Source organism: Xyrauchen texanus, chromosome 8 (assembly GCF_025860055.1).
Source record: "Xyrauchen texanus isolate HMW12.3.18 chromosome 8, RBS_HiC_50CHRs, whole genome shotgun sequence".
Classification (NCBI taxonomy): domain Eukaryota; kingdom Metazoa; phylum Chordata; class Actinopteri; order Cypriniformes; family Catostomidae; genus Xyrauchen; species Xyrauchen texanus.
The window spans coordinates 43,913,553-43,985,641 of record NC_068283.1 but is presented as its reverse complement, the minus strand read 5'-3'; the positions used below and the strand labels follow the sequence as shown (position 1 = coordinate 43,985,641).

The window sequence follows — 72,089 nt, the reverse complement described above, 5'->3', positions numbered from 1 at the left end:
GAGAGAGAGAATAGAATTAACAGAGAGATTGAAAGAGAATAGAATTAACAGAGAGAGAGAGAATTGAAAGAGAATAGAATTAACAGAGAGAGAGAATTGAAAGAGAATAGAATTAACAGAGAGAGAGAGAGAAAATTGAAAGAGAATAGAATTAACAGAGAGAGATGGAAAGAGAATAGAATTAACAGAGAGAGAGAGAATTGAAAGAGAATAGAATTAACAGAGAGAGAGAGAATTGAAAGAGAATAGAATTAACAGAGAGAATTGAATGAGAATAGAATTAACAGAAAGAGAGAGAGAATTGAATGAGAATAGAATTAACAGAGAGAGAGAATTGAATGAGAATAGAATTAACAGAGAGAGAGAGAATTGAAAGAGAATAGAATTAACAGAGAGAGAGAGAATTGAAAGAATATAATTAACGAGAGAGAGAGAGAGAGAGAGAGAGAATTGAAAGAGAATAGAATTAACAGAGAGAGAGAGAGATTGAAAGAGAATAGAATTAACAGAGAGAGAGAGAATTGAAAGAGAATAGAATTAACAGAGAGAGAGAATTGAATGAGAATAGAATTAACAGAGAGAGAGAATTGAATGAGAATAGAATTAACAGAAAGAGAGAGAGAATTGAATGAGAATAGAATTAACAGAGAGAGAGAGATTGAAAGAGAATAGAATTAACAGAGAGCGATTGAAAGAGAATAGAATTAACAGAGAGAGAGAGAATTGAAAGAATATAATTAACAGAGAGAGAGAGAGAGAGAGAGAGAACTGAAAGAATAGAATGAACAGAAAAAGTAAGAGTAAGTGAGAGAAAATGGAAAGAGAATAGAATTAACAGAGAGAGAATTGAAAGAATAGAATTAACAAAGAGAGAGAGAGAGAATTGAAAGAATAGAATGAACAGAAAAAGTAAGAGTAAGTGAGAGAAAATGGAAAGAGAATAGAATTAACAGAGAGAGAGAATTGAATGAGAATAGAATTAACAGAGAGAGAGAATTGAATGAGAATAGAATTAACAGAAAGAGAGAGAGAATTGAATGAGAATAGAATTAACAGAGAGAGAGAATTGAATGAGAATAGAATTAACAGAGAGAGAGAATTGAATGAGAATAGAGATACAGAAAGAAATAAACAGGTAAACAAACTAAAACAAAGCAGCACAAATTTAAAGAAACTAAATAAAACGTAAAGAAAAAAGAAGCAACGTGAAAAGAAATGAAAAAAGTGACAAATCCAATCAAAAACAAACTAAATGTAAAAATTGTCTAAAAAGAAAAACAAAAAGTGAAACAAAAAAGAAAGCAAATTCAGCAAAGAGAGAAAAAAGAATTGAAAGGGAATAAAAACATAAAAGAAATGAAAAAAATAGATAAAAATGAAGAGCGAAAAATTAAACGTTTCTTCACTTTGTTTCTTTTCGCTTAATCATAAAAAAAGCAGAACAGAAAAGAAATGCAAAGAAACGAAAGAGAAGCAGCTAAAAGAAAAACAAAAAGTCACAAATAAAAGAACCAGTAAAAGAAACAAAGACAAAAACTAAATATCAAGTGAAAATGAAAAGAAAAAAATCAAATAAAACCTTCACTTTACATTTCATTCCTCACTTTCTTTCTTTTATTAGAAAAGAAGCACAAAATAATAATAATAATAATAATAATAATAAGTGATGCTAAACTAACTGAAACAAAAACCAAATGAAAGCATGCTGTTGGTGACCTGTACAGGACAGTCTCACGGGTCAACTCAGGTGGATGTGGAGTCTGGATCTGTTCCAGAACTCTGTGAGTCTGGCACATCTCACTAGTGTTTAAGCTGAAACACAGATGCTTCACTCAGCTACTGATACTGAGCTGCTACACAAACAGCCTTCAGAGTCACCAAACATCTACAAATCACCTTCCTCTCGTGCACAGGGTTACTGAAGTACACTTTCAGTTTCCGCCTGAAGGGACATCTTGAGCACAATGCACAAGGGACATTTCGTCATCAGCACAGGACCTGCGAACTGTAAGTGTCCAGATCTATTACGTTTCTAAACAGTGCATAAATAAATGCAATTTACACAAAACAATCCCTTGAATACATCTCTTCAATGAGGTCAAGCATGAGTTATGTTCTGAGATCTTTCCTTTTTCTGGGGCTTAATGGAAGAAATGTCATGTGGTGTTTCCATCTGGAGAGAGTAAACAAAAGTCTCTTTAAATGCAGAGATTCTTGAAAAACAAGAGAGATGTTGGCATGAGTAGTGCAGAATAATCTTTTATTCATATTTCTTTAAAAAACAAAAAATCAGTCAAACAATTGTTTTAAAATATGATTCATATTTGAAAAATGTTGTCCAACCAAAAAATCATGTATGTTACTAATCTCTTATGTTGACAAAAAACACCCCTTAGGCAATCAAGACTGTGTGTGAAGTTCATTTTCACTCTATAACTCTTATTGAAAATTCTGCTCACTGCCCAGTAGGTGGCGATATGCACAAAGCATGTGAATCGTCAGTAACAAAAGAAGAATATGAAAGTGAAAGTGGAGATTTATAGTAAAATCGGACTTATATATCAATCTGTTTCTCACGCAAACCTATCCGAGCACTTCAGAAGACACTGGATTAAACCACTGGAGTCATGTTAATTACTTTTATGCTGCCTTTATGTGCTTTTTGGAGCTTCAAAGTTTCAGTCACCATTCACTTGCATTGTATGGACCTACAGAGCTGAAATATTCTTCTAAAAATATTCATTTGTGTTCTGGAGAAGAAAGAAAGTCATACACATCTGGGATGGCATGAGGGTGAGTAAATGATGAGACAATTTAAATGTTTGGGTGATCTATCCCTTTAAAAACCTCATCTTATTACACTCGCTTTTCACGCCCCGCACTGGACATTTAACTGGGAATCTTCAGCGAAACGTGTAATGATGCTATTGATGATGTTATTTCGTTTTGGAAATAGTTTTTGCCACGGTCAATTGTGCTGTCTTAATTTCATTGTATTGTGGCTTATTTCAGTTGTGCGGTGGCTTTTCGGTTATGACTCATTGCGTTGTGGTTTAATTTCATTTTGCTGTGGGTTTCCTGTTATATTTGTGGCTTTATTCCGTTGTGTTGTGGTTTTATTTTCATTGTGTTTTCAGCTCTTATTTTCTAAATAGAGACTACACAAGCGCAGAATACCTGAGTACAGTGAAAGACTGTAAATTAAGAAGAAGGATGACGAGGTACAGACTGAGCAATCACACTCTGACTGTAGAGACGGGCAGATACAGACAGACAGAGAGACAGACAGATCACACTCTGACTGTAGAGACGGGCAGATACAGACAGACAGAGAGACAGACAGATCACACTCTGACTGTAGAGACGGGCAGATACAGACAGACAGAGAGACAGACAGATCACACTCTGACTGTAGAGACGGGCAGATACAGACAGACAGAGAGACAGACAGAGAGACAGACAGATCACACTCTGACTGTAGAGACGGGCAGATACAGACAGACAGAGAGACAGACAGATCACACTCTGACTGTAGAGACGGGCAGATACAGACAGACAGAGAGACAGACAGAGAGACAGACAGCTCACACTCTGACTGTAGAGACGGGCAGATACAGACAGACAGAGAGACAGACAGATCACACTCTGACTGTAGAGACGGGCAGATACAGACAGACAGAGAGACAGACAGAGAGACAGACAGATCACACTCTGACTGTAGAGACGGGCAGATACAGACAGACAGAGAGACAGACAGATCACACTCTGACTGTAGAGACGGGCAGATACAGACAGACAGAGAGACAGACAGATCACACTCTGACTGTAGAGACGGGCAGATACAGACAGACAGAGAGACAGACAGATCACACTCTGACTGTAGAGACGGGCAGATACAGACAGACAGAGAGACAGACAGATCACACTCTGACTGTAGAGACGGGCAGATACAGACAGACAGAGAGACAGACAGATCACACTCTGACTGTAGAGACGGGCAGATACAGACAGACAGAGAGACAGACAGATCACACTCTGACTGTAGAGACGGGCAGAGACAGACAGAGAGACAGACAGCTCACACTCTGACTGTAGAGACGGGCAGATACAGACAGAACTGGCTGCCCAGAGAGAGACGCATCTGCCCGTACTGTGAGCAGGGAGAACACTTCCTCACCAGCTGCCCCAACTATGAGGACATTAGAGGGACTTTTTACACTAAATTTGAAATACTTTGCCCTAACTTCATCAAATTAGACAACAAAACACAATTTCAACATTTATTAGGTGAAAAAAGAGATTGTATCAAACTAGCAGCAAGATACATTGATGCTTGCCACAAAAAGAGAGAGTCGACGACTAATCAGTGACACACACACACACACACACACACACACACACACAAACACACTGAACACTACATTGTTCACAGATTTTTTTTTTAATGTTCAGAAACTGTTCTAATTATTATTTTTATTTTATTTTTTGTATTTTTTTTTATTTGTTACACTGTTAATTTGTACAATTAATTTAATTTGTACATATAAATGTATGTTATAATATTTTATTATTTTTTTATGTCTTTATAATTATTCTATGTATTCCAAGCTTTGGCAATATTGTATTGTGTACAGTCATGCCAATAAAGCAATTTTGAATTGAATTTAATTGAATTGCAAGAGAATAGAATTAACAGAGCGAGAAAGAGAGAGAATTGAAAGAGAATAGAATTAACAGAGCGAGAAAGAGAGAGAATTGAAAGAGAATAGAATTAACAGAGAGAGATTGAAAGAGAATAGAATTAACAGAGAGAGAGAGAGAGATTGAAAGAGAATAGAATTAACAGAGAGAGATTGAAAGAGAATAGAATTAACAGAGAGAGAGAGAGAATTGAAAGAGAATAGAATTAACAGAGAGAGAGAGAATTGAAAGAATATAATTAACAGAGAGAGAGAGAGAGAATTGAAAGAGAATAGAATTAACAGAGAGAGAGAGAGAATAGAAAGAATAGAATTAACAGAGAGAGAGAGAATTGAAAGAATATAATTAACAGAGAGAGAGAGAGAGAATTGAAAGAGAATAGAATTAACAGAGAGAGAGAGAATTGAAAGAGAATAGAATTAACAGAGAGAGAGAATTGAAAGAATATAATTAACAGAGAGAGAGAGAGAGAGAATTGAGAGAGAGAGAGAATTATTTCGTTTTGGAAATAGTTTTTGCCACGGTCAATTGTGCTGTCTTAATTTCATTGCGTTGTGGTTTAATTAAATTTTGCTGTGGGTTTCCTGTTATATTTGTGGCTTTATTCCGTTGTGTTGTGGTTTTATTTTCATTGTGTTTTCAGCTCTTATTTTGCTTTGCTAATGTTGTTGTGCTGTGCAACCTTGGGCCACCGTACAAACCAGCGCATGCATGTGCACACAACCCCGTGACCTCACCTGCTCCCTGCATCCAGTACAGTATCCAGAGGGCTAAAAACAGGTGAGGGTTAGCATTAGCTTATCCTAACCAGTTCAAACCCGAGTCTCTTTCATAATGAAATCTCAGTGTGCCGGTTTAGTCCAGCTCGGAGCCTCCGACGGGCCTGAATTCCACAGAATTACACGCTCCAAACACAAAAGAGATTGTTGTTCAGCCGAGTAATTTCAAAACAAGGATCACAAGGGATCAGTCAACAGCTAAACGCTGAAAATAGCCGTTAAACACTCGAGTGGGTCTCAGCCGTTATGATGGAGTCCAGCACGTACACACACTTGAACGCTTCACTCGAGGGGCCTAAAACCGTAGTTTTCACTTACATTATATATATATATATATACAGACTACATTTAGTGACACAGAATACCAAAAGTTGTACATGTAAAAAACTAAAAAAATACATATAGCTATATATATATATATATGTACACATATATATATATATATATATATAATATGACCATTTATTAATTATTATTTTTTTGACATGTATCACTATTCTGTGCCACTAAATTTAGTTTACATAGTTTTCTCTCAAAGACAGATGAAAAGTACTATGGTATCAGGGGCGTAGCAATCATTTCAAAAGTGAGGGGACAGGACGATTAGTGCAAGATGAACATAAATATATGACATATTTTAAGACTCAATCGATTAAAATTGGTGTTGAATTAATTACATGATTGACCGGTGAATTTAAACTTTTGAATTTACACATTTACTGCTTGAAAAAGTGTGGAGGATGAACTTTGGTTTTATTGAAAGTGAGTATTACCATGTTTATTTTTTTTTCCTTTTAATTTCTTTTGGGTTAGAAATCATGGTAATATCATGATTTTTGTACTTTTATAAAAATAATGGCAAGTTTTTTTGGACCTGTACCATTTTTGTAATTCCGGGTCACTAAATTTAATGTACATGGCTTTCTGTCAAAGAAATTATGTTTTCATTTATAGGAAATATTCGGGGTTCAATACAAGTTAAGCTCAGTTGACAGCATTTGTGGCATAATGTTGATTACCACAACCATTTATTTAGTTTATTTTGAAAGAAAAAAGCAAAAATCGGTGGTCCATTGAGGCACTTACAATGGAAGTCAATGAGGGCCACAAGACATAAGATGTGTGTAAACATGATTTTAGTGTGATAATATCACTTAACCTTATCTGTGTAAAGCTATAGCCAATTTTACATCGTCACATGATGATGAAAAGTCAACAAACCCAAAATGACTGCACATATGTCAACTTAAACAACTTTACAGCTCATGTAATACATGCGTTTTAACAGAAGAATTAATGTAAGTGCTTTTATAAAATTATAACTTCACATTTCTGCATTTAAACCCTCCAAAAATTGGCCCCCATTCACTTCCACTGTGTCTCACCTACAAGTTTTTTTTTTAATGCAAACCTTGTATGTCTTAAAAAGAAAATTATGTACATAAAATTTAGTGACCTGGACTATTGAAAATGGTACATGTCCAAAACATGGTAAAACCATTGTACTATTTTGTAAGCAAAATAGGTTCAAAAATCCTTGGTAATGCCATGGTAATTTGTTGTATGCCAAGAACTCACACGTCTTTGACAAAGATATTTGTAAACTAAATATTTAGTGACCTAGAACACTGAGAAAAAAAAAGAAAGAAAAGAAGCTTGTTAGCAAAACAGCAGCGAGATAATCAGATTGTTGCTGATCGCACAATGACCTCTCGTAAGGGGTCAGTCTCAGGGTTACCGCTAGCACAGAATCTAGATTAGTGTCAAGATAAAATAGCCCTTGAGGCACCATAGAAGACCACAGAGATGCTCTGCAGGGCTCTGGAGGTACAAAAACACACATATTCTGACACATAGCAAAAATTGAATATCATAATAATGGGCCAAGCACCAATGGTGGGTGATATGGCACCTGTTGTATCCTTTAGTTTTCTTATTATTCTTCTACTCCTACCCGGGAGTCTTTGGCAGGCCTACGAACCGTCCATAGGAAAATGGTGAAATTTGGCACACTGTTAGGGGTGGGTATGAATATCCCCCATACCAAATTTGGGGTCTCTAGAAAAAAATCTGTTGCGCCACCACCAGTTGAAATATTCACATTTCTTTTGCACATATATTTTGAACCATTTGCCAAGAAACAAAATTCTCATTTTGTCCAATTACTTACATTAAAACTCCCCATTACAGTGGCCGCCATCTTGGATTATGACATTTACAGTTTAAACGTTTCACGACTTTAAAACTTGGTCCGATTTGCCCAAACAATGGCTCAAATTAATCTCCAGACCGAGCCGCACAGAAATGATAATTCACTTCCATTGTAAGTGTCTCTAAGTGTCTTTTTTTTTTTAAAGAAAATGAGGGATGAGTTGAAATAAATTTTTATGATAATCAACATATGCCTCAAATGCTTTCGATTGAGCTTAACTTGTTATGAACCCGGAATATTCCTTTAAGCAAAAGTATTCATGCCCATTTCAGAAATAATCCTTTTACAAATGTTGTCCAGTTAGGCATGAAATAGCCCGATAAACATCAATCTTTGTTTTTCGAAGTGACTTTGAGATTGAAACTTCCTGTTCTGAGAACACCAGTGACTTTCATCAGATGTGAGTTTGCTTATAGGCATCTGCGCTTGTGTCGACAAAGTATTAGACGAAGACGAGCTGTTAAAACAGTTCAGCTCAAGGTTTTGCTTTATTTAGAGGAAAAACGTACCAAAAAGATGTGGGTGAGACAGTTGCTAGCGCCTGACACACAAACATCTCAGGTTGTGCTTCACTCGTTTTCTCCCATGAGCATCTCTCAGCGCTCGGTTACCATGGCAACGGCTCCCACGTCTGTGAGCCAGTGCGATGTGTTCATTAGAGCCTTGATTTGCCTCCCACCGTCTGTCTCTCTCTCCCCTCTGTGGCTTTATACCTCTGGTCTTCTTCTGTCTTCATGCTACTTCTGTCTTTTCCTGCTGTCTGTCTGACTGATAATGTTTGTTTGTGTCTGTTGCCATGATACCTCACGGCATCTCCCCCTGAACTGTGTATAAAACACACACACAAAAAAATGAATCGCCTATCTCTATCTTGTTGACCAGGCTAGGGTGCACTTCATTTTTTCCACGTGCCATTCCATCTCATGCATGGTCAAGCGCTCAGCCTTTTAAAATATGCAGATGCTAATTGCACCCTGGTGTAATAATGGTATATGCTATTTACACCCCAGTGCAAATAGTGGCATATATTATTTGCACCCATATTGAAATACTAACATACAGTATGTTCATCACTGCAGTGTGTTTGAGTTTATTTTGAGTCCCACAGGCACACCACATTAACCCCTACGCCTAAACCTAACCTCAACCTTACCTTAGAAACAATACCCTTGGTTTTTCTACAGTAACCATGGTTTCACATGGGAACGAGTGCAGTCGACAGACCCCACCTCCGGATCAAACCCGTCTCCTCGCTCCCCGACATTCACCGTGACCAAATCATGGTGATGAAAACAACATTTATATACATTTTGATCTATTATTTTAAGTAGTATTAAAGGAAATATTAAGATCACAGGAAAATAAAAGAGGCACAACATGCAGATTCGAACTGCGGCCGCTAGGACAACACTACACATTCAGACAACGTCTTTACACCCCACGCCACTGCAATGATATCTAATGGGTCGTATATTTCTGTCGTTCCACTGACTACAGGCAGACTATCGGGGTGCAAATAGCTACCATGGAGTGGTGGTGGGGTAGTGGGCTAAAGCACATAACTGGTAATCAGAAGGTTGCTGCTTTGATCCCCACAGCCACCACCATTGTGTCCTTGAGCAAGATACTTAACTCCAGGTTGCTCCGGAGGGATTGTCCCTGTAGTAAGGGCTCTGTAAGTCGCTTTGGATAAAAGCATCTGCCAAATGCATAAATGTAAATGTACCCTGTGTGGCAGACACTATCACCAGGGTACAAATTGACACTCTGTTTAAGATATAAACCTTATTCACTGTAGCATCATTTTCGATGATAATGAACACGTGGCCTCGAGGGAAAGACTTATAAGGTGCATCCCAAACCGCAAACTTCTGCACTATTCTACGCCATTTGTTGCACTACAAAGTCAGCCAGAATGTTGTTTGAGATACAAGTGTTGAACTGAGGTCCGCTAATACGCTAAAGCTAGCAGCAACACATCACATGTGCTTGAAACGTCACTTCCGTCAGCTGTTAAACAGTGAATGCTTCCGTGTAGTAGGGACGATACTACACTTTGAAAATGCATACACTACATGGTTGAGTGCAAAGTATATTTTGTAAGTGCATGGTGTATAGTGTGTCGTTTGGGACATAGCTATAGTCTGTTCAGTTGCATGCACTATATAAGTTCCTTGATCATATCTAATTGAGTTTTTGTCAACTGAAAGTCTCTGGGTACAACCCACTGAAGAGACGGTCTCGTTATTCCCGTAAAAAATTAAAGATTCCACTACTGTGAATAAGGTCCATACTATTTTGAACACGCGCCTATATGGATGTTTCGACACATGCACACTACGAATGCTTTGTGATACCATGAAGTACAGTAAACGGCAGGTGCATGTGCAAACAGCGGGCAAAGATGCGGACAGTTCGCGTGTCTAAAAAAACTGAGCTGTACGCGGGCAGTTTGTGCATACTGTGCTGAAGAAATTTGCGCGTACTGTGCACAACATATAGCATATCAGCCCTTTAACATGTAGCGTTCCATGATTTAAATTTTCCGGTCTCAAACGTGTGAAAACGTTGGCACTGGCACATGTTGACAACTGATAATGTAATGTTTAGCGTATTAAATGGTTAACAATAATTAAAGAAAAAACATGTGGCTTGTGACGAGGAGGAGGGCGTGGCCGGGCCGTGAGGGTGCACGTCTGGCGCTGCATCAAGAGTGAGATAAAGGGGAGACGGAGGTGCCAGTTTGAGAAAGAGAGAGAGAGACACATGCGGCTGCTCTGTGTGTGTCTATGTGTTTGTGGTTAAGTCGATTTGAGTTCATTTATGTTATTAAAACTTACATTGACTGTTCAGCCGGTTCCAGCCACAAGCTTGCCCGCCTTACCCAGTTACATGGATCTATAGTGCCAATTCTTTAGAGTTTCCGATGACCGTTTTTTGACTCTGGTTTGATGACATGAAGCGATGGCCTGAGATTAGTTACATTCAGCCTGATCTCATGAGACATACGTGACAACATTTTTCCAAAACAAAATGATGTGCTTTATTGCACATTTGACTGCAGTTTCCCAGTGAAATGTCCAGCAGGGGGCGCCAAAAGAGCCTGAAATATTGTTGTAATCAGACAAGGCTTTATTATACAGAGGTTTTAATCGAACCTCCCTAAAACCTTTACTTAAACTTATAGTGATCTAAAATAAAATGAGAGGTGAACAAGACATCCTTACTCTAAACCAGCACCTAAACCTAACCAATAGTGTCCTAAAACAAAATGCAACATCAAAAGTACATTTTCTGAATCAACCATGTCATTTATTGCCGCTTCTTCAACACTTTCGCATCACTTGTAAGCTTACAAAAACATGTGTAAATGTAGGCGAGACTGTACATGCATTAATGCATTAAACGCATTGGTTTCCAAATGATGCGTTAAGAGTAAAAGTGTTTCAATACCATAACAGTTTGTGAGTAATAGTGTGGAAAATTCATCATAGGCCGTTCGTGATTCGTGTGCGAAAGTAAATTACATGCACAGGTATTTGTAGCACCTTGTGTGAATTTCACCAAGAAAACAGACGAAACAGATCCAGAGTTCCTGCCTGATTTTTGACTCTTCTAACCTGGGTTTTGGGCACACTTGAATCTGATTGGTCAATTGCGTAACTGTATAATTGACCGTTGTCCTGAGCAACTGATTTCCTATATAGTTATAGTTATAATGTGCTGTGGCAGAAAATCTTACTTTATTGGGGCAAAATTTGCCCCCTGGATTTGATATTCAGGGGCATTTTTACCTTAATGAGGGCATATTATATTCATATTATTTGGCCTTCCGTCCACACTGAGACGGCGTTTTTGTAAACGAAAACTGAGCTTTTTCAAAAAACTCCAAAGTGGATACATTTGAAAACGCTGTTTTCGCGTTGTAGCGTGGACTGTGAAAACGGAAATATCTGAAAATGATGATGTATTTATTGTCATGTGACGCAGTCATGTGATCTATCCAACTAATACAATCAAGATGGCGGCCCATGTTATAGCGGTGCTGTTGTACTTGACACTCACTTTGATAGAGTTGTTAAAAAATGTGTTACTTTGTACAACCATCCCGTTGCGTTCCTTCAAACGTGAAGGGATGTTCACTCAGAATTGGTGTCCGGTGACGGAACACGAGGACAATTGCGTTTCAGACCGTACATGCAATGGGGATTTTGCAGTAACATGATTTAAGCGTTTTCATAAGTTTCAGTGTGGACGAGCAACTTTTGGAAAACGCTTGAAAATGCTAATGTGGACGGAGAGCGTTTTGAAACGAAAACGTTGTTTTCAAATATATCCGGGTTAATGTAGACGGTGCCTTAATCAATTCATTGATACAAATTCTTAAGATTTAGAATTGACTACCTCTTACCCAATGAATTAAACATCATCTCACATCAGAACTAGGACTATAATAGAATATGAAGAACTATATTACAAATAAAATGCAGAATTCAATTTCAGAGCTTTTTTTTGCCCCCCTAGAACTTCTGGGCCATTTTTGGTGGTATTTTTGCCCCGAGCCCCCCTTAGCGAAAAGAAATATCCAACGGATTTGGACAAGTTTATGTGTTATGCAACAAAAGACCCTCTTTGTCATTTTGCCATCTAACCTGGGGGTGCAATGGTCCCCTAGCCCCCCTTAGACTGGCTCAGAATGTTAGGGATTGACAGCCTCAGTCACCATTCCCTTTCATTATATGGACACACCGACAGTGACTGAGACCTGTTGTATGTTCTGCCTAACATCTCCTTATGTGTTCCACAGATGAAAGTCATATGGGTATGGAACAACTACAGGGATGTCACAAAAGCTTTCATGCAGAATGTTTGCTAGTATGTGAAACAGGATATCAGGAGCCATTTCAGTTCTGTCTCATGCTGCTTATGAATGCTTAAACACCAGCGCCACCCAGTGTCCATGTGAGGAAGTACCACACTTCAAGTCTACAGTAAATCACTATAAGGTCTTACATTGCACTTATATGATAACATATGGTTGGCTTGTTATGACCAAGGGCACAATGGCTCAAGTTCATGGACCTTTCAGTATTAAAACCTACTTACCAGCCTACATCACACCATTTCTAAAGACTGTGGATATTGTGAAAGATCACCATGTTTGGGATGTTTACCGGAATGTAAGACTGGCATCTGATTTGCAAGGCAAGTTCTTCCAAAGAGTCCAGATAGCCCGTAACTGTGGCCCAAAATAGAGCTTGAAATCTAATTGTTGTTCTTTTTATTTAAACCCCAATTTTTATTTGGGGGGTCTCTCTTTATGGGCTCTTTAAAACCTATATTTGAGACACAATATGGAACAAATATCTTTAAAGACAAGATCAGAATTCCCACATGTTTTGACCAATTCATTTCCATGATTTTTACAGTCATTCGGATCAGTTTTTTTTCTTTAAGCTAAGGACCCCCCCATTTGACAATCACCCCGTGAGGGACCCAATCCTAAAATATATAAAGGCCGCGATACGTATGTGTATAAAGACCAGCAGCAAATACATATTTCAAGCATGATATTAAATAGACCATTAAAATAATTAGCTTTTGATTATTTTACTAAAGCCAAAAGAAATATCATCTGTAGGGATGCAACAACATATCTGCCAATTATTGACCAAATTAAAACCATCGATAAAAACGGCCAATAGCAATCATCATTTTTATCCTTATCGCATTTGCATGAAAACGCTGATATGAGAATGTTTTTTTTTTTTTTATAATTAATCATGGACATTTTTCTGTGTAATAAAGAAATAACTCTCAAAATAAGTTAAGCATGCCAAATATAATAATTCATAATATGAATTTATAATTTTCTATCATAATAGGTCAAATGTGAGTAATAGAACAGCAAAAACAGAACTGCAAAATAACGTTTTTTTTTTAACCCTCCCACAGAATTCTCATGTTATAAAATAGTTTTAATCATTTTTTTCTTGTATTGATCTTTCATTATGGCTTACTTTAAATTTTGGGCTATTGTGAGCTCAACTACAGTCTGTTCAATGGAAATGTATTGTTAGCACAATAAAATAGCTTTTTTACTCCTTGTACATATTTAAAGCATAATTCCTAATTAAAACCGTAATCTAATAAGATGCAAAAAATCGGTCTCCAAAAATGTTCATATTGGTGCATCCAAAATGATCTGAAGAATATTTGGCCTGCTCTGCATTGACAGCGCATCTTTCCTATCCTAACCAATAATTAAGTATTGTTAGATGTAAAAACCGGAAGAGAAACATTTCCAGCCTGGTCTCATAGTGAAAACGGGACCCTAACCTTGTTATCCGTGTCTCCAGGTACAATTCCCTGCAGTTTCCAGGAGAAAAACTCAAGAGGCGCTACAAAAACTGTGTTTTTATTCACGTTCACGCACATCATTACGACTATATACTTATTTTTCTCTCCATTACTCAGCACCTGCTAGTTTATGATATCGACACACTTTTATGCTAATGTATCTTTTGAAAAACTATACATTGTAACACTTATATTGCAGACCTACCACCTACGTACTGTATATACACGTATTCCCGAATGAACAGCTTTTGCGATAGCTCACCTGATAGAGCAGGAACATGGGGTTAACGTCGGAGGACTACGGCTCAATATTTTAAAACACTAACGGTAAGGTTCAGGAAAAAGTTTTAGGTTAGGGAGGTGTGTTTTAAAAACTTCCCATCTAAAATTCCCCTTTAAACCTCGTCTGAATACAACACCATTTCACTCGCTTTTGGCGCCCCCAGCTGGACATTTCACTGGAAACCTGCAGCCAAACTTGTTATACAGCACGAAAATGTTGAATTGCACCAGACTGAACATTTCAACTAAACTGAAAATCACAATAACGTCAAATTCTGTAAATATATATTTTTTTATGAACACTTTTATCTGTAATTTTTCCACGGACCCCATTGAAGAAAAAACTAATGTTTTTTTTTTAGAGAGAGATCACACTCACAAAAAGCTATTTCACGTGCACAGACTTAGAAATCCCAACCTTAAAATTCCCTAATATTTCCAGGTTTCCCATGACTGTGGGAGCCCAGTCAGATGCAGTTTTCAAAGAAAAAAACCAGAACGTTGCATACGTAAGGTTTTAAATTAATTTATAAAAAAGCATTTGCCCACTGAAGCTTAATAAACATCAATTTCGTGTTTTTTCCTTTTCTTTGAAACATATAATCTGAACAAAATCAAACAATTAAAAGCCGACAGAATCAGCCTACACCACAACGCCAACACAGCCTAAACAAAATAAATACCAACCTGAAAAGAAAACAGGCACAAAAGGAAACAACATTTTTAATCAAGTGCAGATCTGATTCAAAGCATGTTTAATTGACGGCTCAGGCACGTTTCTTTCGCCCGGTACATGCAAGTTGGATGAAATCGGTTCAGAAAACTCATCAGTTTTGCCAGATTTTAAACAAATAAAAAATTTAGGAAAAAAACTAAAATATTCCATTGACACATTTTTGTCCATCTTAGAAAGAAACTACACAGTTTCACAACAGAAAGAGACACATAAAACTTTTCAAACATCCCATAACCTATACTGCCTGTATGTTGCTTATCATATATGTATATATGTGTGTGTGTGTGTATATATATATATATATATATATATATATATATATATATATATATATATATATATATATATATATATATATACACACACACACACACACATACACACACACACAACTATTGTTATTATAAATTTTTAAAATGTCTCTATAAATGAAAACAAGCCCAGATTCTATGTTCCACATATGAACGACGAAATACTGCATATATCCACTACGACGGCTGCTAGAAATTGTAGGGGACGCTGTCAGGGATAGCTGCCGAAAGTTTAGGAATATTTTGATCCCTTCAGTTGAAGTCAGGCCTCCACACACATTCCTAGCAAGCACTATTTAAAAAAAAAACAACAAAAAAAACAAAGAAAGAAACACAACACTCACTCAACACTGGGCTGTGAAAAACCTATTTGTGGTTCTCTGTGTGTAATTCCATAATGGCGTTCCATTCCGGGACATCCTGTTGGCGTTTCACCCTTTGCAAGTGCACTGCCAAACTTTGGAATGTTGGATTGGAGCCCGTGTTCCATTGTCAGAGTGAGGAAATCCAGATTCCGAAAGTCAGAGTTCTGGAATTCTCAGTCGACAGTAAACAACACGAGTTCCGGAGTTCCTGAAGTCCGTCGGGTTCCGAGTTCAGGCTTGGATTTCACAAATTGCGAGATTAAAGCATCAGTTCACCCCCCAGGATGATGTGCATTTCGTAAACGATGCTTCCATTTTTGGGCATGAATTGCAAAAAACGCCATTACTAATCAGAATGGGATCCAAGCCAATCGAACGCTTCCATCTGACCAACATTTGCAGAGTTTATGAGTGGTTGTGATAAAATGTCCAGAGTTATGAGCACACGGCAGTTGTTCTGTTTTGAGGTGTGAGTGTTTGTTCAATCGGCTCTTGATTAACAAAACAGAAAACCGGCAGCTGATTAGAAGAATAATGCAAAAAATTTAACATTCTGACGTAACCGGACACAGTTTTGAGACCACTTGCTCATCTATGTAGTTTGCTTAGATGTGTTTGTTCATTTTGCTTTCGGTTTTGGCACCGCAGGTTGAATGGAAGAGAAACAGTCAAGGCAGGATGAGAAAAAGGAAATAAACTTAGAGGGACAGAAAGCGTTGGTGTGTTATGAGTAACTAGGCGTGGTTGCTGTGCTGGTTGTGGGTGGAGTCTGATTCAGACGCCGTCTTCTGCTCGTCTTCCTCAGTTTTCAATCGTTTGTTCTCGGGTGGACCGCTTGCCTTTTCTCCGTTCTGACGCTTCATGGGGAGGGAGGCAGACGCCGAGGCGTGAGCGGCCAACATGTGTAACGGACTCGTAACTGCAGAGAGAGAGAGGAGGGGAGGGGGGCAGAGAGAAAGAGAGGGCGAGAGAAAGACAGAGAGAGAGAGGGCAAGGGACAGAGAGAGAGGGCGAGAGAGGGACAGAGAGAGAGAGAGAGAGAGGGACAGAGAGAAAAAGAGAGGGCGAGAGAAAGAGGGAGAGAGAGAGGGCAAGAGAGGGACAGAGAGAAAGACAGAGAGAGATAGAGGGACAGAGAGAAAGAGAGAGAGAGGGACAAAGAGAGAGAGGGAAAGAGAGAGAGAGAGGGGGTGTATAGTTTAATTTAATATTTAAAATATTCTAATAGTTTCATGTCTGTTATTTTGGCAAATATAATAACTAATGAAGGATGATTAAGGTTGATTGTGTTTTAAACTATATTTTTGACAATTTTAAAATGATGTACTGATTTATAATGAATTATTTATCATATATAAATAATATTTCAAACTTAATAATCGTTCTTATAACCAACAACATGTAACTGGCTTATTATAATATATAATATTATTACACGGCTCTGTGGAATACTCGATTCTGATTGGTCAATGGCGCCATCTAGAGGTCTGATATTTTTAAGTATCAACCGCACATCCACACATCAGACCGTTCATCCTATTGCGAGCCATCATTCCTGCTTCTCAGATCACTGTGCGATCTCTGCACGTAAGCTAATAAAATCATTTCAGCTCACATCAATGTTTCATGTGCATTTATTTGGCAAGTAGTCTTGTAATACGCAGGATAAGGAGTCGTCAGATGGTCATTAATTATCAAATAAACCCCAACAGAGCTCCCGACACAAAGCAGAGTTGGATTTAAGCTGTTTGTGGATTTATTTCACTGCAAATCTATAATCTTTTGTATTTATTTATTTGGTTAGTATGGTGTAATAAGCGGGATAATGTAGAGACAGCTGGTGGTAATTACAAAATAAAACAACCGTCTGACTGTACGTTAAATAAAGGATTATAAGATATACGTATACGTGTTTTAAACTGAAGGACTTCATGTAATAATTAATAATAGATTATAAATAATAGTTCTAATAATCAGTATATATGTATCGGACTATAATATTATATATTATAATATAGAATGATTAGGACAAAGTTTAAGTGTTTTAAACCAGGGACTAAAAATGGTCCAGTCAAAAACTAATTGAATTTTTAGCAGAACGTCACCGAAAATGGGAACAAATTGATTTTCAATCGTTCCGGAGTGAAAACATTATTTTTAAACGCTGGTAACCGGTTATAAGTGGTTCATTTTGTTCCCATAAGTTTTCATGACAGTACATTTTTGGAACTACAACACTTCACGTTGCCCGAAAAAATGAAACATGTGCTTTGATCCTGAAGGAAACTGCTGCATCAGACATTTCTTGGCCTAATGGCCCGTTGTGGATGTGAAATCCTGTAAATGAAGACCTTCTTAACAACTATGTGTAATTGCTTATTTTGGGCTTGTTTTTCCAGACCATGTTGCTTGTTTCTCTTGTGAGATCTGGCAACACTGCAACTGATATTTCTCCCACACATTAGCGCAGAGTGCTGTCATTTAAAATAACATTATTAACCGCTCTTCTATTTTGTTCTAACCGGTAATCATTTGGAAAGGAAGCTGCGAAACGTTTGAACCGGAACGACAAAAATAATAATTTTTCAGAAATGAAAAACATTAAACTTTTGGTCCCTGTTTTAATTTGAGTATTTTTGAATGACTTCATGTAATGATTCATTAATGAATTATTAATATTTAATAGATATTTATAATATTAGATAATAATTAATTCTAACTAAATTCCAAAATGCAAAGAGAAAGAGATGTTTCATATGTGTTATTGAACCGATTATAATATAATGATTACAGTTTTAAAGACTTCCTGTAATGATAAATAATCAATAATTAATAAATAATAGATCATTCCAGGTGTGTTTGAATACCTGAGTTGGTCTGGCTCTGTATCGCTGTGGCGATGGGCACTAAATGAGTGCCATTCTGGGAGATGGTTTTGATTGGCAGTTGGTGCTGGCCCAATGGGGCTGGCTGCACTATGGCCGCGGAAGTGGTGTGAATGACTCTATTGGCTGAGCCTATCGAGGCGTGAGAGATGCCGGGAACCGCCTCCAACTTCACTAAAAAACACAGAAAACATGTTAGTTAGTGACATGGGACTTTACACTTTTTTTGTGTTAGACAGTAAGTCTTGTTTTCCGAGAAAATACCTTGATTTCAGAGCGGTTTATCCATAAAACAAGAACATTAGCATATGGCCTCCGAAACATTAGCTTAAATCAAGACATATTCTCAGAAAACAAGTCATATTAACATACACAAATGTTTCTATTTAACAATGTTTAGATATTTTTACTGGGGAAAAAACTAAATACAGCTTAAAGAAATTTGTTTTTGGTAGTATAAACCTTTTGATGTGGACCAGAAACCATCTGACGTCAGCGTTCGGTTTGTTTGTTTGGTGTGACGCTGTGTTCCGAACTTACGCTGATGGTGCAACGGTCGAGATACGATGTCTCTCAACAGTGAACGCAGCGTGATGTAACGTCTCACCTTTGACCTCCGCACGTTCTCCGTTCTCCTGCGTTTCTGTTTTGATGGCTGTCTGTAGGTTGGCTCCGCTCACAGTACTAACGGCCATTGCGGGAATCTGATGCACCACGTGCAGCGTTTGCATGAGCGTCTGCGCAGACGTGGAGGATGTGACGGGGGTGGCCACAGCGTACGTGACGGGTTTGATCGTCTGAGATAAGGGACGCTGGACTGCGATCAAGACCGGCTGACTGCTGATCGGAGATGCTGAGAGAGGACAAAATTACACAGTGACATCACACAAACTATATGAAAAATAAAACAATCACAGTGATATTATAAAAACAACAATACAGCAGTTAAAAAACAACAACTACACAATTAAAAATAGAATCAATTACACACTTATTTACACAAAATACCATGCACCGATATCATGGCAATAAAATAAAGTCTACACTGTTTTACCTGCTTAAAAAACAAGCTCACACGAACATAGTAAGCAGTTTATATTTAAAATTAGGCATTTAAACTCTAAATGTACTGAAGTTGATATTGTTACTGTTTATTATCTTTACCAATATAAATATACATAAAAAAAAATAACAGTTTAAATGGTATTTTCTGCTTCCAAAAGTTGCCTTATCAGATCGATACCATTGGACAATACCGATACCACTGATAATACTGATAACAAAGGATAATATTGGACAATACCAATAACACTGATAATACTGATAACTAAAAGGATCATATTGGACAAAACCGATACCACTGGACAATACCGATAACAAAGGATAATATTGGACAATACCAATAACACTGATAATACTGATAACTAAAAGGATAATATTGGACAATACCAATAACACTGATAATACTGATAACTAAAAGGATAATATTGGACAATACCAATAACACTGATAATACAGATAACAAAGGATAATATTGGACAATACCGATAACAAAGGATAATATTGGACAATACCGATAACTAAAAGGGTAATATTGGACAATACCGATAACACTGATAATACTGATAACTAAAAGGATAATATTGGACAATACCGATAACAAAGGATAATATTGGACAATACAGATAACTAAAAGGATAGTATTGGACAATACTGATAACAAAAAGGATAGTATTGGACAATACCGATAACTAAAAGGATAGTATTGGACAATACTGATAACAAAAAGGATAATATTGGACAATACCGATAACACTGATAATACCGATAACTAAAAGGATAGTATTGGACAATACTGATAACTAAAAGGATAGTATTGGACAATACCGATAACTAAAAGGATAGTATTGGACAATACTGATAACTAAAAGGATAGTATTGGACAATACCGATAACTAAAAGGATAGTATTGGACAATACTGATAACAAAAAGGATAATATTGGACAATACCGATAACACTGATAATACCGATAACTAAAAGGATAGTATTGGACAATACCGATAACTAAAAGGATAGTATTGGACAATACTGATAACAAAAAGGATAATATTGGACAATACCGATAACACTGATAATACCGATAAATAAAAGGATCATATTGGACAATACCAATAACACTGATAATACGGATAACTAAAAGGATAGTATTGGACAATACCGATAACACTAATAATACCAATAACAAAGGATAATATTGGACAATACCGATAACTAAAAGGATAATATTGGACAATACCGATAACAAAGGATAATATTGGACAATACTGATAACTAAAAGGATCATATTGGACAATACTGATAACACTGATAATACGATAACTAAAAGGATAATATTGGACAATACTGATAACTAAAAGGATAATATTGGACAATACCGATAACTAAAAGGATAGTATCGGACAATACCGATAACTAAAAGGATAATATTGGACAATACTGATAACACTGATAATACCGATAACTAAAAGGATAATATTGGACAATGCCAATAACACTGATAATACTGATAACTAAAAGGATAATATTGGACAATACCGATAACTAAAAGGATAGTACTGGACAATACCGATAACTAAAAGGATAATATTGGACAATACCGATAACACTGATAATACTGATAACTAAAAGGATAATATTGGACAATACCAATAACACTGATAATACTGATAACTAAAAGGATAATATTGGACAATACCAATAACACTGATAATACTGATAACTAAAAGGATAATATTGGACAATACCAATAACACTGATAATACTGATAACTAAAAGGATAATATTGGACAATACCGATAACACTGATAATACTGATAACTAAAAGGATAATATTGGAAAATACCAATAACACTGATAATACTGATAACTAAAAGGATAATATTGGACAATACCAATAACACTGATAATACTGATAACTAAAAGGATAATATTGGACAATACCGATAACTAAAAGGATAATATTGGACAATACCGATAACTAAAAGGGTAATATTGGACAATACTGATAACACTGACAATACCGATAACTAAAAGGATAATATTGGACAATACTGATAACACTGATAATACCGATAACTAAAAGGATAATATTGGACAATGCCAATAACACTGATAATACTGATAACTAAAAGGATAGTACTGGACAATACCGATAACTAAAAGGATAATATTGGACAATACCGATAACTAAAAGGATAGTACTGGACAATACCGATAACTAAAAGGATAATATTGGACAATACCGATAACACTGATAATACTGATAACTAAAAGGATAATATTGGACAATACCAATAACACTGATAATACTGATAACTAAAAGGATAATATTGGACAATACCAATAACACTGATAACTAAAAGGATAATATTGGACAATACCAATAACACTGATAATACTGATAACTAAAAGGATAATATTGGACAATACCGATAACTAAAAGGATAATATTGGACAATACCGATAACACTGATAATACCGATAACTAAAAGGATAATATTGGACAATACCAATAACACTGATAATACTGATAACTAAAAGGATAATATTGGACAATACCAATAACACTGACAATACTGATAACTAAAAGGATAATATTGGACAATACCGATAACACTGATAATACCGATAACTAAAAGGATAATATTGGACAATACCAATAACACTGATAATACTGATAACTAAAAGGATAATATTGGACAATACCAATAACACTGATAATACTGATAACTAAAAGGATAGTATTGGACAATACCAATAACACTGATAATACTGATAACTAAAAGGATAATATTGGACAATACCGATAACACTGATAATACCGATAACTAAAAGGATAATATTGGACAATACCAATAACACTGATAATACTGATAACTAAAAGGATAATATTGGACAATACCAATAACACTGATAATACTGATAACTAAAAGGATAGTATTGGACAATACCGATAACTAAAAGGATAATATTGGACAATACCAATAACACTGATAATACTGATAACTAAAAGGATAGTATTGGACAATACCGATAACTAAAAGGATAATATTGGACAATACCAATAACACTGATAATACTGATAACTAAAAGGATAATATTGGACAATACCGATAACACTGATAATACTGATAACTAAAAGGATAATATTGGACAATACCAATAACACTGATAATACTGATAACTAAAAGGATAATATTGGACAATACCAATAACACTGATAATACTGATAACTAAAAGGATAATATTGGACAATACCGATAACACTGATAATACTGATAACTAAAAGGATAATATTGGACAATACCGATAATACCGATAACTAAAAGGATAATATTGGACAATACCGATAACTAAAAGGATAATATTGGACAATACCGATATGGTAACCTACATCTTGTGTATCCCCACTATGCATCATTCAATAAAATATAGACTATGAATCTTTAAGTGAAACAAAGACCATAAAACTTAAGTGAGTGTTGTATATGTGTACCAGTGGTGTTCTGAGTAAAACGGGCCTCTTGAATCACGGCTAGTTTGGGTTGGACGGCAGCAGTAGCAGCAGCAGAAGAGGGTTGGGCAGGCGTGTGCTCTGACTCCATGGGAACAGGCGAGCCCTCTCGTGATAGGCTGTCGGGGGTCTGGACACCGCTGGAGTGGGCGGAGAGAACGCCCGAGTGATTGGGCGATGCCGGAGCACTCCTGATGTGAAAGACCAAAACATCATGATTCATTTTACTGTACTTATGCAATATTTCAGATCACGGTAGCCTGTGCTAAACCAGGGAGTCAAATTTTTTATAGTGATGTATGTTTATTGTGAAAAGTGATATACAAATAAAAATGACTTGTGTAGACACAAATTCATATTGTTTCATATTGGTTTTTCTCATTACAATCTATCAATATAAATGCAGTGCTGTTGTTTAAGACACATTTGAATTCAGAAATGTACATACTCCTTAGCCAAATACATTTAAACTCGGTTTTTCACATTTCCTGTCTTAGGTCAGTTAGGATCACTAACCTAGCATTGCCTTTATATTGTTTAACTTGGGTCGAATGTTTTGGGTATTCTTCCACAAGCTTCTCACAATAAGTTGCTGGAATTTTGTCCCATTCCTCCAAACAGAACTGGTGTAACGGAGTCAGATTTGTAGGCCTCCTGCTCACACACACTTTTACAGTTCTGCCCACAAATGTTCAATTGGATTGAGGTCAGGACTTTGCGATGGCCACTCCAATATCTTGATTTTGTTGTCTTTAAGCCATTTTGCCACAACTTTGGAGGTATGCTTGTGGTCATTGTCCATTTGGAAGACCCATTTGTGACTGAGCTTTAACTTCCTGGCTGATGTCTTGAGATGTTGCTTCAATATATCCACATAATTTTTCTTCCTCATGATGCCATCTATTTTGTGAAGTGCACCAGTCCCTCCTGCAGCAAAGCACCCCCCCAACATGATGCTGCACCCCCATGCTTCACAGTTGGGATGGTGTTCTTCGACTTCACCCTTTTTCCTCCAAACATAATGATGGTCATTATGGCCAAACAGTTCAATTTTTGCTTCATCAGACCAGAGGACATTTCTCCAAAAAGTAAGATCTTTGTCCCCATGTGCACTTGCAAACTGTAGTCTGGCTTTTTTATGGCGGTTTTGGAGCAGTGGCTTCTTCCTTGCTGAGCAGCCTTTCAGGTGATGTTGATATAGGACTCATTTTACTGTGGATCTAGATACTCGTCTACCTAATTCCTCCAGCATCTTCACAAGGTCCTTTGCTGTTGTTCTGGGATTGATTTGCACTAAAGTATGTTCATCTCTTGGAGACAGCATGCGTCTCCTTTCTGTGCGGTATGATGGCTGTGTGGTCACATGGTGTTTATACTTGCGTACTATTGTTTGTAGAGATGAACGTGGTAACTTCAGGCTTTTGTAAATTGCTCCCAAGGATGAACCAGACTTGTGGAGGTACACAATATTTTTTTCGGAGTTCTTGAACGATTTATTTCGATTTTCCCATGATGTCAAAAAGCAAAGAAGCACTGAGTTTGAAGGTAGGCCTTAAAATACATCCAGTTACTCCTTCTATCAGAAGCTAATTGGCTAATTGTCTAAAGGCGTGTCATCATTTTCTGGAATTTTCCAAGCTACTTAAAGGCACAGTTAGCTTAGTGTATGTGAACTTCTGACCCACTGGAATTGTGATTATAGTCAATTAAAAGTGAAACAATCGGTCTGTAAACAATTGTTGGGAAAATTACTTGTGTCATGCACAAAGCAGATGTCCTAAACGACTTGCTAAATCTATAGTTTGCTAATATGAAATCTGTGGAGTGGTAAAAAAATATTTAATTTAATGAATTCTGACTTCACCTGTGATATATACATTTATTTTTTCTCTCTCTACTCAGTGTAAGTGTCAGTGAAAGGAACATCACCTGGATGAGAGGGGCCCCATCGGTGTTCTGAAGCAGGGGACGCCCCGTGGCCGCCGTTTCCTGAATGCCTGCTCCACAAGTTTACTCTCGGATGAGGGGTCTATCCTCCAGAATGAACCCTTGCCCGGCTCCTCCTGAGAGCGTGGGACTTTGATGAAGTACCGATTCAAAGACAAATTGTGACGAATCGAGTTCTGAAATACAAAGTTAGGGATCAAAACACTAAATAAATTATTCAGTAAACTGACATCTTGAGTGCCTTCAGCTTATAGGAGAGTGTTTGCTGGTGTTCAAGACAAAAACTCAGTGTTGGGACTGACCTGCCACCCCTTATCTGCTGTCCTGTAGTACGGGTAGTTCTTGGTGATGTGTGTGTAGATGCCGTTTAGTGTTAACTGCTTGTCCTGCGCCAACGTGATCGCCTGAACAATCAACTGAGCATACGAGTACGGAGGTTTTGAGTCATCCTAGAGAAACATAGAGAAAACCAAATTTAAGACTTAAGACCTGAACAAATAAAAATGAATACCGTATCACCATAATAAACCAAAATAATCTAAAAATAAATCATGTATCACAGACTCTTACTTAGACAGGGGCACACATTCAACATGGCCTAAACATTGCTTATCAGTAAAACAGGGAAGGATATACGCAAGTTTAAAATACTCAAAAACACACATTAAGGGATAAATGTCTTGCCCATTAGTTCCTGGGTCACCCCAACAAGTGAATAAACATGCCATCATGTTAGTCAAAACACTATGAGTAACCCCTAGTGGTGGTGCATATTATTACAGTAGCTCTGATGTTTATGATAAAATTTTACCTTTGGACTGTCTCCTTCCGAGATGTCTTTATCGATCTCAGACTGAGAGTTTTCATTCATGAGCTGAAGATCAGGCACGATTCGGCCCATCCTGTACCCAGACGAACCGGCACCACGTGGACTAGACGGACATGAGTTAGCAGCACTGTTGAGGAAAAGAGAAAATATTTTACCATCCACACCAAAATATTTTTTGTAAAAATATAAAAAATGGCGCATAAAAGGACACAGCTGCAGCATTGATTAAGACACCACTCAAGATCACAAACTCGGATGGATGGATGGGTGGATGGATATGGATGGGGGGATTGATGGTTTTGGATATTGATGGATGGGTTTGGATGGATGGATATGGATTTGGATAGGTGGATGGATGGGTTTGGATGGGTGGATTTGAATATGGATTTGGATATGGCTCTTTGATAAACTCAATTGCCCAATAAAAAGAAATGCAACCACTTTCTATTGACAATGAATTAATTGCAAGTATTTCATGATAATTTTACCTGAGAGTCCCGGTGGGTGAGGGCAGAGGGCTCATGAGATGAGAGATGTTATCTGGAATGTTGATGGTTAGTGGAGAGATCTGCGGCTGAACGGCTTTCACTGGAGACTCGGGTTCTCTCTTCTCACGCTTGACGCTCACCAGCGCCGTGAACGTGATCTTTATATTTGTACTGGGGAAGCGGAAGGTGCACCTGAGAGAGAGAAAGAGAGTAGAAAAATATATCAAAATATGCTGCTAACAATAGCCAAGTCAGAAAAAAATATACTTGTTTTTCCTTAAATTTAATGTTTCCTTAAAGAGACAATATCGGTTCAACAAAGCAAGAAGATAGTACAAATTATGCAGTTAAAAATTAACATGTAACAAAAAAATTATATATGAAATATAAAATCATTTGTATTGATTGACTAAATGACTTTTTTTAATTGCAAAACGAATGGTCATAAATGTAAATACAGGAGTAAAAATAATGAGATTTTATTAGATATAATTAAATCACATTACTTCTAATATTTTATTTTTAAATTTGCAATATTAACTGGAAATTATACAGCAAACAGAATTCAATTGACTGCTATAATTCTATCTAAACACATTTTACTGATGTGTTTGTAATTTTACTCAAAAGCATTTTCAAAGACAAAAATCTAGTCAATGAAATATTGAAGAGCAGAGCAAAACAGACATTTCTGACTTTTTCAGGCCTGGAAATTAAAATTTGAATAAAACTAACCTACAATGGGTTACTTATAGTTCTAGCTGAGATAAAAGAACGTATCTTTACTTTTATGTTGTGTTTGGGTCATTTTGACCCAGACAACTTTTTTCCCCCTTTAGGAATATTTTACTTAATCCAATTGGAATAACATTTCATGACTTTGTTCAACAAAAAATAGACCTTTTTTCTTTTCTACTTTTTTGGTTTTATTTCACTTTGTTACACTTGTGTTCCCAGTCAAAAATGACCGGCCATTGGAAGTTAATGGATTAGACTACAAAATACATATTCAGGAGCATCCCAATCATTTAGATGAGCACATCTGTGGATGTGGTGTGCGTGGACACACACACACACACACGTAGTGTTTCCATGTTTTATGGGGACTTTCCATAGACATAATGGTTTTTATACTGTACAAACTTTATATTCTATCCCCTAAACCTAACCCAACCCCTAAACCTAACCCTACCCCTAAACCTAACCCTCACAGACAACATTCTGCATTTTTACATTTTCAAAAAACATAATTTAGTATGATTTATAAGCTGTTTTCCTCATGGGGACCGACAAAATGTCCCCACAAGGTCAAAGATTTCGGGTTTTACTATCCTTATGGGGACATTTGGTCCCCACAAAGTGATAAATATACGCTCACACACTCACTCACACGGACACACACACACACACGCGCACATGGACACACACACACGGACACGGACACACACTCTGTGTTGATCACTCTTTTATGCATCATCTTTCCATGTACTTTTTAAGCAATATGTAAATTAGGGCTGCACCTAACAATTATTTTTTTATTGATTAATCTAACGATAATTTTTTCGATTAGTTGATTAATCTAACGACTAATTTGCCAATTTTTCTAAAGATTTTTTTATTGTTATTTCTTTATTAATATAACAATTAATTAACCCAAAATAAATATAAAAAAACTTTTCAATATTTTAATAAATGATCTTCTCTTAAACACAAACAAATGTACAAGAAACAAAGTGTGCACTGCAGGGCATTATTCTGCAACACAAACAGCCTTAACTACACTTAACTGTAATCTCCATTTTACAGTTCAACATCCAGTTTATTTTGGAGAGATTTTATGTTGGACGGCTAAACTCGAGGTTGCACAGTGTTTTGATATTCCTCCTGAAAGTGACTTGAATTTGACATTTTGTTTAATTTATTTTGTTATTGGATTGCTAAATGTAGATTACTTCAATTTTATTTGAGTGATTTTAAGTAAGAACTTGTTCAATTCGAGTAAAAGGAAAGTGCAATCTACATTTAGCAATCCAACAACAAAATAAATTAAACAAAATGTCAAATTCAAACTGGCCCTGTATAAACCGTTACATTAATACTTCTACAGTATATATATATATATATATATATATATATATATATATATATATATATATATATATATATATATATATATATATATATATATAGATATAGATATTTTTTTTTTATTTGTTCAAAAAGGTCATCATTTCTTAAAAGAAGTTGATAAAAATATCTAATGCAACATCTTGTTATAATATATGCAATATCAGAGATTTATAAACAATCTTATTGGCCGGTCTTTCTGACCAGGAACACAAAATGTGTTAGCACAAAATGAACAACTCAAGGGTTAAAAAAATTCACACTTCAGCTTTAAAATTCCCTGATATTTTCAGGTTTTCACTGACCGTGGGAACCCTGTGTCATACACTGAATCAAACAAGTGCCAACATGAATCCAGACTTGAGCTCTGCAGAGAAACAAAGCTTCAAGAATCACAATTCAAAACGGTCATACTAATAAACTACAATTCCAGGTCGTGCAAGAGTGCCAGACTACACAACTGAGTTATCAAAGCGTCATGTTTCAAATGTTATTTTCAGGCTCTGAAGTCGATATTGACAGATATTAAAACAGGCGTTTAACAGGCTATTGAGAGTTTACAGTGGTAATAAAGCTCAGGGGAGTATTAGCAAACACGCAGGGGCTGGTGGAGCGAGTCGAGTCCTCAAAGCAATGCTAAAATTAACCGTCCCTTGATGAACTAATAATCAGAGTTAACATTAACAGTCCACAGAGTAAACAATACGACTCCGCCACAAAAACACCACTGAACAAATGCAACTCACAACGAAGAGACAAAATGACTTCAGAATTCCCTCATTTAGACTTAAACAGTCAGATAATGAAGTTCACTATTTGGTGACCTTCAAACATGCCTCATCCAATTCGATTTTAGAGCATGAGCTTATATAAATGTATATAAATAGGGAATGTCTTTTGACAGGAGTCAATTCTGATTGATGCACAATTTTAATATTCCACTGGACTGAACTTAACGGCAGTCAGAGGTTCGAGATGTTCCTCAGTGGTGGATGAAGGCCAGTCTCTCCGTTGCAGTGTTACGGTCCATATACTTGGTACCATTTGACGTGCGTTTGTGCCAGGCCTTGTAATAAACGTCACGCCCTGAAATACAAGCCAGCACATGCAAACAAACACACTGGCCATAACACCAATATCTTCAATTATCCCTGAAGTGGGTGAAAGGACACTTATTCCTGCCTGTTCAATAAGAAATTCAAGAGTTTACAATTTATACCATGTCTTAAGTAAACAGCATTTTGTAATCCTAATTAGTGTTAAGTTCTACATATCTAATACATTTTTTACATTATGTTAACATTATTTGATGCATTACCACATGGACAAAGAGTGAACTTTGAAAAGAGTTTTATAGCATTTATTCATCTCTAGGCTAATAAAGTTAATTTCTACATCTACTTTCCAACATTTGTAACATTATGCTAAACATGCATGTTGAAATTAGTAACTGCATTTACGCATGAACAAAACTTTAAGTTTTATAACATCTATATCACCTATGTGAAAAACTAACTGCCCCCTTAAACTTAATAGCTGGTTGTGCCAGCTTCAGCAGCATCAACTGCAACCAAACGCTTCTGATAACTGGAGATCAATCTTTCACAATTCTGTGGGGGAGTTTTGTCCCAATCTTCTTTGCAGAACTGCTTTAGTTCAGCCATATTGGATTTTGTTTAGCATGAACTGCCCATTTAAGGTCCTGCCACAGCATCTCAATCGGGTTCAACTCCGGACTTTGACTAGGTCACCCCAAAACTTTAATTTAGCTTCTTTTGAGCATTCAGAGGTGGACTAACTCCTATGCTTTGGATCATTGTCTTCCTGCATAATCAAGTTGTGCTTGAGCTTCAACACATGCACTGATGACCGGACGTTCTCCTTTAGGAATTTCTGGTAGAGAACAGATGTTTCCCTCAATTATTGCAAGTCGTCCTGGGCCTGAAGCAGCAAATCATCCCCACACTATCACACTACCACCATCATGCTTGACCGTAGGTATGATGATCTTTATGTTGAATTCTGTGTTTGATTTACACCAGATGTAACAGGACACCTGTCTTCCAAACAGTTCCATGTTCGACTCATCAGTCCGCAGAACATTCTCCCAAAAGGTTTGAGGATCATCAAGGTGTGTTTTGGCAAAATTCAGACGAGCCTTAATGTTCTTCTGGGTTAGCAGGGGTTTTCGCCTCGCCACTCTTCCATGGATGCCATTTTTCCCCAGTCTCTTTCTGATAGTGGAGTCATGAACAGCGACCTTTGATGCAAGAGAGACCTGCAGTTCCTTGGATGTTGTCCTTGGCTTTTTTGTGACTTCCTGGATGAGTCATCGCTGTGCTCTTGGAGGAATTTTGGAAGGACATCCACTTCTGGGAAGGTTCACTACTGTGCCAAGTGTTCTCCTTTTGGAGATGATGGCTCTCACTGTGGTTCTTTGTAACCCTTCCCAGACTGATGTATCTCAATCACCTTTTTCCTCATAATTTCTGGAATTTCTTTTGACCTTGGCAGTGTGCTACTGGGTGAGACCTTTTAGTCAGCTTCATGCTGCTGAAAAAGTTTTATTTAGGTGTTGATTTGATTGAACAGGGCTGGCAGTAATCTGGTCTGGGTGTGTCTAATCCAGCTGAACCTCATTATGAAATGCAGTTTCATAGATTTGGGGATTTAGTAACTAAGGGAGCAAATACTTTTTCACACAGGCCTAGTTAGTATTGGACAACTTTCTTACTTCAATAAATAACATTATCATTTAAAAACTGTATTTTGTGTTTACTGAAATTGCCTTTATTTTATGTAAGAGATGTACATAAAAACAGTAGAAAGCGGGATGGGGGCAAATACCTTTTCCACAGCACTGTATATGAACAAACACTAATGCATTAACTAACAATGAACAATACTTTACAGTTGTTAATTTCTACATATACTTACACATTTTGTATATTTAAAGTTGTTTGTTAACATTAGTTAATGCATTATGATGAACTATACAATGGAAAAAACTTTCAGCATTTATTCATCTTTAATAATGTTATTTCTACATATAATAATGCACTAACAAATTATTATGAACTAACACCGAACAATAGTATGTTTATTAGAGCCCGACCATTATGGGATTTTTGAGACTGATACCGATTTCAGAGAGTGATTTTTTAGTTAATTTATGAGCTGGAATGAAAACAGACATTTTCTATGTGGATTATTCACTGATTTTGCACCGATATGACTATGTAAAGGTACTCAGAGGGCTGCTTTCTTAAACAAATATTTTTATCAAAGAATATTTGACATTATCAATATACACTGTCAACGAATTCTAGAAATGAATGCTGAGAAAATAAAGAATAAATAAAAATACAATAAATAGCTTAAAAAACATCAGTACTGCATTTTCAGTATTAGTCAATTGCTGACCATTAAAATAAAAATACTAGAGTTCGACCGATAGTGGGTTTTGCCGATACCGATAAATAACGTGGTGGAAAAGGCAGATAAACAATTAATCGGCCGATAGTTTTTCAAATAGATTTATAGAAAAATCAATAAGTCATTTTTATTCTCTTTCTTTATTATAAAGACAGAGTCAAAAATGAATAAAATCCCCCATTCCTTTTTTTGTTCAGCCAAAATCCTAATAATAAAGATTTGGTACATAATGCAGGACTTAAGTATGAACAAGCCCGAAACACACTGGGGACTCTTATTTTGAAATTATGAAAAACATATTGGTAACAACAGATTTTTGCCGATAACCAATAGTTCCAAATAGCAACTATAGGTACTGATTAATCGGTAAAACCGATATATCGGATAACCTCTAAAGAAAATACAATACATAGCTAAATAAACATCAGTACTGTTTAGTATCAGTCAATTGCTGACCATAAACAAAAATCAGTTCTGTATGTTTTGTATCATTCAATGGCTGACCATTAAAATAAAGAATAATACAACTAAATAAAATATAATAAACATCAGTAGTACTGTTTAGTATCAGTCAAATGCTGACATTTAAATACTGCCAATCAATTAGGGGCATGTTGAAAAACAAGAAGCATTTACACCTGTCGAGACAAGAGATAAACAGCGGCAGCAGTGTTACACCGTATTCTGCTATACAAGTTCTGGGAAACTTTCAACGGTGGAAAACCAGACTTTTAAATATTAAATTTTATAAATGCAGCGACCGGAATTGTTCGGTTGAAGGGGGTATCAAACTGCGAATCCTGAACAAAACAGTTTGGTGAATACATGTTTACACATTAGCTTCCACTCAGCTGACAAGCAATGAAAGTAGCTACGTGGTTAGTTAGTTAGCTATAAGCTCGTTGTCACAGAGAGTAAAAGATGGACTAGCATTGCATCAAACCTACTATTTAACAACGAAGCGTGAAATCAACATTCAACAGACACAATCCACCACCGCACCGTTGTCTGCTGAGCTGCAAAATGAAGCTCTTATGTTTACCTTTCAATCTGCTACATTACTGACTGCACTGACAAACTATAGGCTGGCTAACATAACAAACAGAAGTGATAAACATGAGTGACATGGTTGTCAGGGACACGGTTAACGTTATACAAGTTATATTGAAAAGCGAAAATGATGGGGTCATGTATGCATTTCACAAACTAGTTAGCAACTTACCGAGAAGACACCATTTAACTCCACACCACTTAACTCTGCCCTGTCCACAGAACCACCGTCTTTGGGGGATCGTCCCAGGATTTTACATAGCAACTGGCCCAAAAGTTTTTTAGCGGTGGGCGGGTTGGGGGGTTAACTGTCCTTTTCTGCATTTCGCAGCGCCATTTTGTGGTCCGTTCTGCATAACGCGGTGGATCATTTTAGCTTATCTCGGCCGACACACCAGCCCGCTTGGTTCTCCCGATGGCCAGTCTGCCCCTAAATGGCCTGGTATGCCAGATTATAGTACAGCCCTAACCAAGATTAATAAATACTCATGATACCTAATGCATTAAATAATGCTAATGTATACAGCCTTAATAATATCTTTTTGTTTTTGCACATTTTAATAAAGAGTATCTGGGATTAGTCTGTGCAGTATTAAAGCTTCCGCTGCTTTTCAGGCAGCCATTCAGAGCACAATTCCATCATGGCAACCACGAGGGGCTCTTTAAAACAGGAATGTTTGGATCCCAACCCCCCCCAGCATTCCTCACTGTGGGTGCTGTGTGTGTGATTCTAGCAGTTGTGTTCCTGCATATCTACCCTCGTCTTGTACAAAAATCACAAGACGCAAAGCATGTAGATGTGTTTCCCTATCAAAACACACTGAATACATAAAAACCCCTATTCTATTTGATTTTCTCTCTAACTTTTAAAAACATTCAACAACAATTGCAATTTATAACATGGAAACTTTATCACAGAAAGTAATCTGAATCAGATTAGGAAACTTAAAATCAGAACGTGGACGTCAAAGACGTAAAAACACAATGAATGACCTAATCCTAAATTAATATTACTTCACCACTAAGAACACAAAAAACAAAATCCAAAAAAGTACTGTTTCAAACAGGTTTCCCCAAACACCCCCTCTGCCATTGGTCGAACCAATAGATAATCCTGCCCCAAACCCATGCCACTGATTGAGCCACAGGGGAGGTGTTAATCAGAAGGTTGCTGGTTGGATCCCCACAGCCACCACCATTGTGTCCTTGAGCAAGACACTTAACTCCAGGATGCTCAGGGGGGATTGTCCCTGTAATAAGTGCACTGTAAGTCGCTTTGGATAAAAGCGTCTGCCAAATGCATAAATGTAAATGTAAAATATTGAACTGAGCAGAGATCCGTCACACTAGTTAATCGTGGCTACACCCTGCAGTTTGTAAAGCACAGTGCTGCGCACGTGCTGGAGCGCTGTGTTTTGTAGATGCCATATAAATTCGAAAAGATCAACATTTAAAAATGCATCTTAATTTTGAATTTAAATTTGACCACCTTACAAAGGCATCCCAGGGGAACGTTAATATATATTGCATAATTGTTGTCAGTTAGATGTGAGATTGCGTGGGTATCTGAATAGCGATCGCGATCTTTTAACGATTAATCGTTAAATAATTAGCTTCCAAATATCCTACAGAAATACGTCCACTAAGACGTTCAATTGTGATATGATATGGATTGTTTTGCATACCTCTCTTTTCTTTTTTTTCTTTCTCCCAATTTGGAACGCCCAATTCCCAATGCTCTTTAGGTCCTCGTGGTGGTGTAGTGACTCGCCTCAATCCAGTTGGAGGAGGACGAATCTCAGTCACCTCCACGTCTGAGACCATCAATCCACACATCTTATCACGTGGCTTGTTGAGCACTTTAACACATAGCACGTGTGAAGGCTTCACGCTATTCTCCGCAATCCACGCACAACTCACCACACGCCCCACAGAGAACAAGAACCACATTATAGTGACCACGAGGAGGTTAACCCATGTGACTTTACCCTCCCTAGCAACTAGGCCAATTTGGTTGCTTAGGAGACCTGGCTGGAATCACTCAGCCCACCCAGGATTCAAACTCACGACTCCAGGGGTGGTAGTCAGTGTCTTTACTTGCTGAGCTACCCAGGTCCCCAAACCTCTCACTCTTGAGAAAGGAAACAGTGTCCTAAGACACAATTGTGCTCGTGGATTGAGAAAGAATTGAGTCTTTAAGAAAGAGCAGATGAAAATAAAATCTGTCCCAAGAGAGACGACTGTGTCTGACTACCTCACACATTTACAAAAGATTTCCACTGGGAAAGAAATCAGAGAGCATCTTTAAAAATAAACTTATGGGATAATATGGTAATATAATTGATAATATAATTATTTAACGGATATGATCATCAACATTTCCCAAAACTGAAATAAACTTGATAGTAAAAGATGGATTTGTTGAAAGGAAGATTGCAATTAATCGAGAATATAGTTATTTTGTTTTTTACCCAAGCCTGTAATATTTAAAGATACAAACAAGGAAGCCTTACACTAAAAGGATGTTTAGCTGGAGATTGAGCTGAAAATTAACACTTGAAGAGTATCAAATGCAAATTAGATCATTTTGTAAATTAATTGGTGATAAAAAATACAAAACATAATGGCATTACTACAACCGGCCAGTCCCCTTTGTAGAATTTCATCCATATGGAATTGTTAGGACGGTAAAAGGGAATGTTCCACACAAGATTTTTGATTAATGAAATAGTTGTTAGTGTTGGATTTTCTCAGTTACTTTACAAAAAATTGGTGGTGTTTTCAACCATTAGGCGAAGACTCTATTCTGCCCACTCCCGGGTTCAGGTTTAGCTGGGTTCGACCAACACCTTTGGGATGGGCTGTTGATTTGCATGTACTTTTATGACTCACTCAGAACCAAACTAAACTAAACCTTTACATGACTTCACACCTCACTGTAACTGTATGTAAAACCATCAGCATTAATTACAGTAAAACTGTGAAAACAATATCAACCTTTGACTGCGCCATTACAGCATGTGTTTTTTGCCTGTAACGTCAAAAAAAAAAGTTCTGTTGTTTGATCTAAATAAACTAACACAGCACTACTAAGTGTAAACAAGTGACAACAAACAACCAGCCCAAGACAGAAAAAAATAAAATAAAATACACTGGCAGCCAAAAGTTTGGTATAATGGACAGATTTTGCTGTTTCGGAAGGAAATTTGTGCTTTAATTCACCAAAGTGGTATTCAACTGATCACAAAGTATATTCAGGACATTACTGATGTAAAAACAGCACCATCACTATTTGAAAAAAAGTCATTTTTGATCAAATCTAGACACATCTAGCAGCATCACTCCAACAACTTATTATTGAGTAATGATAAATTGATAATTTGATACTAGTAAATCACTTTATATGACGCCATTATATCAAACACAATTGAAAGATATTTGCTTCATTAAATGAAGCTGAACGTTGTCTTTGTGTTTGTTTTTGAGTTATGCAATAGACCGGCATGTCTTAAGCTCAATATTAGGTAATAAAAGGCAAAATATAAACAGCTTTCTCTAGAAACTCATCAGTCAAACATTGTTTTGAGGAATGAAGGTGATACAATGCTTGATAAATGTGTAACTACAGTCTTCAAAGATAAAGCACAACTGTCTCTAACAAGGACAGAAAGAGATGTGGAAGACCAGATGTGCAACTAAACAAGAGGATAAGTACATCAGAGTCTCTAGTTTGAGAAATAGACGCCTCACATGTCCTCCGCTGACAGCTTCATTGAATTCTACCTGCTCAACACCAGTTTCATGTACAACAGTAAAGAGAAGACTCAGGAGGACTTATGGGAAGAATTGCAAAGAAAAAGACACTTTTGAAACAGAAAAACAGAAAGAAAAGGTTTGAGTGGGCAAAGAAACAGATATCGGACAACAGATAATTGGAAAAGAGTGTTACGGATCTTCACCACATTGAGCTTTTGTGGGATCAGTTAGACTGTAAGGTGTGTGAGAAGAGCCCGACAAGACAGTCACATCTATGGCAAGTGCTACAGGAAGTGTGGGGTCAAAGGTCACCTGAGTATATGGACAAACTGACAGCTGGAATAACAAGGATCTGCAAAGCTGTCATTGCCGCATGTGGAGGATTATTTGATGAGATCTCGTTGAAGTAGTTTTAAGATTTTGTTTCAAATTATAATAGTAATTTTTCACGTTATTAATGTCCTGAATATACACTGTGATCAGTTGAATGCCACTTTGGTCAATAAATGTACCCATTTATTTCCATAAGACCAAATCTGTACATGAATTCCAAACTTTTGGCCGCCAGTGTGTATATAAAAATCACACACAACATATTTTGGCTATTTTGAAGAAAAGGTCCACAGATTCTGCCTGGATCTGCCTGTGACATCTGCATAAGCATCAGCAGCTATTTGTGTTGAAATACATCCAATAAGGGAACCACGCTTCACTAATTAAATGCTCTTTAGTCATTTGATCAATATTGCAACTCAGATGGTCTCTTCCTCAAACGGGCTGTCCATTGTAGTCCATACAACCATCTGGACATACTCTACGACTCAGTGGGTGGAACTCATTGATTTTGCACAAACTAAAGTGTCTAAATGTGGCTCTGTTCCAATCGTTAGAAAACCGGCAGACTAACTAGCGAGTAGAGAATAATAATTTAATCAATTAAACTGCAGCTCTTGTGGTTTGATAATCGCACTTGGTCAAATCGCAATTTCGATTTATTTTCAGTTAATCGTTCAGCCCAAAATACTGCTGTTCTCTACAAATGCAGCATCTAGTCAACAAATTAATGACTTTATAATCATATGACAACGTGTACAGTAGTGTACTGTTTACATGTCTTTATGTTTTCTATGTTTTAAACCCGCATCTGAAGTGTGCCGCTCCATGCAGAGTGTAGTCTCATGTGTCAAAACAAACACCACAAGGCATCAGTGAAGTGATTTCTATATCGCCTCTAGAGGTCGCTCTCATACCACATAACGACAGCGGACCCTTCCCAGCCGCTCCAGCACCAGACACAACAGGGAAAACTATCAGTGTGGATATTTGCCAAAAACTGATAGTTCCAGAAATCTGTTATTGCTGATGATTAATCGGTAAAACCGATATATCGGTCGACCTCTGTAAACAGTGCACTTCAATTGCTACTTATTTAACAGATATAATAATCAACACAAGCCAAATTAACAGTACAGCTTAAAGTAAGATTCATTTGGGGATTAGGAATCCATATTAGGAGCGTTCAAATTAAGACAACGATTAATCAGAAAATAAATATTTTTACCCAGATCCTAGATTTAATACAATTGAACTTCAATAAATGGCAAAAATCCATATTCATGAATCTGGAGTTCAGTCTGTCTGATTCAATTCAAAACTCATTACATGTAGCATAGTCACTCACAAACGTTAATGGAAGTCTCAGCATGTAAGGAAAACAATGCTTGAAATGAGAAATTCCTGACTGAAAAAAAAATAAAAAATGTATAAAAAAGAAAAAAAAAAAAAAAATCACCCTTTAAAGATGTTTTCAGCGACAAAACGACCTCATCTCATTAATTTTCAATGAGAGCTGGCGACTTCCGGCAACACGAGCGACTGCAACCGTTGGTGACCGGATGTGGGTGTGTCCAGCTACATGACAAATTTGAGAAACGTTTAACTTTATGCAAATGAAGAGCGACTTTAGGGAGGAACAGCCAATACGAGAGAAGATGCTAGAGCTCACGTGATCCTAATATTTTAATAATAATATTAACGTAAAGAAACAGTGCTGTTTAGACTCTCCATACACACCACTAGCGACCTGACCGCCAGCCACTGGCGACATGCAACGACAAAGTAGCTGTCAGTGTGAACGCAGCTTAAGCCATCTCAGAGTACATAAAGGTACATAAATATCAAAATATTGAATATTGACAAAAAGTTTGGGGTATATATTTTTTTAAGCTTTTTCTCCCAGCCCTATATGGAGATAACCGCTTTGAAGCTCACTCAAAAACACTTTAACTGTCTTGTTTGTATTTCCTGAAACCCGGCACACAGCCTACATCAGAGTGTCTCTTTGCCATATTTAGAAAGATCTAATAAAACGATATCTGCTCACTGCCCCATTGCACTTCTAAAAATATAATAACATAAATAAACTAGAACAGAAATAAGAAGTGTTGTTGAGTGTATTGAAGTCTGGCGCAGGGATTAGATGCTGTGCAGAAAAGACAAATAAACATTGCACCACTATTAAGTAACAAAGAGCATATGGTGCACTCAGTCAAAACATTAGCACCAAACCCTTGGTTTGCTCACATGGCACACACCACACCATCTGAGTGTGTATGTTTACACACCAGCTGAACCTAAACAACACCCTGCACCCATTCAACAACACACAGCATGCAATACATTTGCTCTTTTCTGCACACATTTTTGCCCAGTTGCCAGGTGATATTTGATTGCATGTATTTGTACATGCATATCAATTAGAGGCCAAATATGCCACTGCAAACACCTAAGGAGCACAAAAAAAACACTACATGCCCATAATTCCAAAATATGCTTTCCACTCCTATCATGCCACAAATCTGATGCATGTACCTCTGATACCCAGAAATGCAACACATTTATGACACCCAAAACTGCTGCAAATGCCTGAGACACCCCAAAATGCTAATGAACATTGCAATAGTACCCCCAAATTTCCACACTTACCCATAATGCCCATGCCCAACAATGCTTTCCAGGCCTATCATGCCTAAAAAACTGATGCATGTACTTCTGATTTCCAAAAATGCAACATGCATATTAGGGCTGCGCAATTTGGACAAAAAGTCATATTGCGATTATTTTGAAAAATATTGCGATTACGATTTGAACTGCGATTATGAAAAGGATACTGGGGATTTCACATTTGAGCTCTCTTAAAACAACCAAACTGAGATCTTGAACTGAGTTCAACCACAAACAAATAAATATATAAACAGTGAAACAAAGTCTTCTTCATATCGCCAGTGGCTGGCGGTTAGGTCGCTAGTAGTAGTAAATATGTATGGAGAGTCTAAACCGCACTGTTTCTTTACAATTAATATTATTATTAAAATATTAGGATCACGTGAGCTCTAGCATCTTCTCTCGTATTGGCAGTCGCTCCCGAAAGTCGCTCTTCATTTGCATGAAGTTAAACATTTCTCAACTTTGTCACAACGCTGGACACGCCCACATCCGGTCGCCGTCGCTAGTGTTGCCGGAATTCGCCAGCTCTCATTGAAATGAATGAGATGAGGTTGTTTGTCGCTGTGTGTCGCTGGCAGTGTGAACGTAGCATAATGGGGAGGGACTGAAACTGCACCCGGCTGAGGCACACTCTGTCACAGGACACTCATCCCTCGAATGCGCATGCTTGCTGCAGCTAGATTATAACGTGATTGCTCATGACTTATTGAATCATAATATATGTGTCACTGTGCATTTCTTATCGTGAAGAAAACTGGCAATACACAGCTTCATTAATAAGAGAGTAGCTCTGGGTATCGTTCAAAAAATTGCGATATCGATACTTGACTTCAATACCGGTTCCTTAAAGATACTTTTTTCGAACAAGACCACAAACATTAACTCAAAAAACTTTGGTTTTATTTTTTCAGTTTGTTTACTTTTTTTACAGACTCATCCCCTGAGCCTTCTGGTCTCCTCATGGCAGGGTCGGCAGGGGCAGATGCTATAACGTTAATTGTGAAGAGGGAAAAAACAAACAAGAGAGCTAAACGGTTTAACAAGATATCTAGTTTAATGCGAGTTAAACTTGATCAGTTTCTGTCAACATTAAAGCAATTTTAGCATTGATTTAGCTAGCTATCTATAGCCAATATCCAAACCATATCTAACTTTACGTAGGTCCCAGTTTATAGGACTAAGTCACCGCACACAGAAACGTTAATTGAACAAGTACACAAGCATGTACCACTACAAGTTAGCCGATTTTGTTTGTTGGTTTGTTTGCTAAATGTTACCTTACCTGTCGGAGTCCCAGTCATAGCGCTGCTGCATTCATCAGTAGTTTTGGAGGAGGACTCGTGTGGTGGGAATGTTGAAGGAAGCTCTGTATCAGGACGCTGAGAGGATGACTGCACCGGCTCGGCCTTCTTGCAGTTGAAGACGGAGCAACTTTCTGCTCTTAAGATTATTCCGTGCACTGTCAAGTGCTTCATCAGATTTGTTGTGTTGCCGGTCTTAGCAGCAATTATCTTGTCGCAAATATTGTATCGTGCACTGTTGGCATCGAGCCTGGTGAAATGTAGCCACACTTTTGATCTTTTCCACATCTATCACATGTATGGTGGTTGAGTGCATACTCAACCTCACGTGTGAGCCGCGTCTCTAAGCGTAACCGGCGTAAACTAGTGTTTTTCCTTGATGCCTAAACACAGCCAATCACCGGCACTTTTAGATTTGGCCACATCTAGCATGCTACATACTCATCACTGACCGTTGACAAGATTAACCCCCTTAGGTATCTAAATTTGGTACTGAACGTCAAGACATTTTTTGATACTTGATTGTTTAGATCAGTGATTCCCAACCTTTTTTCTGCCACGGCACACTTTTTACGACTAAAAAATTCCATGGCACACCATCCCACATAGGCTAACCATCGTCAATATTTTTCCTTTTCAAGAACTTGTCCATGTTTTCTGTCCGTCTTAGTAGCGTGTTTACTTGTAATGTTTGAAATTCGGCTATGCAAAAAAATAAAAAATATCACATACAGTGGTTGCGTTAGACTTTCTCATCGTCCGTCATTTTGATGGACAGGGTCGTAAAAATTCCGTCATAATCCATTATTACCCATCATTTTAATGATACTAAGACATTTAATAGCTTTTATTTTCATTTACATTTTCATTTTTAATCATGAATTTACAGGAGCATCATATAGCTCGATTTACCATATAGCAGATTATGCATTTATTTGTTCATGAAGAGAACAGATGAACAACAGAGACAGGAAGCACATGAATGTTTTTCCCCGCAGTGACTTTATGAGTTTGCCACATATAACAGCGGGAGGTGTGCACAATAAACATTGAAAACATGTATTTGGAAGAGAGAGAAAAAGCTTGCAGTTGCTTTGATAGCAGAAAGAAATAAAAGGACTCGGTTATGTTTAGAAACGTTTTCTTGGTGAATTTAAATGAGTTCAATAACGGGTCTCTGATATTCCTAAACGATAAGGTCATATTTCATTAAAATAAATTATGAGACATTCAATGTCTCTTCAAAAAATGTTTTGAAGATAGTTTTTAAATATAATATTAATCGTTTTTAAATATTTATTGTAGTTTAGTATCTCAAAGACATTATTGGTGAAGCAGAAACGTGTGTGTGAAAAACACTTTGTTGTGACGTCACTTCATAGACTTCAGTGTATTCTGCAGCGCTATAAGAGAGAGTTTGTTTTATAGGGAGTTAAAGATGGATTGAAGTGAACAGAAAGGTGAGAGAGGAAGTTTTCACCCCCATTATACACAGCAACAAAATATGTTTTTGATTTGTTTTGGCTTGTTTTATGATAAAAATATCTAATTTAAAACAACATATATTTACTTTAGCAGCTTTAAGCAGAAGAAACAATTGTTATCTGAAAATGTTGAATATAATATTAAAAATACAAATATTTTAAAATATGTATAAGTCCTTTAATAAAGATGCATTGACCTGAGAAGCAGCATATTAAATATTTAGACTTGCTTTTACAGAATATATCTTGAATACAAGTATATTTTTATCTTTAATGCACTCGCAGATGTATAACAAAGTGAAAAACACTTATATATATAAAATAAACGTACAGTATATTAAAGATATATTCTCTTAAAGCGAGTCTGAATATCTTATATGTTCCTTTTCAAGTACATGTATCTTGTTTTAAGGATTTTTAGACACTTTTTAATGGAAAACAAGACAAAAACACCTGATAATAATGGGAATCTGTGCAGTGAATTTCTTTACTGAATTAAACTTAATAAAAAGTATTTTATCCCACTTTAATTCAGTTAATATCATATAAAGGTATTTTTAAAAGATGATTTTTCCCTCTTTATTGTTAGAAAGCACATTTAATACAAACTTTTAATGTTGCAAAAGCTGAATAATCGGTTAAGAGCTGACGATTAATCGTTGCAATAAACACAGACTAGTCGTTAGATTAATCGATTATAAAAATAATCGTTAGTTGCAGCCCTAATAGCCATAAGCAAACATTTCCAGAACGTTCTGGGAACCAAAACTCGTCATCATGGTACGCACGCCTGTAATACACAAACAATGCTGCAGATGCCTATAATGCTTAAAATGCTGTCTACGCAGGGAGCTCACTAGGGTTTGAGATGCTGCCCAGTGGCTCTGAAAGCGAAACAAAAATTGGTGCAAGGCAGGGACACTCGCACGTGCTCCCGGTGCGGCACCACAACAACAACAACAACAAACATTATGATCATGGTGATGAAAACGATGGTGGTAATAGTTTTCAAGATGGAGGTTATAATAACTCACAGTCTTGGTAGCTGGAGGGGAGGGGCCCCCCGCCGTAGAAACACGCCGTCCACGAACACCCCGTTCTTCCCCAAACACCGCAGATAGAACTCCCCTCCTCCTCCGGGGCTCGTGTCCTCCGAAGCGGCGGTGAAGATCTCCAGGTGCCGCCGGGAGATGAAGCTCGTGTGGCCCATGCTGACGTCCACCGAGCCCTGAGACGAGTTGCGACCCACCGTCACCGAGCGCTTCTTCATCACATACTCGAACTCGCGGCCCTCCAGCCGAGCCATCGCTGCCATTTTAGCGAAAACGTACCGATCACGGCCCGTTAATATGAGTGGGGAATGAAGAGCGAGATGAAGCCCTTAACGTGCCCGACCAGCGAAGCAGCAGCAGCGGCGCCGACTCGACCCACCGCCGCGATACACCACCGAGAGAAAGGGGATGGAGAATTAGCCAATCAGAGTGCGCTGGGGGGAGAAGGTGCTGTGATTGACGCCGCTATCGTCCAATTAGAGGCGCGTTAAGGAATGCGGTCATTCAATAAGAGCCAATGAGGTGAGCAACATGGACGGTTCGACGGACTGAAGGTCGGTTGCGCTGTGCTCAACACGCATGTGTGAGGGGGTTGTAAACAGTGGAGTGGATTATTTATTAGAAAAAATGGAATTCGTCGTCGGTGGCAGAAGAAGCTTCCAGTACACAGAAATATGATGAGACAAAATAATAAACTAAATAATAATTAATTATTTAGAAATACACAGTGAGACTTAAGACTGAATAGTACAAATAGTGTACAACAGTGTAATGATTAATATAACAAAATAATTAAAAGTAGAACAAATACAAATTCCATTCGATTTTCTTGTGTGTGTGTGTATATATATATATATATATATATATATATATATATATATATATATATATATATATGTGTGTGTGTGTGTATGTGTCTATATATGTGTATGCATACACATACACACACACACATTATATGATGATGCTTCGACAAAATTGTATGTAAAACATGCACTCAAAATAATATTTAAAAAATATACACAATTGCATCGAATTGTGTAATGTCTTAAAAATGATATTAATAAAACTTAAAACATTTGGTTTTGTTTTTTATTTGATTAAAAATTGTTTGAGTGTTTAGCAATGCAAAAAGTACTCTGACATACAAAGTTGCCAAAAAATATTCTTTTGATATATTTTCTAACCAAGATTTTAACTCACCAATCATTTGACTCATTTACTTGACCAGCATTTTTCTAGTCCAAAAATATTGTTTTTCCTAGACAAATCTTTTAAATATATTTTTTATAATTTAGCAAACAACCATGAACTAACGTTCCCAGAACGTTGTGGGAAGCAAATTTTATTAGCTGGGTACACACACTTGCAATGTATAAAAATGCTGAAGATGCTTATGACACTTAAAAATGCTGTTAATATAATATTTTTGAGTGTGGAACAATGCTCAAAATTATGATGATATAAAAATGTTGCCAAAAACTGAGTAAACCACAATTTTAAATGTTCTTTTGATATATTTTTAACCACGATTTTAGCTCACCACATATTTAACATATATACGTGACCAACATTTTTCTAGTCAAATCTTTGAAATAAAATGATTATAATTGATCTTTAGAAAGTGTAACAGTTATATCCAGTGTTGGGAATTGTGCATTACTAAGTAATTAATTACAGTAATTAAATTACTTTTCGTTGAAAAAGTAAAGTAAGGGATTACTCTTAATTTTTCAGTAATTTAATTACAGTTACTTCGAATGTAATTGCGTTAAATACTATTTAGACTCTAGAACAATTCTATATAAAACAAAAAAATGAATTTAAAATCGAAATTTAACATCTAATATTAATATATTTGTTTTCTAATTTAACACCAGCCCTTTAAATTATTTGGCCAGTTCATGAATAATTAATTTGATTTTATATGATTTATTTAAAAGAATTAAAGGAACAGTTTCAAGTCTATCTAGGGTTTTAGAAAGTAATTAGTTATAAGTAACGCAATTACTTTTCAGACAGAGTAATTAGTACAGTAATCAACTGTAGAAGATGTAATTAATAGTAAGTAATTCATTACTTTTTTTAGAGTAACTTACCCAACAGTGTTTATACCTGAACGAAATAAACTTCATCCCAGAGCAGAATCCCGTGAAAGATCCGGGCCGTGTTTTACTCCCGTCCACGTCTGCAGTCTCTAAATCCCCCACAATCCTCCGCGCGGACAACGTGCGTTTTGAGGATGGAGGTCATGACAACAAACGCGTTTATTCCTGTGATTTACTCGCATATGTGCATCTCAATGGCAACTATAGGCACAACAGCGTTTATAGTTTTTGTACAGATGATTTCCTCCGATAGAGGCGCGTGTATTGGGAGATGTGAGCGCAGAACATGTGCTCGTGCAGGGTGACGTCATCTCTTCCTGGTGTTTGTAAACAGTGCCGCTGGGTGTGACTGTGACCCGTAGGGCTCATTCTGCGAGAGAGCAAGAGAAAGAGAGCAAGAGAGAAAGAGAGAGAGAGAGAGAGAGAGAGAGAGAGAGAGAGAGAGAGAGAGAGAGAGAGAGATATGAACCTCTGATCTATAGTTATATATATATAATAATTAATCTATAAATATATATAAGTGATATGAACAGATGAAGTGTCACTGTCATAAAGTCATTGTGACACAGTAACACTGGCACAAGTAATACACACAACAGATACATTAAATAAACAAGATATTACATATTATCTCCAAAACAGCTCCATGTGAGGCATTATAAGGCATAAAGATCCACGTTTAATAATAAATCATAAATAACATCCCCAACACTACACCTGGGTGATATTGCTAGGATCATTTTGGACTTTGTCATTGTTCAATAATGCAGTTTAATTCATAAAAACATAATAAATAAATATAAATCCCCCACTGTCTGAATGTCTGACAAGTTCAATTAGTGAACGCTAAATGATTAGTTAGTAAAATATTAATTGTTAAATAATTCGTTCAGTAATAATAATAATAATAAAATGTTTCTGCACCTGTAAATAATTGCTGGAGCTCTTTACACCAATTCATTTACAAGTGTAAATTTGACGTCTTACGTAATAAATGACGTCATCGCATGATTGAGCTGCTTTTAACGACTTGTGAGAAATATTTGGCAACACTGGAGAGGCGTGATGACTTCAACACGGATAAAATGACAACATAGCACATGTTTACTTTTATTTGACTTCTTGATTCTCTTTCATTTGCCCACAAAACACTAAACTGTCGCATTCATTTACAGACTGAACTGTGGTATTTAAGTCTAAATAGTGCTGTTCTGTTCCTCAAATCCATCTGTTGTTCGGTGCAAACGTTGTTTTCTGGGTGTGGAACTTTGAAGACCCCATAAAATCAAAATTAGGAGTTCTTTGGTGTCGTGTACATTGGCGGCCAAAAGTTTGGAATAATGGATAGATTTTGCTGTTTCAGAAGGAAGTTGGTACTTTAATTCATCAAAGTGGCATTCAGCTGATCACAATGTATAGTCGGGACATTACTGATGTAAAAAAACAGCACCAACACATTTGACTCATTTTTCTAGTCCAAAAGTTATTTTTTTCTAGACAAATATTTTAAATATATATTTTGTCATTTAGCAAACAAAGAACGTTTCCCCAATGTTAGTTTACGGTTCCTGTTTGGTTATTTTTAGAGAACAAATTCCAAACATTCTAGGAATGTTCTTTTTATGGTTTAGTTTTTATAACCATAAATTAACGTTCCCAGAACGCTGTGGGAAGCAAATTTAGTTAGCTGGGTACACACACTTGCAATGTATGAAAATGCTGATAATGCATTATATATAGTGAACACTAAATGATTAGTAGTAAAATATTAATCGTTAAATAATTTGTTCAGTAGTAATAATAATAAAATGGGTCTGCACCTGTAAATAATTGCTGGAGCTCTTTACACCAATTCATTTACATTCACATTATCCTGGAGTGATCATGCTAAATTGATCATTTGATACTAGAAAAATCACTTTATATGACGCCATTATATCAAACACAATTGAAAGATATTTGCTTCAATAAATGAAGCTGAACGTTGTCTTTGTGTTTGTTTTTGAGTTATGCAATAGACCGGCATGTCTTAAGATCAATATTAGGTAATAAAAGGCAAAATATAAACAGTTTTCTCTAGAAACTCGTCAGTCAATCATTGTTTTGAGGAATGAAGGAGATACAATGCTTGATAAATGTGTAACTACAGTCTTCAAAGATAAAGCACAACTGTCTCTAACAAGGACAGAAAGAGATGTGGAAGACCAGATGTGCAACTAAACAAGAGGATAAGTACATCAGAGTCTCTAGTTTGAGAAATAGACGCCTCACATGTCCTCCGCTGACAGCTTCATTGAATTCTACCCGCTCAACACCAGTTTCATGTACAATAGTAAAGAGAAGACTCAGGAGGCCTTATGGGAAGAACTGCAAAGAAAAAGACACTTTTGAAACAGAAAAATCAAAAAGAAAAGGTTCGAGTGGGCAAAGAAACACAGACATTGGACAGCAGATAATTGGAAAAGAGTGTTACGGATCTGAACCCCATTGAGCATTTGTGGGATCAGCTAGACTGTAAGATGCGTGAGAAGAGCCCGACAAGACAGTCACATCTATGGCAAGTGCTACAGGAAGTGTGGGGTGAAAGGTCAAGTGCTACAGGAAGTGTGGGGTCAAAGGTCACCTGAGTATCTGGACAAACTGACCACTAGAATAACCAGAATCTGTAAAGCTGTCATTGCAGCACATGGAGGATTTTTAACTCTTTTAATTTTTTTCATATTATAATAGTAATTTTTCACATTATTAATGTCCTGAATATACTTTGTGATCAGTTGAATGCCACTTTGGTGAATAAATGTACCAATTTATTTCCATAAGAGCAAAATCTGTACATTATTCCAAACGTTTGGCCGCCAGTGTATATGCTAGAGCACTCCTAAAAGTTGACAAAATGAACTATTGAGTTTTATCCGTGTTTGGGAGTAAAATAAAGGAATCAGAGCAGATAAGAAGAAATGTATGTACTCTGTTTATTATCTAAGTTTGCTCATTGATTATGTGTTTCGTTTGAAATACAAACCTTATGTGATGAAATATTGTTTTGTGTTTCAGTGGCTTCATCTCATATTATCACGGTCATTAGCATTAGCATTAGCATCTCCTCTACTTTGTGACTCAGACTCTCTCACACACATTTATTCATCCCTTCATTGTGTGATTTTCAGCACCGTTGCCCACCAGAATGCACAATCATGTGGGTTTTTACAGTAAGGAGTGTATAAATCAATATTCATCCCTCTAGAAAGCCTTACAGATAATTAAATTGGAAAGCTTTTACGGAAACCGTATTGGAATCCCTCGTCATAGCCCAACTGGGAGATTGTGGTTAGCTACAGAATTACAGAATTTATTTTCAGCAGATTTCACAAAAGCATCCCAGATCCGAAATTTGATTTCTAATCTGAACATGATTAGGCAGGTGCTTTTAATGTTGTGGCTGATCGGTGTATAAGTGAATTATGTATACGTGGACTTTTACAATTTAAGCGTAAACTTATTGCACGCTTCTAGTGCCACCAAACGGTGTGATTTGAGGTTTTGGTATTTTTTAAGCATTCAAGCACTCCAGGCAATGCTATGAAGTCAGTAGCTAGATGAATATGCATTTCAAGTCATAGCTGGTATTATATTGTGTATTAAAAAAAGAACTGTATTGACCAGTCGCCATTCTGAGACCGCAACCATCCATTTTACAATCTGATTAAAAATACACACACTGCAAACCACCGGAGCTGTTCAACTTCCTGTTGAGCTAACAACAGGAAAATGTGTCATGCAGAGAGGGCAGCTGAGGTCAACCAGGAAGGAGAAAGAGATAGCATACAGAAAACACTGAGAGATAATGAAAGACAACAAATAAATACAAATACACAAATACACATACACTCATTAAGAAGACGCTAACTATTTTACCTTCTAAGAACTGTTTCCTAACCTTCCCATTAGGTTGTTAAAGTATTATGTAAAAGTTCTGGGAACGTTCAAAACGTCTTTTACACTTTTAAAATATGCACTCAGTAATTTTTCTCCCCACTATCATTTTTACTCCTAAAAAAGTATTTATTGTAATTTTGAAACTTGTGTATAAAATCTTGATCACGCTCATTAGTTGAAGACTCCAGTCATATCAGTAACCTTATAAAAGCTGTTTTATTCTACATGGGGCAGGGGTGCCCTCATGGGGGCTGCCATGTTTGGATCACATGACCAGCTGAATATTACTCACTTAATCTCAGTAAGACCTCATCTTCCTATTGGACACTTTCATTCTTGGATGAAATTAATCATGTTTGATTGTGAGTAGTGAATTTCTACAATGGCGTCTGAAACTGAAAACTGTTGATTTTGAATGATGCAGCATCCACACCACTAGGTGTCACTGTAAGTCCAAGATTACACAAGCAAAACGTCCCAGAATGAACCTTTAATGTAAATTTCACTAACAACCTAAACAATAAGTTTTAATGCTAATGGTTTGAGAACATTTATCAACTACAGAGAACGTTGAAAGAACGTTCTATTAATGTTACTGCAAGAACGTTTGTTCTTAACTTTTAAAGAAGGTTCCACTAACAACCTAAACGATACGTTTTAATGCTAATGGTTTGAGAACATTTATCAACTACAGAAAATGTTGAAAGAACGTTCTATTAATGTTTCTGCAAGAACGTTTGTTTATAACTTTTAGAGAACGTTATCCAAAGTTCTGATAACCTTCCCTGTAAGCTTGGCGTCTGATTTGGAGACTTTAGACTTTGAGTCGCCAAACGTTATTTTTTTTTTTTATATTAAAAAAAGTTTTCTAAGTCGCTTTTGTTACGAACCACCAACACATTTTTTTATTGTATTTTTGAAGTCCAGTAAACATATCAAAATTATTTCATTTAATTTAGCAGACACTTTTATCCAATAATGTATTGTAATTAAGATATTAAAAACATGTTAATTACAAAAAAGCAGTATTTAAGTCTTCGAAAGTATAAATTGCATTTTTAATGTTTTTGAGGATCACGTTGAGTAATCAAAACAAACATACACATCTCCAGAACCAAATCTTATGACATCAAACAGAGTGAGTCTCACACGCACATGCGCGCACACACACACACACACACACACACACGCACAGGGTTGATCTCACAAGCTGGTTATTGCCATTTGAAGTTGAATGTCCTGTTCGTCCAGTATGTGGAAAGTCATCTGACCATAACATACAGTGAAACTAAGATTTATAATCTTTTATAATATTAACTTGCATTAAATGCACAATCATTTCAGAACGGGCCTTTACATTCAATGTTCACTTAATCGGTTATAATGGTAATAACAACAGCTGTTGTTTATTTGAATGCCTATACAGTAATAATACAAATAAATATATTTTCAGTAAAGTGAAATAATCATCATAAGTTCGCCTGAGGTTTTCAAACATCTTCTGTGCGATGCATGAAAGGATCTTCTAAAGGGAGTCTGATATTGCTTACATGTGAAGCTCAAAAATGGGTCTTTAAAGATGATCAGGAAAAATCTAAATGGCTACAAAAAGCACAAATTAATGGAAGATTTAGATTAAGCCCAAGCCAAATAGTCAAATTCCCACAATATACTGGTTTATCATTATAATTTCTTCACCTGCCAAATTCCAAGTCGTAGTTTATTGACAAGATTTCAGAACCCCCCAGTCTGATTGTCCAAACCCAGAATGAGTTTCATCCTGGATTCAAAAGTGTCCTCTGTTGGGAATCACTGCTCAATGTACAATTCCCCAAGATCCCAGATCTGTGGACACAACGGCAATCCAATGGTTGACTCCAGCAGGCCTCAGAGTGACACGTCACCTCAGCAGATTGTTAGTTCTGATTCTTGCAACCCCTTCAACTTCACTCCCAAAACATCTCCAGTCCACCTTTCTCCTTCTTCACATCAGTGTTCACTTGGGCAGGAGCTCTTGATACGGCACAGTGAGGTTCCCCAGATACCAGAAGATCCAAAACACCAAGCTGAGTAGGATGATGATCGGTCCAGAGAGGACAAACAAGTCCCAGTAACTGAGTGGCGCAAAAATTCCCACGAGGAAGATGATTAGTCCGGCTACGTCGAACAGGATAGCCAAGACGAGAAAGAGGAAACAGCGACCAACTTTTTCATTGCAGTCCATCTCGGTGAAATAAGGAGAGAGAACTTTAGTGCAGCAAGTTCACGGGACGAAGGACAACTGACAGGAACTCTTTCATAAACGTCTTTTAAGAAGCAGCTGATCCACATTGTTCTGCTTCCCATTTCTAAAGGGGCGACAGAGCAGGTATGCAACACTAAAACAAGTTCAGCTGCTTGCAAACGCCTACTGAAGAGGTCAAGACTCTATTTTTATGCTTCTTTTTCATCAGTCATCCACTAGAAACAATGACTGTGAGGTAAAACTGGTTTAGAGGTGTTAAACAACAGTTGCAGAGATATGCCTTCCTAAAAATGGCACACATGTCATGTTGCACTACAAGTTTTGCCAACTTTTCAGAATTATGCAACAGGCTATTAACTTATTATTAGTCACAGACAGGTAAGCACAGCGTAGTTCAAGCGGGAAGACTAGCAGCTGTACATCATCGCACCATTAGCGGGGTAACTCCTGGCCAAACAGATGTAAGCCATTGCTTTATAAGTCTGCTCACAATCTATCATATGACCTCCACCACCCCACCACCACCTGTTGAGTGCCGTCCTGCTCCAGGGGTAGGCTCTTCACCCCTGCCTCCTATCTCCAGCAGGATATGACGGTTCCGAGTACAACTTCTTCAGACCGCCATATGGGGCTCATGCCAAAGAGAGACATTACATTTATCAACTACAGAAAACGTTGAAAGAACGTTCTATTAATGTTACTGCAAGAACGTTTGTTCATAACTTTTTAAGAACATTCCACTAACAACCTAAACAATAAGTTTTAATGCAAATTGTTTGAGAACGTTTATCAACTACAGAAAACGTTGAAAGAACGTTCTATTAATGTTACTGTCATGTTAACCAGTATTGAGGCTAGGTAGCCGCTAGCTAGCTAACAGGCTAATATAATGTTGTTGTATACAAAACAGCACTGATAATGCAATACAGCTATCGACTGAACACAACAATATCCTCAACACCATTGCTGTTGATTAATGTTTTATTTAATTACATGTTTTTTCATGATCAATAGCGCTTTCGCTGGCAAGAACTTATTTCTTCTTCTTCATGTGATGTTTATTGGCGGTTGGCAAACCAGCTTATGGTGCATTACCGCCACCTATGGAGCTGGAGTGTGGAGCGTCACAAGAAAGTCTTTCAGTGGCGTTAAACATCCACCGAAGATGATGAGATCGGCGAAATTTCATCGAAAAGATGTTGCATGCCTTATGAAGAATTAAACATTAAACTTCTTAAACTTCAATATAAATGGTAAAAATTGTAAAAAATATATTATTGTTGATGATATGTTTGGCCACACCGCCCAGCCCTGTTGGAAAATACCTTTTAATTGCGATTAAACTCTTAATTTTTTTAATGTAGCACAGAGCAAAACATTGTGTTTCAAATGAGACGAGGGAAGCGCATTACAGGTTTGACAGACAGTCATTTATATTGCATACGAATTATTACAATTACGAATTAGAACGCTGGTGGTGTTTGCCCATGCAAAACTCACAACCACGATGGGGTGGAGGTCAGGACACTGCTAAGTGGTTGCTAGGGTGTTCTGGGTGGTTGTTAGGTACATAAGTTGCTTCCTAGTCCAAAAGAAGATACTTTGGCTGAGCGCTCGAACGGATGCAAGATGAAATAGCACGCAGAAAAATAAGTACTTAAATCATTAAAAGTCTTGCGGACAGTGTGGAATGCAAATTGAGTCATTTGCACACGCACTAGCCACAGTGCCAGTCTTAGCCTTTTGGGGGCCCCAAGCTAAAATTGGTGCGGATGGGAGATCCCGTCAGTATGTTCGTACACTACTTATAACTTCTTTGACAGTGTGTGGGCCCATTGGTAGATAGGCTTATCAAGCACCACTAATTATATGCTGCACACCACCACAATACTAAAAACAAACATACAGACTTCTGGGTGAAATGTGGTTTAATTTAAGAGTGTAAATCATTTCTACAATCACACTGTAAAGCGTATGGCTTTAATTCTACATGCATATTTAATGTGTTAGCATTGGCACAGTGAATGAGGAAGTGTTTACATCAGCATTTGTTTGGCATGTCAAGATCACTCATTGTATCATCTCTTCATATGTCACAATTCGTCATGCATGTCCACACATGTATACCTCACTCACTACCAAAAATAAAATCTCTATAAAAATATATTTACCTTAAAATCTTGCGCTCTTCCTGATTTGGCAACTTATATTTCTTAATGTAATTCTATGTCTCAATATTCAAGGAATAGAAAGTTCTCATCATATACAAAAAGGAGATATTGAGTAGAATGTGCACGCTGCTCTTTTCCATACATTGAAAGTAGATGGTGACCAGAGGCTGTCGAGCTTGTGATAGACCATACAAGCAGTTCATATGACCCATGGGCTGTATTCCAAGTCTTCTGAAGTCATACGATACCTTTGTGTGAGGAACACAAGCGGTTATTCACTGATAAACATCCTTCCTTGGTCATCATCCACTTTCATTGTATGGAAAAGGGCAGCTTGGACTTTAAGTGTTTTAAGCGTTTAAGTGTTCCACAGAAGTAAGTTATGCGGCTAATAAAAGACATTTAGATTTTGGGGTGAACTGTTCCTTTAAGAAGTTAGATTACAACACACACATTTGTACAGATTTGCTTTCTTCTACGGCACTGTTTTGTGAAAGTACAGTATTACGTTTCCATCATTGTTTTGAGATGGACCAAACAGATCGCGGCCACGCATGAATTCACTGACAGGCTTTCCGTATTTGCTGTCGAACCGGTTGGGCGACTCTCTCGGTTGTCACTGATGACAGGGTGTCGTAGCTCGGCTAACAAATGAAATGGCTGGACCGAGGAGGAGTTTGCATGAACGTTCATCTGTTACTTTGAAAGGGAAATGGTTTCCCACAATGCAAGACATGTTGCATGAACTTACAAATGAGAATGTGCAAAAATAAGGGCTGTACCTGAGTGTAACTTAAAACAACAACAATAATTACAATAATAATAAAACAATGACATACACTGTACACGTATATTACAGAGTGTGGACTGTACACTGTAGCTCTGTGAGGAAATGATTGATTTGGTAGATTTTCTACGACTAGTGTTGACTCGATCTTTCAGGACCTGCAACAAAAATAACAAAAATGTTCTTAAAATTTTCACTGTAATGGAAGAATATTAGTTTGCTTCAATATATACATCTCTATTCAGATGTAATATGCATTATAACTTGGTTTTATCAACTGTTGAGAAAGTGAAAAAATATATAAATAAAAAATTAGAAAGTATAAAAGAATTTACAATAAAATAATAGATACAAATATATTTATATGCACTGTATATATATATATATATATATACACATACATACATACTTCAATTTTTTAAATGTAAACAAAATAAATTAAAATAATATATTTTAAAACTAATATTTATATACTGTTTTTGTATATAAATAAGCCTCATATAAATATTATATATATACAATTAATTAAAATGAGAATTTAAATGTAAAATAAATAAAAAATATATATATATATATTAGTATTTTCACTTTATTGAAATATACATAAATGAAAGTGTAAAAGTAAAATAATTTACAATAAAATAATATATATTAAAATGATATTTATGTAATGTTTTTGTATATAAAAATGTGCCCACACATAGTATATATACTGTATATATTATATATAAACAAAAATGTTTTTTTTTAAATGTAAAATAAATAATACAAATAAATATATATATATATATGCAAAAGAAGACTATATTTTGTGTGTGTGTGTCTATATATATATATATTGATTATTGAGTCATATATATATATATATATATATATTAAAATAGATGCGTAGTTTAAGCTTAACTTGGATTTTGTTTTTCAACATCAAGCTCTTAAAATGTATTCTTGCCCTGATACAATATAATATTGATTTTAATCACCTTATTTTAACCTTCATTTTAAACTGATCTGATGTGTGAAAAAAAATGACATAAATATTCAATGTATTTAACGTCTCAAAAGGATTTCACATGAAAAAAGTAATATATGATATTATGCATATAGACTAAATGGCACATATAGAACCTCACGGATGTGTAGTGCAAATACAATGTGTTCTTTCATTGAATGAAAGATAAGTGGTTCATTTGACCTCAGTGGCTATATTTATATAAAGCAGGTTTAATGAACTCGCCTGTGATTAAAGGAGATCATCAATGCTCTGGGACTCCTCGGGCGTCTGAGGTTGTTCTTTAGTCGCATCGGAGTCCTCGAACCCTTCATTCTGATAACAGGTGAACTGATCATCCTCTGGCTTCTTCTCCTGCGATGCTTCTTCAGATTTACTCGCGTCTGACTCTGTTTCTTGGGTCGGATCCTCTTTCAGTTCACTTTCTTTGGTCACCGACTCCTCGCCTTCAAACCCTTCATTCTGGTAGCACGTGAACTCATCTCCAGGTTTTTCCTTGGAAAGTTCATCACATTTGATCATATCTGATTCGGGATCCTTACATCCTGGGAAATATGTGGATTTGCCCCAGGTGACGTTTCGAATGGTGGAAGACTTACTGAGGGATTTCTCACCTGTGTGAAAAGAAGAGGGTTTAGTTAATGTGTATATATACAGTACATGTGCAGGACAGTGCATACAGGACAGGGATCAAACACCTTTTAACCAATGAAGATTCATGACTTTTACAGTCATTCCTGATACTCGATAAAGATGTTTTATAAACATTTGATATACATGCTTTAGAAGATAAATATGACTTATCCAGACCTGGAAATCACAAATGTAAAATTAACTGATATTTTTCTATGACCAGGGACCCCAATGAGACCCCAAAGAGACCCCAAAGAGACCCCAAAGAGAGTTGTTGGGAAAGTCTAATAAATACTTAAATATTACTCAATACACAATATTTATAATAAATAAATAAAGAGTAATATATAAATAAATAAATAAGAGTAATATATAAATAAATAAATAAATAAGAGTAATATATAATATATAAATAAATAAATAAGAGTAATATATAATATATAAATAAATAAATAAGAGTAATATATAAATAAATAAATAAGAGTAATATATAAATAAATAAATAAATAAGAGTAATACATATAATATATAAATAAATAAGAGTAATAAATATATAATATATAAATAAATAAATAAGAGTAATATATATATATATAAATAAATAAATAGTGTATTGATTAATATTTAAATTAGGGCTGTCAATCAATTAAAATTTGTAATCGAATTAAATGATGTCCCGATTAATTAATCGCGATTAATCGCATATACAAATATTTGCTGAGAAAGCCCCTCATATAACAATAACTCAATATATAATGATGAAATAATTATACATAGTTATCTTTAAATATATATATGTATACATTGTGTATTGATTAATATTTAAATATATATTAGGACTGTCGATTTAACACGTTAATTCAGTGCGATTAATTTTACAAAAAATAACGTGTTAAAAAAATTAATGTAATTAATCGCACCATAATAAGGAAGATTCCTGAGAAATGCTTGTAGTGCCACCTGTTCACTCCAGGGGGCAGTAAGTGAAACACTTCAGCAGAACAACACAAACATGCGTTACGTTCTTGCATTCAAAACACTTGGAGCGCAAATCCGATCTAAGGGATCTCAAGATGTGTTTAAAGATTGAGTATTAAACTATATTTAACTTGACACAGTGACCTAAACATTTTATTTTTATGATGCAACACACCCGAGACGTCGGACGCAGGTGTAAATTGACGGTCCTTAAACAAGCCCCAGTCTGATTGATAAATTCACTTGTGTGATGGATTGATGAACTGCGAGTCAATGATTGACTTATGATCAATAAATATACATATATTGTGTGCGTGTACGAACAATAAAAGGAAGAAATGAACAAGGATGCACGTTAAGACTGAACACTGCTGAGTGAGGCACTTTTGGTTTTTTTTGTTCTGGCAATAAATCCTTGATCAGATGATCCTTGATCCTTTAGATCAGTGTTTTGGTTTCTCAGTTCCTTAGAACACCAGTTCAGAGATATTCCTCTGAAGAACTAAAGAATAAACTGCTTAATAACGTTCTCCATGAGTTTGCTTTTAGTTTTCATGACTTAAAACAGAGTTAGAATAACTGCCCTGAAATCATCTTGAGAAATGATTATTGAAACAGTCAGGAGAACGACATCGCGCTCACGTATTGGGATTTTGCAGCGTTACCGTCTATTATTGATTCATTTCCTGTTTTATTTCCTGTTTGCTCCTCTCGTTGGTTGTTGTGTTTGTTGACACTTTCAGTTATGAACATGTACCTTTTTTGTGTTGAAACAAGAAGATGTTGTTATTACTATGAGAATGACGCAAGGCTGTAAAAGCCGTTTTGGTTTGGAACCTTTTTAAGTGTACACAAATATTTACATGAACATTTAAATGTCGTTTACATTTGCACTGCACAAAAACACTGTGCAAATAATCCGCATCCTTGGAAACTGTGTGTTTTCTCCCCTCGTGTTAAGAGTGCACAGAAATAATACATTATATTGAACATAGTATGTTATTAATGTATGTTCTACAATTAATGTACTAGTTGTCAGGGTTCTGCCCTTAGTTTTGGGTTTCCCCCCCATTGTGGCAGAGCCCTGACATGCACCATGTCTGTTTTACGTCTTGTGACTCGGCACTCGGTTTGGTTTATTCACTCCGTGGTTTAGTCCAGACACGCGTGCTTGTCTGGTGTTGTGAACGCACTTGGTTTTGTATTTTCTCATTTCCTTGTGCAATGGTTTCGGTCTTCAGTGATAGCCCCGCCCTCTCGTTTGCCTCGTTACCTGTTTGATTATTAGTTTCACCTGCCTTCCTGGTCTCTCTCTCTCTCTCTCGCTCTGTCTCTCTCTCTGTCTCTATGTCTCTCTCTCTCTCACTCTGTCTCTCTCTCTGTCTCTCGCTCTGTCTCTCGCTCTGTCTCTATGTCTCTCTCTCTCTCGCTCTGTCTCTCTCTCTGTCTCTATGTCTCTCTCTCTCTCACTCTGTCTCTCTCTCTCTCTCTCGCTCTGTCTCTCTCTCTGTCTCTATGTCTCTCTCTCTCTCGCTCTGTCTCTCTCTCTGTCTCTATGTCTCTCTCTCTCTCTCGCTCTGTCTCTCGCTCTGTCTCTCGCTCTGTCTCTATGTCTCTCTCTCTCTCACTCTGTCTCTCTCTCTCTCTGCTCTGTCTCTCTCTCTGTCTCTATGTCTCTCTCTCTCTCGCTCTGTCTCTCTCTCTGTCTCTATGTCTCTCTCTCTCTCACTCTGTCTCTCTCTCTCTCTCTCTCTCACTCTGTCTCTATGTCTCTCTCTCTGTCTCTATGTCTCTCTCTCTCTCTGTCTCTATGTCTCTCTCTCTCTCTGTCTCTATGTCTCTCTCTCTCTATCTGTGCTCTGTCTGGTGCCAGTTCGTTGTGGGAGGTTTTTATGTTCCCTGTTTTGTCAGATTTCTGTTGGTTTCAGCCCGTCATTGTGTTGTCGCCCTGGACTGTGTTTGTTTTTGTTTTATTTTGATCAATAATGTTAACGCTTAATAATACAAATATTAAATGAATGAATAAGCAAACATATCAAATAACTGTAAAGAGAAAGTCACTTAAATTTCTTTAAAATGATGATTATTATTATTATTGAGTCTAAATATAAAAGTCTACTATAATAATGTCTTGAGGACATGATCTTCTGGAAGCGGATGGATTTGCATCATGTTCAGAAATGTGGATTATTTTTCACCTATTTTCACATAAATTAATAAATAATACAAAAGTAATAAATCAGTCTTGTGTGAATAATCTCGTATCTTTGTAAGCAGGTGTCTTGGCTCAGGATACGCATGTTTTCCCAGGTGTGTGTGTGTGTGTCTGTGTGTGTATTCTCACCTGTGCTTTTGTTCTTCAGGTGTGTGTGTGATTGTGTGTGAGTGAGTGTATGTGTGTGTGTGAATGCGAGTCTATGTGTGTGAGTGTGTCCGTGTGTATTTTCTCCTGTGCTCTTGTTCTTCAAGTGTGTATGTGTGTGAGTCTATGTGTGTGTGTGTGAATGTGAGTCTATGCATGTGTGTGTCTATGTGTGATGTGCGTGTGTCTATGTGTGTGTGTGTGTGTGTGTGAGTCTGAATGTGCGAGTGTGTGCGTGTGTGTGTGTGTATGCGAGTCTATGTGTGTGAGTGTGTCTGTAGAGTATGTGTGTGTCTATGTGTGAGTGTGTCTGTAGAGTATGTGTGTGTCTATGTGTGAGTGTGTCTGTAGAGTATGTGTGTGTATGTGAGTCTGTGTGTTCTCACCTGTGCTCTCGTTCATCAGGTGTGTGTGTGTGTTCTCGTTCATCAGGTGTGTATGTGTGTGAGTCTATGTGTGTGTGTGTGTGTGTGTGTGTGTGTGGAGTCTATGTGTGTGAGTGTGTGTGTGTGTGAGTCTGTGTGTGTGTGAGTCTATGTGTGTGTCTATGTGTGTGAGTGTGTGTGTGTGAGTCTGTGTGTGTGTGAGTCTATGTGTGTGTGAGTCTATGTGTGTGTGAGTCTATGTGTGTGTGTGTGTGTGTGTGAGAGAGTCTATGTGTGTGAGTGTGTGTGTCTGAGTCTATGTGTGTGAGTGTATGTGTGTGTGTCTATGTGTGTGAGTCTGTAAGTTCTCACCCGTGCTCTCTTTCATCAGGTGTGTGTGTGTGTGTGTGTGTGTGTGTGTGTGTGTTCTCACCTGTGTTCTCGTTCATCAGGTGTGTGTGTGTGTGTGTGTGTGTGTTCTCACCTGTGTTCTCGTTCATCAGGTGTGTGTGTGTGTGTGTGTGTGTGTGTTCTCACCTGTGTTCTCGTTCATCAGGTGTGTGTGTGTGTGTGTGTGTGTGTGTGTGTGTGTTCTCACCTGTGTTCTCGTTCATCAGGTGTGTGTGTGTGTGTGTGTGTGTGTGTGTGTGTGTGTGTTCTCACCTGTGTTCTCGTTCATCAGGTGTGTGTGTGTCTGTGTGTTCTCACCTGTGTTCTCGTTCATAAGGGGTGTGTGTGTGTGTGTGTGTGTGTGTGTGTGTGTGTGTGTGTGTGTGTTCTCACCTGTGTTCTCGTTCATCAGGTGTGTTTTTGAGAGTCTCTCGGTGAGTTTCCTCGCCAGATTTTTGACGCTGTGCGCGGCGCTCGATCTCCTCTCCAAACCTTCCTCCTGCACCCTGATGTTCCCGATGTACCACATCAACCAAAACCCCAGACTGACGAACAGGAGGAGCGCACCGGTGTGGATGAGGAAATCACCGTAAAACGCGCCGTGGATCCGCAAGTCGCCGAAGATCCCGACGAACAGCAGGACGAAGCCTGTGATGTCGAAGACGATCGCCATGAAGAATAACGACAAACAGCCGCCGATAAACTTCAGCTGCTTCATCTTCAGGAAGATGCTGCTGCTGCTGTCGCGCGGGTAGCGGAAGAACAGCCGTGCTCAGGTGAGAGACACACCTGGCGGATGCTAGGGGACGCCTCCGTGACGTCACAAAGAGCGTAGGGTGGCAAACACAGCAGCCAGTTTCAGGATGCATTGCTAACTTTGCCTACTGTAAAACATGTAGTATGCAAGATAAACGTTTGAAACATAAGTATGCTACATTGTTCTCTATATAACCTAAAATAAATAAATAGTATGTGAAATAGTATGCAGTATGTACTATAAGCGTTTTCAATATTAGTATGCTGTTGTTCTGACATTACCTCACGAGTTACTTTGCATGTTTAATCAAATTTGGGAAAATAACAAAACAAACAAAAATGGGCTGTTCGGAAAAGCCTACCATACTATTCATACTATTTCTGCAGTATGTAGAATGTATACTAGTTTGCAGAGTATGCTGTCTAATAACAAATGAAATAAAAACAGTATGTGAAACAGTACACAGTATGCAACATTTTAAATATTAGACTGCTATTGTTCTCACATAACGTCATTAGTTACTGTATATGCATATTTATTTAAAAGTTGTGTTAAAATTGCTAGCATACTTCTATGCTATTCATACTATTTCTGTAGTACATAGTACATGCGGTATATCATGCACCATCTTTTTTAAATAGTATGAAACAGTCAGCAAGACTAAACATTTGAAACATTAGTATGCTACATTGTAACCTCACTATTTGTGCATATGTAATCAAATTCTGTGTATAAAAGGCTACGTTTGGAAGAGCATACTTCTGCCGTACTATTCATACTATTTCTGCAGTATACAGTTTGTACACTTTGCACAGTACGCACTTGTGTACGGTAGTGGCGAGAACTCTACTACGGCGTATCCCTCCTCCTTCCGGGGTTTCGGCACCAGTGTAAAATGATCAATGGATAGGAGGAGGCGAGAACCGGCTTATCAATATAAATAATAGTTTATTGATAAACTTAAAAGACCACATAAACACACACATGACGGACATGTCCATAAACGATCTCTCTCTCCCACACGATCCACCGCAGTCGACCTGTATCCCTCTCGGAGGCATAATTAGCCTAATATGAGACCGGGTGTGTAGGTTCACAACCCGGCCCCGCCCTCCGCCCTGCCACACAGTCCTCCAGCCCCTGGCGGACGGAACGCCCCGCCGCGTTCTCGGGGAACAGAAGGGGTCTCCCCCGTCCCTGGCAGCGGTTCTTTTGCTCCAGGCAGTCGGCAGTGAGCCCCTCCCCGCTCGCGGTCGGCGGTCTTAAACCCAACCGCGTTTCAGCGGCTGGTAGGGAACTCCTGCGCCCCTGGCAGCGGCCCTGACCGTTCCAGGCGGTCGGTTAGGAGCCCCATCTCCCCTCGCGGTCGGTGGCCATCGTCCTCTTTCAGGTGGCTAGGCTCCTCGTCCCCCGGCAGATGGCCGCGGCTGCTCCGTTGGGGTGGACGGTAGTGGCGAGAACTCTACTACGGCGTATCCCTCCTCCTTCCTGGGCTTCGGCACCAGTGTAAAATGATCAATGGAAAGGAGGAGGCGAGAACCGGCTTGACGATATAAATAATAGTTTCAATGATAAACTTAAAAGAAGACACAAACACACACGACGGACATGTCTGTTAACGATCTCTCTCTCCCGCACGATCCCCCGCAGTCAGCCTTTATCCCTCACAGAGGCATAATTAGCCTAATAGGATCACGACCCGGCCCCGCCCTCCACCCTGCCACAGCACTGTTTACTAATAATACAAAATAGTATTTGACACAGTATGCAGTATGCACAATGAACGTTTGAAACTTTAGTATGCTTCATTGTTCTCACATAACCTCACTTGTTACTTTGCATGTTTAATGAAAATGTGTGATGTATACTGTGCACTGTGTAGTGGCTTATTATTAAAAAAATAGCATGTGAAACAGTGTGATGTAGTATGCATGCTAAATGTATGCTACATTGTTCTCAAGTAACCTCACGGGTTGTTTTGCATATTTAATCAAACTGTGTGTAATAAGGGACATGTTCAAAACGGCATACTATATTACCAGGCATATTATAAATACAGTACATCTTCTAAATATCAGTCCTCTCACGAATGCTGTTTGTCTACATTCCAGTAATACCTGTATATTTTGGATTGAGCGTCATATTTTAATCCTAAGAATTTGCATGTCAAATACAGACTCAAGATGTTCAATACTGTGGATCTGTGTGCCAAAGCCGCACGCAACCTTCTCTTTGAAAGTTTTGTTTACTCTAGCATTTAGTCATTTAGTATCTAAACATCTAGAAAAGCATCAATTTGGAAATGATGATACTGTTGAAGTTTGAAATGAACAAAATGTGTCATTGGATGACCTCAATGCAATTATATGTCTTTGTATTACAGCAGTTTGCATGGCAGCGTAAACTCAGTGTGGCTTGTGATAGTACAAAAAAAAAAAAGAAAAATAACTTTGAATATAACCCAATAATGTTAAATCATCCTAATAAACTCAAAAAAAAAAAATCTAAGGATGAATTAAGAACTAAACTGAATAAATAAATTAATTAATAAAATCAAGAACGGTCAGTTTATAAATACTGTATACGGTATTTATACTGTATATGCACTCACAACCATAAATAGTGTATTTATGGCATCAATAATTGTACTTAAAATCACAGTGCAATTAATTTATTACCACAAAACCCATTTAGAGCTACACACAGCACTCTAAATGTATTCACATGTAGCACAGAGAACTCTATATGCCACCATGCCCATGCCCATGCCCATACATGCCACGGTGCTTTTATTTAACTTTAAACTCCGGAGATGTGTCAATGGGGACTTGCATGTTAAATGTTTCTAGGTTTAAAAACAGAAAACATCAAGTGCACCTCACACAGTAGATAATCATTTTTTCACAAGTACATTTTTAATGCACCTTCACATCATGTTTTTTTTTAGGAGTTTTGGCCTCTAACTCGACGTTAGTTACCAGGTGTCAAGGTTTGCCTGGTTTGGTCCAGTTAGCCCCTGCTGGTTGATACTGTAACTAAAACATCTGCTTTCAAAAAGCCAAGTTGGTATAGCTGCAGGCCAGAGACTTCCAAATGGGGGTGGGATCTCAGAAAGAGGGTAGAGCTACTTCCAAAAGGGGGCGTGGTCACTGTCAAAAGGGGGTTGCGCCAACTCCAAATGGGGCCGTCACTTCCATGCACGGATAAGGTTAGGGACAGGGTTAGGTAATTGGCTCCGTATATCTTCAATGGCGGTTTGGAGCGACCGCCCATTTTTGGAGCAGTGCCTGCAGCTATACCCTTCACCAAAAAGCAGCTCTTTCCACTGACAACCATTTAAAAGCAGACAACATGACATTTTTGAAAGCAATGTTTATCTAGGATTGATTTCAATGATTAATTGTGCATCTTTAACCCAAATCAGAGTAAAACTGCATTCTTCAAGCTAAGCCAGCTAATGCGCATTGGGATGCAAGAACTTCATCGGGGATATCAGCTGGACTTCCTTTTGTAGAGACATAAAGTTACAATTTCTCCCATTCATTTTTCAATGTATTTCAATTGTACTGTCTCACGGGTTTAACGGAGGCTTGTAAAAGCTACATTTCCGCATCGTAGCATTCTGATGCCTCATTTCCCGAGTGATGGGCACCAAAACCACGCCCACTACAAGCACCATCAGACCGATAGACAGCAGGGCGGGGCCGAGAATGTTGGTGGCCATCATGGAAACCCCAGCGAAGTACAGTCCACTCAAAACCATCCCGCAGATCAGTACGCTGCCCCCGGAGGTCATGAGGAGAATCGCATGCCAGTAATATTCGCAGTTTCCTGATGACGGTTGAGGGGTCCAAAATGACTCGTGGTGGGCCAGGCTGAAGACAGTGTTCACAGAGTTGGGTGTGAGTTGGTCATGGGAATTTGAGCTGGTACCGTCCTGGATAGGCATGTGATCTGGGATGGACAGCATTTCATCAGGTGTGTCCAGCCGTGATGCCTCACACTATCTCTGACGAATGGCACCGTGATGACTTGTTAGTGTTCTGGATTCTGGGGGAAAAACAAAGAGCAGATGTTTGAGTTTTCTGAGTGAACTCAAGCATTCAATCTTTCTTTCACAAAAACAAAACAAAAACAAAAAAGTTGACGTGTTTCATTTTTATTCCAGGTTCAATACAAGTTATGCTCAATCAACAGCAGTTGTAGCACGAGGTTCATGACCACACAATTAATTGCGAATCGTCTCTCATTTTCCCCAAATCTAGGATACAGTGAGACACTTGCAATGGAAGTAAATGGGGCCAAAAAGCATAGCCACAAGACGTAAACAAAATGTGTTAACATGATTTTAGTGTGGTAAAATCCCTTTCTAACCTTTTCTGTCTAGTTATATCACATTTTACAGCTTCCTTGCCATGACGACGTAACAACGTAAATCTGTAATCCCTCAAAAAGACGATTTTAACAAATTTACAGCTCAAATAATACACAAGTTTTAACAAAGTTTCACATTTCTGCCTTTAAACCCTCCAAAATTGGCCATATTGACTTCCACTGTAAGTGCCTCACTGTAACCTCCATTTGTACTTTTTTTAAAGAAAAGGAGGGACGAGTCGAAATCACTTTAAACTGGAATATTGCTTTGATATGAAGAGTCAACTACAGTATAAGTAAACCATGATAATCTCACCTAAAAGTGCAATACGGTGACATTTAGTTTAATACTTAGTATGAGAATGAATAATAGTAATGACCACTAATAAAGTCTGAAGAATGAAATCTATAAGAAATGTTCATTTTGAGTTCTGCATGTACTGGAAGCAGAATTGTAGTACGTTGGCATTCACTTCACAAACAACAGTCAACTCTCATTATATGCATTGTATTGTTTAAATACTTTACAGGAGTAGCATACTTCTGTGTAGGCAAAAGCCTGACACATGTAACAAAGTAAATCTAACTGTGTGGTTTATCAGATGTGCAGGACCACACCCTTAAATGAGCTGCTGTATATAAAGTAAACAGCCCACAACTGCTCACTACAGGTACCTCCTTGGCATTTCAACTAGACATCTTACATGGTGTTTTGTAAGTAGAAAGTCAAGCTCAACATTTTTGCATAATGCAAATCTTTTGAAAGATACTGAAGCTATGCATGTGATTTCTGTAGATCGGGATACTGTAACTCTTTCATTATGGATAAGTATGGTAATAGATTTACAAAGAGGTGAGGTGTAATGTGAGCTCTTACCTGAAGGCTGTGCATCTGTTCTTATCCTTTTGAGTCTGATCTCTGTCTGATCTGTCACATCAGCACCAGTCCTCTCTGCAACACTGATGTGAGACGAGTCAAGACGAGTGTGCGTGCTTGTGTGTTTGTGTGGTCAAGTGCATTAGACACACTAAGTGGAAATCTGACTGCATTCTCCCTCTCCCTCTCTCTCTCCCCCCTCATTACTCATCTGTGATCCATTCTTCCTTTGTCTGTCTCTCTGTTGACAGAAAGACTAAAAGAAAGATAGACATATTCTAGTCTTATTCTTATGTTTTGTCCCCCTTTTTCATTATATTCCCATTTGTTTCATACATTGTTTACTTCACCCTATAATATACTATTTTCTGTTTTGTCAATTTAATACTTTAGCAATATTGCTAACAATCATGCCAATAAGGCCTTTTTGAGTCTGAATGGACAGACAGAAAGACCGAGATAGGTGAGGTTGAGACAGAGGTGCACTTTCTCCTTCACATGCCAAAAATGTAAAACAACAAGGGACATTTATTTGGATACATTTACATTACAGCATAAACAACTCTACAACCATGACAGGACAAGAAAAATGAAATCTTGGACCAATCCTTAGAGAGGGACACACAGCATCAATGCCCCCGGAACCCTATTTCGCTTAGGTCCAATTGGTGGTGTGGTGTGCTGGCTGGAGCCTAGAGGATGCTAAAGTTCAGTTGGCCCTGGTGCTTGAAGGCCCAGTGTGACAGGGCGGAGGGCAGGGGTGGGGTCGGGTCGTGATTTTACACACCCGGTCCCTTATCAGGCTAATCAAGCCTCCGAGAGGGATAAAGGCCAACTGCGGACGGTGGTGTGACAGAGAGAGAATGTTTACGGGCAGTTGTCTGTGTGTGTTTGTGTATTTTGGTGTAAGTTTTATATTGTCAAGCCGGTTCTTGCCTCCTCCTTTCCCTTAATCCCTTTACACTGGTGCCGAAGACACGGGAAGGAGGAGGGATACGCCTTAGTGGAGTTCTCGCCACTACCATCCACCCCAACGGAGCAGCCGCGGGGGACGGTGAAGCTCGGCCGCCTGGAAGCGGTGAGAAGACACCCTACCAGCCGCTGAACCACTGCCAGGGGCGGGGGAGACCCCTTCTGGTCCACGAGAACGTGGCAGGGTGTTCCGTCCACCAGGGTCTGGAGGACTGCCTACGATCCGCCCGTGGAGTCGTGGCTGTCGTCCACTAGAGGGTGGAGGAGTGGCCGAGGACCAAGCTATGGCGTATCGGAGTGCCGGCGAGTAAGTACTCCCCTATTTTTCATTATTGTTTCCCTCTCCCTGTCCCCTCCCAGATTCAGGAAGGCGGGGATGACCTGCCGGCAGATGGGGTATAAGGCACGCCCTCCCCCAGGGAAAGAGGTGGAGGTATGTACGTCATGCCGGGGGCTCCCCGGCCTGAGAGAACGAGGGAGGAATGTGACAGGGCGGAGGGCGGGGTCGGGTCATGATTTTACACACCCGGTCCCTTATCATGCTAATCAAGCCTCCGAGAGGGATAAAGGCCAACTGCATACGGTGGTGTGACACAGAGAGAATGTTTTTTATTTTATAATATATTTATTTTAATATTTAATTTTCAAGCCAGTTCTCGCCTCCTTCTTTCTCTTAATCCCTTTAAACCCAGCATTGCAAGTTCTGTTCAACCTCACCGTTACAGAGCAGCAAGATTACATGACTCTAGTTTCTGCACTCGAGTGGTGGTTCGGGGAAAAGCGTACCATAGAGCATTGATGGGATCAGCTGGCTTCATGTGTAGGAAGGATGGTGAGGGTCTGAGCTTGAAATTGACACTACTCCACCCATATGTCTGCAAACCCACCGACTGCTGCTGGCCAAGCAGTCGGCTGCAGAGCAGAAGATCCTGAAGGTAGAAAAGGCAGGAGTCATCGAGTCGTCCAACAGTCCAATGGTGGCTCCAGCTGTGCTCATCAGGAAAGACTCCTCCTTGTGTTTCTGTGTTCACTACTGACGCCTCACCGCAGTCACAAAGACTCCTATCCGCTGCCCCATATTGAGGACACCTTGGATTAAATTGATCTAGTTGATCCAGTTGATCTAGTTTGTTCAGCTCTCTTTATTGGCAGGTGGAACTGGCCCCGGAGGTCAAGCCCAAGACACTTTACCATTGGTCAAGTGCTTTGGCATTTCTGGGTAATGTCGTTTGGACTTTGCAATGGCCCTGCCAAATTTGAGTGCTTCATGGATTGGGTGCTTGCGGGCGTCCCTCGTCGCTACTGTTTGTTATACTGTACTTGGATGACCTGCTAGTACACCTCCAGGAAGTCTTTGCTGCAATCTGCCGAGTCGGTCTGTGCCTAAACCCCAAGAAGAATCACATGCTAGGTCAGGACAAGTTCAGGAGGTCTGGTGGGTGGCCACTGGGCAGGAACAGGGTCAGGAGGCGGCGTTTCAGGGGTTGAGGTTGGAGCCAAGGAAGACTCAGTGGGCGGAGCTACACACTACATGACTTTCAAAGACGTCGGATCGTGGTACCGTTCATATTACACAACTGTCTGTCTTGTCACGGAAGTCGTAGCGTTTTCAAATCGCACGAGGAAGTGGCAACGGGTGAATACATTACAAGACATTTCACTATTGACAAATCCCAGACGTACCAAAATCATGTAGTGTAAACTCGGCATTAGGGCCTTGTGTCGGCCACGTGCATGGGTCCCACAGACACAAACTTGTCAGTTTGATCTTTAGCCAGATGTAAATGACTAATACTGTTTTTAATGATTACTACTGCGTACATATGTATTTACGTATGTCTAAATAGTAGTTTAACTTAGTTCTATACATCTGTATACACTTCATTAATATCATATTATCCCTAGACAGAGGTAAATTACTAATACTATCAGTCCATTCAAATGAAGAGTCAAGAGGAGGTGTTAAAAATGGCAGTAAACATTGATTCCGGTTAATATTCGATACATTTGAAATGGAAGGTAAGTGTATTACAATGTTGGACACTATATTACACAGTGTGCTCTGGTTGTATTCTGCACATTTGAGCAAATTTAGTAGGTTATCCAGGTATTCCATGTATACAGATACTTTATATATTGTGCATAGTATGCATCAGGGATCTTAAACTACAGTCAAGATACTCTTTTTAAAAAGTAAGTTACAAACAAACCCTCATAGGCTATACATTTCATCAGGGAGACATACAACAAATTGGGGTAAAATGTTTAAATTTAATATATACATTTATTCTATAAACTAATAAACTAGAAAACCTAGTAAATCTGTGAGTGAATCAGTGAATAGTTTTTGTGAAATAGTTAATTTGCCTGAACCGCCCACTACAACCAACTCACTAAAATGAATCGTATTGCCCAACCCTAACAATTACGCAATCTTTTATTTTAACCAGTTCATTTACAAGAACTGTCTGAAAGAATAGACCCATCCCAGATCTTCTCAGAGATGTACGTGTCCTATATGAGAAGAGACGGTTCAGGGAAGTGTGTTTTGATTCCTCCCTTTGCATATGCAATGTGTCAAATGTTGCTCTTACTCATCGGAAAAAGTAGCTTTGTGAGCTGAGCTACTGTCAATCTACTGAGAAATGTAGTTAAGCTAGTAACGTCTCCAACACTCCAGTTACCTGGGAGCCACAACCAGGTCCTATCAAAACAACAAGTGAATTGTAACATAGATTTTGTATGTGGCAGTCTCATAATCATGTGGTTAGGGCTCAGGTCTCAACACTGAATATACCAACAGAAACAGAAGAGTCAAGAAGAATAGTGCATGATTCACTTCTAATATCCAGCACTAGAGAGCAGTAGAGCTTTATTCTTGAATACCAGCTCCAAACTTCTGCACAACAGAGAGTTTTAGAAAAAACAATGCTAGTTTACAAATCTATCAAGGTGAGAGGGTTTCAAGTTGTTTATCGTTAACTAAACAGATGTCAACAGATCCATCAGGTCAAAACCCTGAGTGGATAGTTAAATAATGGTCTTTATTATCAGGTCAAACCCCAAGAACGGATGAAACCTAAAGCACAACACTAACGCTTTCTTCAGCACCTAATGTAACCCTCATTCATTGTAGATCAGTGTTTAGGAGTTCTGTGAAATAATCCCAAACCTGCAATGAACCTGTACTGTAATAGATGAAATATCACAAATTAAATCTCTTTTATAGACCTTATTCACGCTGCCGCCATCTTTGATTTATAATGGGAATGACAAAGAGGCTGTGAGGGATAGACTTACCATACCTTCAATAGGCTTTAGTACAGTTTAAAGTGATTTTGAATCGTTCCACTGACAAAACACTGATCAAATATCTGTCCAAGAACAATTAGTATACAAAGAACTCCAGACAACATGAGTTGTGGAAAATCTGATGTGATCCAGGAGATTTATACAGCTTTATACCATTAGTGCCGTTGAAGAGACTGTATGTCTATCCCTCCCAGCCTCGCTGACATTCCCATTAAAAATGGCGTGAATAAGGTCTATATCTCAATTATTTCTCCAACACGGCAATGCGATTGATGGAAAACCAACGGCTTCTCGGATGTTTCACAACAGATCTCAACAATGTAAAGATGCAAAAGTTCAAGATCTCAATTTATTTTAAGATCACTTTTTGAACACCATTTTGAATCATTGACCTGGTGATTTAATGCAGAACATGCTGCATTTTCTTTGAAAGAAACAAATTGGGACTTCACATCCAGAACTGAATAACCATCTGTCAGGCCATTTGTCTGCATATGTGTTCACATGAACATTGTAGAGAGTTTACATTGATTACGTTCAGACCTGTTGACATCTATAAAGTCAATAAATTGACTACAAATAAAAAAAAATCACCTGCTATGCTGGTACATGCTGCACAGATCAGCGGTTCAACAAAAGCCACACAGGCTGCTGAGAACATCGGTTGGTGGTGCAGTGGGCTAAAGCACATAACTGGTAATCGGAAGGTTGCTGGTTCGATCCCCATGGCCACCACCATTGTGTCCTTGAGCAAGACACTTAACTCCAGGTTGCTCTGGGGGGATTGTCCCTGTAATACGTGTACTGTTAGTCACTTTTGATAAAAGCGTCTGTCAAAATGTAAAAATGATGTAAAGTGAGCTCTGAAGTTGGACATGCTGGAACTTTAGCATAAGAATGAGCAGGAAAGTTAAGCCAAGGTTTCTTGCACCAAAAAGAGTTAGGATTTAGATTTTCATGACCATTTTCAACTCAAGCATTGAGACTCAAGCTTAGTTGGACTGTCAACATGCAGTGTAGCTGCACTACAGTGCTCCATACTCACACAGGTTCTTCTGATTAGCAACAGAAGTTTTAGGATCCAGTGAGGGTTCTTCTATAAGGAGCCAGCTGGTAGCTGAGCAGTATGTAA

The 72,089-nt window shown here is 37.8% G+C and overlaps 3 protein-coding genes across 3 annotated transcripts; all 3 read right to left on the bottom strand.

Moving 5' to 3' along the window:
• Positions 1 to 15,072: 15,072 nt before the first annotated feature.
• Positions 15,073 to 44,089, bottom strand: LOC127648301 (forkhead box protein K2-like). The gene is made up of 9 exons (XM_052132945.1): positions 43,664 to 44,089; positions 26,471 to 26,662; positions 25,965 to 26,109; positions 25,456 to 25,602; positions 25,136 to 25,329; positions 23,189 to 23,397; positions 19,239 to 19,484; positions 18,614 to 18,805; positions 15,073 to 16,665 (listed from the first exon to the last, which is right to left on the bottom strand). Exons 1-9 carry the CDS (start codon positions 43,942 to 43,944, stop codon positions 16,481 to 16,483), a joined length of 1,791 nt encoding a protein of 596 aa, XP_051988905.1. The 5' UTR covers positions 43,945 to 44,089; the 3' UTR covers positions 15,073 to 16,480.
• Positions 44,090 to 53,501: 9,412 nt separating this feature from the next.
• Positions 53,502 to 61,409, bottom strand: LOC127648062 (uncharacterized). The gene is made up of 3 exons (XM_052132652.1): positions 61,059 to 61,409; positions 56,163 to 56,551; positions 53,502 to 55,086 (listed from the first exon to the last, which is right to left on the bottom strand). Exons 1-2 carry the CDS (start codon positions 61,381 to 61,383, stop codon positions 56,169 to 56,171), a joined length of 708 nt encoding a protein of 235 aa, XP_051988612.1. The 5' UTR covers positions 61,384 to 61,409; the 3' UTR covers positions 53,502 to 55,086; positions 56,163 to 56,168.
• Positions 61,410 to 64,879: 3,470 nt separating this feature from the next.
• Positions 64,880 to 65,417, bottom strand: LOC127647244 (phosphoinositide-interacting protein-like). The gene has a single exon (XM_052131383.1). It carries the CDS (start codon positions 65,390 to 65,392, stop codon positions 64,994 to 64,996), a length of 399 nt encoding a protein of 132 aa, XP_051987343.1. The 5' UTR covers positions 65,393 to 65,417; the 3' UTR covers positions 64,880 to 64,993.
• Between the last annotated feature and the right edge of the window lie 6,672 nt (positions 65,418 to 72,089).

What these genes read in the sequence shown, in the direction of transcription:
- LOC127648062 (XM_052132652.1), bottom strand. Translation starts at nt 61,383, where the DNA reads ATGAAGCAGCTGAAGTTTATCGGCGGCTGTTTGTCGTTATTCTTCATG. An exon ending in CCTGATGAACGAGAACACAG is followed by an intron (nt 56,552 to 61,058) that starts GTGAGAACACAC and finishes CTTTTCACACAG; the next exon opens with GTGAGAAATCCCTCAGTAAG.
- LOC127647244 (XM_052131383.1), bottom strand. Translation starts at nt 65,392, where the DNA reads ATGCTGTCCATCCCAGATCACATGCCTATCCAGGACGGTACCAGCTCA.
- LOC127648301 (XM_052132945.1), bottom strand. Translation starts at nt 43,944, where the DNA reads ATGGCAGCGATGGCTCGGCTGGAGGGCCGCGAGTTCGAGTATGTGATG. An exon ending in TCACCCACCGGGACTCTCAG is followed by an intron (nt 26,110 to 26,470) that starts GTAAAATTATCA and finishes TTTCCTCAACAG; the next exon opens with TGCTGCTAACTCATGTCCGT. An exon ending in ACAGAGCCAGACCAACTCAG is followed by an intron (nt 16,666 to 18,613) that starts GTATTCAAACAC and finishes CTCTCTCTGCAG; the next exon opens with TTACGAGTCCGTTACACATG.